The sequence below is a fragment of the Hyla sarda genome, chromosome 9, assembly GCF_029499605.1.
Source record: "Hyla sarda isolate aHylSar1 chromosome 9, aHylSar1.hap1, whole genome shotgun sequence".
NCBI lineage: Eukaryota > Metazoa > Chordata > Amphibia > Anura > Hylidae > Hyla > Hyla sarda.
Genome location: NC_079197.1, coordinates 86,268,802 through 86,340,890, shown reverse-complemented (window position 1 = coordinate 86,340,890; position 72,089 = coordinate 86,268,802). Strand labels below are relative to the sequence as shown.

The 72,089-nt window shown below is 44.2% G+C and overlaps 2 protein-coding genes across 6 annotated transcripts; both read left to right on the top strand.

The window, feature by feature from the left end:
• Window positions 1–12,090: 12,090 nt before the first annotated feature.
• LOC130292060 (ankyrin repeat and SOCS box protein 12-like) lies at window positions 12,091–26,825 on the top strand. Of its 5 annotated transcripts, none has more exons than XM_056541512.1 (4): window positions 12,091–12,109; window positions 13,547–13,643; window positions 19,065–19,874; window positions 26,446–26,823. In XM_056541512.1, exons 3-4 carry the CDS (start codon window positions 19,115–19,117, stop codon window positions 26,580–26,582), a joined length of 897 nt encoding a protein of 298 aa, XP_056397487.1. In that variant the 5' UTR covers window positions 12,091–12,109; window positions 13,547–13,643; window positions 19,065–19,114; the 3' UTR covers window positions 26,583–26,823. The 5 variants fall into 5 exon arrangements, with proteins under 5 accessions (XP_056397487.1, XP_056397489.1, XP_056397485.1 ...); XM_056541514.1 differs by lacking the exon at window positions 12,091–12,109 and adding an exon at window positions 13,301–13,450 and having other exon boundaries at window positions 13,547–13,701; window positions 26,446–26,825; XM_056541510.1 differs by lacking the exon at window positions 12,091–12,109 and adding an exon at window positions 13,302–13,450.
• A 17,424-nt stretch (window positions 26,826–44,249) lies between these two features.
• On the top strand, window positions 44,250–70,910 carry AMER1 (APC membrane recruitment protein 1). Its single transcript, XM_056541509.1, has 3 exons — window positions 44,250–44,780; window positions 56,742–56,892; window positions 64,472–70,910. Exon 3 carries the CDS (start codon window positions 64,571–64,573, stop codon window positions 67,856–67,858), a length of 3,288 nt encoding a protein of 1,095 aa, XP_056397484.1. The 5' UTR covers window positions 44,250–44,780; window positions 56,742–56,892; window positions 64,472–64,570; the 3' UTR covers window positions 67,859–70,910.
• The last annotated feature ends 1,179 nt before the right edge of the window (window positions 70,911–72,089 follow it).

Sequence of the window (72,089 nt, the reverse complement as noted above, 5' to 3'; positions counted from 1 at the left end):
CCTCCCACCTCGCAGGCCATGCGGGCATCAAGAAATCCTTTCAACTCATCTCTCGATTTTATTGGTGGCCGACTCTGGAGACTGATGTTGTTGATTTTGTGTGGGCCTGTACTGTCTGTGCTCGGGATAAGACTCCTCGCCAGAAGCCTGCTGGTCTCCTTCTTCCTCTGCCTGTTCCTGAACAGCCTTGGTCACAGATTGGTGTGGACTTTATTACGGACTTGCCCTCATACCATGGCAACACAGTTGTTTGGGTGGTCGTTGATCGATTTTCCAAGATTTTATTCCTCTTCCTGGCCTTCCTTCAGCGCCTCAGTTGGCAAAGCAATTTTTTATACACATTTTTCGCCTTCACGGTTTGCCCACGCATATCGTTTCGGATAGAGGCGTCCAATTCGTGTCTAAATTCTGGAGGGCCCTCTGTAAACAGCTCAAGATCAGGTCCTGGGTGACTATTTACAGCATTTTTTTTCCTCCCGCCAGGATGACTGGGCAGATCTTCTACCATGGGCCGAATTCTCATACAACTTCAGAGTCTCCGAATCTTCTGCTAAATCCCCATTTTTCGTGGTGTACGGCCGTCACCCTCTTCCTCCCCTCCCTACTCCCTTGCCCTCTGGTTTGCCCGCTGTGGATGAATTGACTCATGATCTTTCCACCATATGGAAAGAGACCCAAAATTCTCTTTTACAGGCTTCATCCCGGATGAAAAAATTTGCTGATAAAAAAAGAAGAACTCCCCCCATTTTTGATCCCGGAGACTAGGTATGGCTCTCCGCTAGATATGTCCGCTTTCGTGTCCCCAGTTACAAACTGGGACCACGCTATCTTGGTCCTTTTAAAATCTTGTGCCAGATTAACCCTGTCTCTTATAAACTCCTTCTTCCTCCTTCTCTCCGTATTCCCAATGCCTTCCATGTTTCTCTCCTTAAACCACTCATCCTTAACCGCTTCTCTCCCAAAGTTGTTTCTCCTACTCCTGTTTCCGGTTCATCTGACGTCTTCTCTGTGAAGGAGATTCTAGCCTCCAAGATTGTCAGAGGTAAAAAAAATTTTGGGCTGGATTGGGAGAACTGTGGCCCAGAGGAGAGATCTTGGGAACTTGAGGACAACATCCTAGACAAAAGTCTTATCCTCAGGTTCTCAGGCTCTAAGAAGAGGGGGAGACCCAAGGGGGGGTACTGTTACGCCGAGCGCTCCGGGTCCCCGCTCCTCCCCGGAGCGCTCGCAGCATCCTCTCATTCGCAGCGCCCCGGTCAGACCTGCTGACCGGGTGCGCTGCAATATCTCTCCCAGCCGGGATGCGATTCGCGACGCGGGAGGCGCCCGCTCGCGATGCGCGTCCCGGCTCCCGTACCTGACCCGTTCCCCGTCTGTCTTGTCCCGGCGCGCGCGGCCCCGCTCCTTAGGGCGCGCGCGCACCGGGTCTCTGCAATTTAAAGGGCCACTGATTGCGCAGCAGGCCTAATCAGTGTTATCACCTGTGCACTCCCTACTTATACCTCACTTCCCCTGCACTCCCTCGCCGGATCTTGTTGCCATTGTGCCAGTGAAAGCGTTCCCTTGTGTGTTCCTAGCCTGTGTTCCAGACCTCCTGCCGTTGCCCCTGACTACGATCCTTGCTGCCTGCCCTGACCTTCTGCTACGTCCGACCTTGCTCTTGTCTACTCCCTTGTACCGCGCCTATCTTCAGCAGTCAGAGAGGTTGAGCCGTTGCTGGTGGATACGACCTGGTTGCTACCGCCGCTGCAAGACCATCCCGCTTTGCGGCGGGCTCTGGTGAATACCAGTAGCAACTTAGAACCGGTCCACAACACGGTCCACGCCAATCCCTCTCTGGCACAGAGGATCCACCTCCAGCCAGCCGAATCGTGACAGTATGTAGTTATGATTTTTTCCAGAAGTACGACAAAATCAAACCTATATAAGTAGGGTATCATTTTATTCGTATGGACCTACAGAATAAAGAGGTGTCTTTTTTACCGAGAGAACGGAAGCCCCTAAAACTTACAAACTGGCATTTTTTCTTCAATTTTGTCGCACAATGATTTTTTTTCCGTTTTACCGTAGATTTTTGGGTAAAATGACATGTCTTTACAAAATAGAATTGGTGGCGCAAAAACAAAAAGCCCTCAAATGTTTTTTAGGTGCACAATTGAAATGGTTATGATTTTTAAAAGGTAAAGAGGAAAAAACAAAAGACAAATGCTTGGTCCTTAACCCCTTAAGGACTAGGCCAATTTTCACTGTAGGCCCAGAGCGTTTTTTTGCACATCTGACCACTGTCACTTTAAGCATTAATAACTCTGGCATGCTTTTACCTTTCATTCTGATTCCGAGATTTTTTTTTCTTGACATATTGTACTTTACGCTAGTAGGAAAAAAGTTATCGATACTTGCATCATTTCTTGGTGAAAAATTCCCAAATTTGATGAAAAATAGAAAATTTAGCATTTTTCTAACTTTGAAGCTCTCTGCTTATAAGGAAAATAGACATTCCAAATAAATTATATTTTGATTCACAAATACAATATGTCTACTTTATGTTTGCATCATAACGGTGACATGTTTTAACTTTTGGAAGCCTCAGAGGGCTTCAAAGTTCAGCAGCAATTTTCCAATTTTTCACAAAATTTTCAAAATCAAAATTTTTCATGGACCAGTTCAGGTTTGAGGTGGATTTGAAGGGCCTTCATATTAGAAATACCCCATAAAAGACCCCATTATAAAAACTGCACCCATCAAAGTATTCAAAATGACATTCAGTAAGCGTGTTAACTCTTTAGGTGTTTCACAGGAAAGCAGCAAAGTGAAGGAGAAAATTCAAAATCTTCATTTTTTACACTCGCATGTTCTTGTAGACCCAGTTTTTGAATTTTTACAAGGGGTAAAAGGAGAAAAATTGTCTCAAAATTTGTAACCCAATTTCTCTCGAGTAAGTAAATACCTCATATGTGTATGTCAAGTGTTCAGCGGGCGCAGTAGAGGGCTCAGAAGGGAAGGAGCTACAATGGGATTTAGGAGAGTGAGTTTTTCTGAAATTGTTTTTGGGGGCATGTCACATTAACCCCTTAAGGACCCAGCCATTTTACACCTTAGGACCCGGCCATTTTTTGCACATCTGACCACTGTCACTTTAAACATTAATAACTCTGGAATGCTTTTAGTTATCATTCTGAGATTGTTTTTTCGTGACACATTCTACTTTACCATAGTGGTAAAATGTTGTGGTAACTTGCATCCTTTCTTGGTAAAAAATCCCAAAATTTGATGAAAAATTTGAAAATGTTGCATTTTTCTAACTTTGAAGCTCTCTGCTTGTAAGGAAAATGGATATTCCAAATCCATTTTTTTAAATTCAAATTTCCAATATGTCTACTTTATGTTTGCATCATAAAATTGACAAGTTTTTACTTTTGGAAGACACCAGAGGGCTTCAAAGTTCAGCAGCAATTTTCCAATTTTTCACAAAATTTCCAAAATCACAATTTTTCAGGGACCAGTTCAGGTTTGAAGTGGATTTGAAGGGTCTTCATCTTAGAAATACCCTACAAATGACCCCATTATAAAAACTGCACCCCCCAAAGTATTCAAAATGACATTCAGTAAGTGTTTTAACCCTTTAGGTGTTTCACAGGAATAGCAGCAAAGTAAAGGACAAAATTCACAATCTTCATTTTTTACACTTGCATGTTCTTGTAGACCAAATTTTTGAATTTTTACAAGGGGTAAAAGGATAAAATGTATAGTTCTATTTGTAGCCCAATTTCTCTCGAGTAAGCACATACCTCATATGTCTATGTAAAGTGTTCAGCGGGCGCAGTAGAGGGCTCAGAAGCGAAAGAGCGACAAGGGGATTTTGTAGAGTACGTTTTTCTGAAATGGTTTTTGGGGGGCATGTTGCATTTAAGAAGCCCCTATGGTGCCAGAACAGCAAAAAAAAAAAAAAACACATGGCATACCATTTTGGAAACTAGACCCCTTGAGGAACGTAACAAGGAATAAAGTGAGCCTAAATACCCCACAGGTGTTTCACGACTTTTGCATATGTAAAAAAATAAAATAAAAATGTCATTAAAATGTGTGTTTCCCCCCAAATTTCAAATTTTTGCAAGGGTTAATAGCAGAAAATACCCCCCAAAATTTGTAACCCCATCTCTTCTGAGTATGGAGGTACCCCATAAGTTGACCTGAAGTGCACTACGGGCGAACTACAATGCTCAGAAGAGAAGGAGTCATATAGGCTTTTTGAGAGCAAATTTTGCTCGGGGGGGCATGTCGCATTTAGGAAGCCCCTATGGTGCCAGGACAGCAAAATAACCCCGATATGGCATACCATTTTGGAAACTAGATCCCTTGAGGAACATAACAAGGGGTACAGTGAGCATTTACCCCCCCACTGGTGTCTGTCAGATCTTTGGAACAGTGGGCTGTACAAAATTTTTAATTTGCACAGCCCACTGTTCCAAAGATCTGTCAGACACCAGTGGGGTGTAAATTATCACTGTACCCCTCATTACATTCCGTGAGGGGTGTAGTTTCCGAAATGGGGTCACATGTGTTTTTTTTTTTTTTGCGTTTGTCAAAACCGCTGTAACAGTCAGCCACCCCTGTGCAAATTACCTCAAATGTACATGGTGCACTCTCCCTTCTGGGCCTTGTTGTGCGCCCCCAGAGCACTTTGCGCCCGTAGTCGGGAGAAATTGCATTACAAATTTTGGGGGGCTTTTTTCCCTTTTACCTCTTGTCAAAATGAAAAGTATAGGGCAACACCATTTTTTTTACACTAACATGCTGGTGTAGACCCCAACTTCACCTTTTCATAATGGGTGAAAGGAGAAAAAGCCCCCCAAAATTTGTTAGGCAATTTCTCCCGAGTACGGCGATACCCCATATGTGGCCCTAAACTGTTGCCTTGAAATACGACAGGGCTCCAAAGTGAGAGTGCCATGCGCATTTGAGGCCTGAATTAGGGATTTGCATAGGGGTGGACATAGGGGTATTCTACGCCAGTGATTCCCAAACAGGGTACTTCCAGCTGTTGCAAAACTCCCAGCATGCTTGGACAGTCAACGGCTTACCGGCAATACTGGGAGTTGTTGTTTTGCAACAGCTGGAGGCTCCATTTTGGAAACAGTGGCATATCAGATGTTTTTCATTTTTATTGGGGAGGGGAGGGGAGGGGTATGTGTATATGTAGTGTTTTTTACTTTTTATTTTATTGTGTGTTAATGTAGTGTAGTGTAGTGTTTTTAGGGTACAGTCACACGGGTGGGGGATTACAGTGAGTTTCCCGCTGCGAGTTTGAGCTGACGCGCAAAATTTGCTGCATCGCAAACCTGCAGCCTGATACTCGCTGTAAGCCCCCTGCCCATGTGAATGTACTCTGGGGGGGGGGGGTAACCTCCAGCTGTTGCAAAACTACAACTCCCAGCATGTACAGTCTATCAGTGCATGCTGGTAGTTATAGTTTTGCAACAAATGGAGGCACATGGGTTGGGAAACACTGAGTTAGGAAACAATGTTTCCCAACCAGTGTGCCTCCAGTTGTTGCAAAATTACTACTCCCAAACATTCTCAGGCATGCTGGAAGTAGTAGTTTGGCAACATCTTTAGAGCCAGATGTTGCCGAACTACAACTCCCAGCATGCTTGGAGTTGGAGTTTTGCAACATCTGGAGGACTACAGTTTGCAGACCACTAATACAGTGTTTCCCAATCTGTGCCCTTCCAGATGTTGCAAAACTACAACTCCCAGTATGCCAAAACTGTCCAGGCATGCTGGGAGTTGTAGTTCTGCAACATCTGAAGGGCCAGATGTTACAGAACTACAACTTCCAGCATGCCTGGACAGTAAGGGCATGCTGTGGATGTGTAGTTTTGCAACATCTGGAAGGGTACAGTGGTCTCCAAACTGTGGACCTCCAGATGTTTCAAAACTGCAACTCCCAGCATGCCCAGACGCCAAGGGCCCGGAAAATGCCTGGGCGTAAGTTTACGCCCTGGGTCCTTAAGTTCCAGGGCGCCAGGGCGTAAAATTACGCCCTGAGTGCTGAACAGGTTAAGGGAGCCCCTATGGTGCCAAAACAGCAGAAAACCCCCACATGGCACATTATTTGGGAAACTACACCCCTCAAGGCACGTAACATGGGGTCCAGTGAGCCTTAACACAACACAGGTGTTTGACGGCTTTTCGATGTGGAAAGGAAAAAAAAATTTCACTAAAGTGCAGTTTTTTCCGAAATTTACAATTTTTACAAAGGGTAATGGGAGAAAATGCCCCCCAAAATTTGTAATTCCATCTCTTCTGAGTATGGAAACACCCCATGTTAGGACATAAAATGCTCTGCGGGCAAACTACAATGCTCAGAAGAGAAGGAGTCACATTTGGCTTTTGGAAAGCAAATTTAGCTGAAATGGTTTTTTGGGGGCATGTCGCATTTAGGAAGCCCCTATGGTGCCAGAACTTAAAAAAAAATACATGGCATACTATTTTGGAAACTACACCCCTCAGTTAATGTAACAAGGGGTACAGGGAGCCACAGGTGTTTGACGACTTTTTGTTAAAGTTGGATGTGTAAATGAAAAAAAAAAATTTCACTAAAGTGCAGATTTTTCCCTAAATTTTACATTTTTCCAAAGGGTAATAGGAGAAAATGACCTCCAAAATTTGTAACCCCATTTCTTTTGAGTATGGAAATACCCCCTGTGTGGACGTCAAGTGCTCTGCTGGCACACTACAATGCTCAGAAGAGAAGGAGCACCATTGAGCTTTTGGAAAGAGCATTTGTTTGGAATGAAACTCAGGGCCATGTGCGTTTACAAAGCCCTCCGTGGTGTCAGCACAGTGGACCCCCACATGTGGCCCCATTTTGGAAACTACACCCCTCACAGAATTTAAAAAAGGGGTGCAGTGAGTATTTACACCCCACTGGCATTTGACAGATCTTTGGAACAGTGGGCTGAGCAAATGAAAAACTTAAATTTTTCATTTTCACGGACCACTGTTCCAAAAATCTGTCAGACACCTGTGGGGCGTAAATGCTCAGTGTGCCCCTTATTACATTCCGTGAGGGGTGTAGTTTCAAAAATGGGGTCACATGTGGGGGGGGGGGGTTCATTGTTCTGGCACTATGGGGGCTTTGTAAACACACGTGGCCTTCAATTCCGGTCAAATTTTCTCTTCAAAAGCCCAATGGCGCTCCTTCTCTTCTGAGCATTGTAGTGCACCCGCAGAGCACTTTACAACCACATATGGGATATCTATATACTCAGAAGAAATGGGGTTACAAATTTTGGCTGTCTTTTTTCCTATTTTCCCTTGTGAAAATAAAAAATTTAGGGTAACACCAGCATTTTAGCGAAAAATTTTTTTTTTCAATTTCCCATTCAACTTTAACATAAATTCGTCAAACACCTGTGGGGTGTTAAGGCGCACTATACCCCTTGTTGTGTTCCGTGAGGGGTGTAGTTTCCAAAATGGAGTCACATGTGGGTATTTATTTTTTTGCGTTTATGTCAGAACCGCTGTAAAATCAGCTACCCCGGTGCAAATCACCAATTAAGGCCTCAAATGTACATGGTGCGCTCTCACTCCTGAGCCTTGTTGTGCGCCCGCAGAGCATTTTACGCCCACATGTGGGGTATTTCCGTACTCAGGAGAAATTGTGTTACATATTTTGGGGTTCTTTTTTCCTTTTACCGCTTGTGAAAATAAAAAGTATGGGGCAACACCAGCATGTTAGTGTAATTTTTTTTTTTTTTTTTACACTAACAGGCTGGTGTAGCCCCCAACTTTTCCTTTTCATAAGGGGTAAAAGGAGAAAAAGCCCCCCAAAATTTGTAGTGCAATTTCTCCCGAGTATGGAAATACCCCATATGTGGCCCTAAACTGTTGCCTTGAAATACGACAGGGCTCCAAAGTGAGAGTGCCATGCGCATTTGAGGCCTGAATTAGGGATTTGCATAGGGGTGGACATAGGGGTATTCTACGCCAGTGATTCCCAAACAGGGTACTTCCAGCTGTTGCAAAACTCCCAGCATGCTTGGACAGTCAACGGCTTACCGGCAATACTGGGAGTTGTTGTTTTGCAACAGCTGGAGGCTCCATTTTGGAAACAGTGGCATATCAGATGTTTTTCATTTTTATTGGGGAGGGGAGGGGAGGGGTATGTGTATATGTAGTGTTTTTTACTTTTTATTTTATTGTGTGTTAATGTAGTGTAGTGTAGTGTTTTTAGGGTACAGTCACACGGGTGGGGGATTACAGTGAGTTTCCCGCTGCGAGTTTGAGCTGACGCGCAAAATTTGCTGCATCGCAAACCTGCAGCCTGATACTCGCTGTAAGCCCCCTGCCCATGTGAATGTACTCTGGGGGGGGGGGGGGGTAACCTCCAGCTGTTGCAAAACTACAACTCCCAGCATGTACAGTCTATCAGTGCATGCTGGTAGTTATAGTTTTGCAACAAATGGAGGCACATGGGTTGGGAAACACTGAGTTAGGAAACAATGTTTCCCAACCAGTGTGCCTCCAGTTGTTGCAAAATTACTACTCCCAAACATTCTCAGGCATGCTGGAAGTAGTAGTTTGGCAACATCTTTAGAGCCAGATGTTGCCGAACTACAACTCCCAGCATGCTTGGAGTTGGAGTTTTGCAACATCTGGAGGACTACAGTTTGCAGACCACTAATACAGTGTTTCCCAATCTGTGCCCTTCCAGATGTTGCAAAACTACAACTCCCAGTATGCCAAAACTGTCCAGGCATGCTGGGAGTTGTAGTTCTGCAACATCTGAAGGGCCAGATGTTACAGAACTACAACTTCCAGCATGCCTGGACAGTAAGGGCATGCTGTGGATGTGTAGTTTTGCAACATCTGGAAGGGTACAGTGGTCTCCAAACTGTGGACCTCCAGATGTTTCAAAACTGCAACTCCCAGCATGCCCAGACGCCAAGGGCCCGGAAAATGCCTGGGCGTAAGTTTACGCCCTGGGTCCTTAAGTTCCAGGGCGCCAGGGCGTAAAATTACGCCCTGAGTGCTGAACAGGTTAAGGGAGCCCCTATGGTGCCAAAACAGCAGAAAACCCCCACATGGCACATTATTTGGGAAACTACACCCCTCAAGGCACGTAACATGGGGTCCAGTGAGCCTTAACACAACACAGGTGTTTGACGGCTTTTCGATGTGGAAAGGAAAAAAAAATTTCACTAAAGTGCAGTTTTTTCCGAAATTTACAATTTTTACAAAGGGTAATGGGAGAAAATGCCCCCCAAAATTTGTAATTCCATCTCTTCTGAGTATGGAAACACCCCATGTTAGGACATAAAATGCTCTGCGGGCAAACTACAATGCTCAGAAGAGAAGGAGTCACATTTGGCTTTTGGAAAGCAAATTTAGCTGAAATGGTTTTTTGGGGGCATGTCGCATTTAGGAAGCCCCTATGGTGCCAGAACTTAAAAAAAAATACATGGCATACTATTTTGGAAACTACACCCCTCAGTTAATGTAACAAGGGGTACAGGGAGCCACAGGTGTTTGACGACTTTTTGTTAAAGTTGGATGTGTAAATGAAAAAAAAAAATTTCACTAAAGTGCAGATTTTTCCCTAAATTTTACATTTTTCCAAAGGGTAATAGGAGAAAATGACCTCCAAAATTTGTAACCCCATTTCTTTTGAGTATGGAAATACCCCCTGTGTGGACGTCAAGTGCTCTGCTGGCACACTACAATGCTCAGAAGAGAAGGAGCACCATTGAGCTTTTGGAAAGAGCATTTGTTTGGAATGAAACTCAGGGCCATGTGCGTTTACAAAGCCCTCCGTGGTGTCAGCACAGTGGACCCCCACATGTGGCCCCATTTTGGAAACTACACCCCTCACAGAATTTAAAAAAGGGGTGCAGTGAGTATTTACACCCCACTGGCATTTGACAGATCTTTGGAACAGTGGGCTGAGCAAATGAAAAACTTAAATTTTTCATTTTCACGGACCACTGTTCCAAAAATCTGTCAGACACCTGTGGGGCGTAAATGCTCAGTGTGCCCCTTATTACATTCCGTGAGGGGTGTAGTTTCAAAAATGGGGTCACATGTGGGGGGGGGGGTTCATTGTTCTGGCACTATGGGGGCTTTGTAAACACACGTGGCCTTCAATTCCGGTCAAATTTTCTCTTCAAAAGCCCAATGGCGCTCCTTCTCTTCTGAGCATTGTAGTGCACCCGCAGAGCACTTTACAACCACATATGGGATATCTATATACTCAGAAGAAATGGGGTTACAAATTTTGGCTGTCTTTTTTCCTATTTTCCCTTGTGAAAATAAAAAATTTAGGGTAACACCAGCATTTTAGCGAAAAATTTTTTTTTTCAATTTCCCATTCAACTTTAACATAAATTCGTCAAACACCTGTGGGGTGTTAAGGCGCACTATACCCCTTGTTGTGTTCCGTGAGGGGTGTAGTTTCCAAAATGGAGTCACATGTGGGTATTTATTTTTTTGCGTTTATGTCAGAACCGCTGTAAAATCAGCTACCCCGGTGCAAATCACCAATTAAGGCCTCAAATGTACATGGTGCGCTCTCACTCCTGAGCCTTGTTGTGCGCCCGCAGAGCATTTTACGCCCACATGTGGGGTATTTCCGTACTCAGGAGAAATTGTGTTACATATTTTGGGGTTCTTTTTTCCTTTTACCGCTTGTGAAAATAAAAAGTATGGGGCAACACCAGCATGTTAGTGTAATTTTTTTTTTTTTTTTTACACTAACAGGCTGGTGTAGCCCCCAACTTTTCCTTTTCATAAGGGGTAAAAGGAGAAAAAGCCCCCCAAAATTTGTAGTGCAATTTCTCCCGAGTATGGAAATACCCCATATGTGGCCCTTAACTGTTTCCTTGCAATACGACAGGGCTCCGAAGTGAGAGAGCGCCATGCACATTTGAGGACTAAATTAGGGATTGCATAGGGGTGGACATAGGGGTATTCTAAGCCAGTGATTCCCAAACAGGGTGTCTCAAGCTGTTGCTAAACTCCCAGCATGCCTGGACAGTCAGTGGCTGTTCGGAAATGCTGGGAGTTGTTGTTTTGCAACAGTTGGAGGCTCCGTTTTGTAAACACTGCCGTACAATATGTTTTTCATTTTTATTGGGAGAGGGGACAGTGTAAGGGGGTGTATATGTAGTGTTTTAACCTTTATTATGTGGTAGTGTAGTGTTTTTAGGGTACATTCGCACTGGCAGGCGTTTACGGTGAGTTTCCCGCTAGGAGTTTGCACTGCGGCGAAAAATTTGTTGCAATTCAAACTTGAAGCAGAAAACTCACTGTAAGCTCGCCCATGCGAATGTACCCTGTACGTTCACGTGGGGGGGGGGGGGGGGGGGGGCAAACTTCCAGCTGTTTCAAAACTACAAATCCCAGCATGTACTGACAGACCGTGCATGCTGGGAGTTGTATTTTTGCAACAGCTGGAGGCACACTGGTTGGAAAACCTTCAGTTAGGTTATGTCACCTAACTCAGTATTTTCCAACCAGTGTGCCTCCAGCTGTTGCAAAACTGTAACTCCCAGCATGTACTGATCGCTGAAGGGCATGCTGGGAGATGTAGTTATGCAATAGCTGGAGGTACGCAACTACAACTCCCAGAATGCTGAGACAGCTGTTTGCTGTTTGGGCATGCTGGAATTTGCAGTTTTGCAACATCTGGAGGGCTACAGTTTAGCGACCAGTGCACAGTGATCTCCAAACTGTGGCCCTCCAGATGTTGAAAACTACAAATCCCAGCATGCCCAGACAGCAAACTGCTATTTGGGCATGCTAGGAGTTGTAGTTTTGCAAGATCTAGAGGGCCAAAGTTTAGAGATCACTTAACAGTGATCTTCAAACTGGAGCCCTCCAGCTGTTGCAAAACTACAAATCCCAGCAAACAGCTGTCTGGGCATGCTGGGAGTTGTAGTTTTGCAACATCTTGAGGGCTACAGTTTAGAGACCACTGTATAGTGGTCTCAAACTGTAGCCCTCCAAATGTTGCTAGGCAACTCACTGGCTTCCGTAGGATCCAGGGAGCCGCTTTGCCGTCCTCTTCTGCCGCCAATCCCTGCCGCTTATTGTCGCCTCCGCCGCGGTAAGTGAACTTCGGCGCCGGTCCCTTTCGGTTTCCCCGTTCTGCCCTGCCTATTGTGGGTGGGCAGAACGGGAAACCGAAAGCTAACCCCCCCGCCCCCGATCTGCTATTGGTCATTGCTTATAGATGACCAATAGCAGGGATAGGAGGGGTGGCATCCCTGCCACCTCACTCCTATCCCTTCAGGGGGATTGTTGGTGTCTTGGACAACCCCAATCCCCTTATTTTCCGGGTCACCATAGACCCGTATGACCCGAAATCGCGCAAATTGCCATTGTGAATTCACCAGCGATTTGCAGCAAACGCCGACATGGGGGGGGGGGGGTTACTAATGACCCCCCTGGGCATTTGTGCGGGGTGAATGCTGATCGATATCCCACGGAGGAACACGTACGTTCTTGGTCCTTAACTACCAGGGAGCTTAGATGTACGCGTACGTCCATGGTACTTAAGGGGTTAAGGGTGTATTCACAGATACAGTGTCCTGTGCATCTTTGATGTGGAGGATTTTATGCTGCAGCTTTGAATATAAACTAAATGACTTAAAATCTGCCGCTTCATATCTTGCACATTAAAGGAGTACTATGGCACTTTTTTTCAGTTAACCCTCCGTGCCCGGGCCGCAAAATGAAACAAAAAAAACTTAAATTCCCCTGCCTACGTTCCCCCGTTGCTCCGATATCGGTGTACCGTTCTCCGGTCCCTGTCTTCTTCCGCTTCCTGCGGGTCGGTGAGTCACGCTGCTCTCAGCATATCACCGTCCGCAGCAATGTCCCTGAGAGCAGCGTGACTCACTGACCCGCAGGAAGCGGAAGAAGACAGGGACTGGAGAACGGTACACCGATATTGGAGCAACGGGGGAATGTAGGAAGGTGAGATAAAGTTTGTTTTGTTTCATTTTGCAGCCCGGGCATAGAGGGTTAATAAAAAAAAAAAAAAGCGCCATAGTACTCCTTTAAATATGCACAGGATATTGTATATGTGAATAGACGCTTAAGATGCAAAATAATACAAAGGTGCGCCCGTCACTCCCTGAATGCATTGAAGGACATAACCATAGTAAATAGCTGGAGCTGATAACATTCCTGTTTTCATCAGTGCAGTAAATTGTTGTAAACTGCGCCATCTACTGGCTATACTTGTAATGGCTGATGTATAGCGTAGGCTAGATCCTACAGTATACTGTATAGAAGTGCACACGGTGAAGCAGAGCTCAGTGTGGCAGATCACATTGGCAGGAAGTAGTCAGCTGTGTCACAGTGCTCCCCTTCCTGCCTGCTCATTGCTTCTTGTGGCTGTCACTCATTACTGGGACTAGGAAGTGCTGCCAGGGACTGGAAGGTATGTAAGTCACTACAAGGAAAGGAGATCAGCCGAACTGTTCTCACCTCCAAGGGGATTTCTGCTTTGTATTTGAGTAATTCTTCTTATTTGCAGAATGAATGGTGCTTGGTGATTCTCATTCCCTGGATCATGAGGAGGACCTGTCAGCTCTCATAAAGGCTTCACAGAACAGCAGTGAATACCTGGACCTGTGCGTATAGACCCAGCGCTGTCTGTGCCAGTGCTTTAATCCTGGCAGTAGAGTAGGGGTAATGCCTTCCTGCCCCTACTCCTTTCTTATTACAGGGGGAGATTTATCAAAACCTGTGCAGAGGAAAAAGGGGACCAGTTGCCCATAGCAACCAATCAGATCACTTCTTTCTTTTTTAACAGATTGAAAGAAGCAATCTGATTGGTTGCTATGAGCAACTGGTCAACTTTTCCTTTGGACAGGTTTTGATAAATCTCCTTCATGTATCCTATTGATGACACAGTAGATCACCAATAACTTGGTCTCTTCCACCTGTAATGGAAGTATACAGTGAAAGCTCTACAAAAGATAACCCCTTACCCAGATAGATTTTCAGTGACAGATCTTCAGTTCCTAGTGTCTTGTGCACAACCCCCCTCCCCCCCCAGAAGACCACTTTTTTGTGTAATTCTGGGTGGTCACTAAATAGGTACATATCTGCTGCATACATTAATGTAACTAAAATACTGAATGCAGCAATATGTGTATGTGTGGATGTACCCTATAAGGCTAGGCTTTCACTTGTTTTTTTTTGCTAGCGTTTGCAAAAAAAAGTGCCAGAAAAAATACCAGAACTCTACCACTGCATTTTCCTGCGTTTGATTTTTTTTCCAATTCTTTGGCAGTTCAGTCCACCCCTTTTTATTAACTTAAGTAAAACAAAAGATGTAAAAACACCAGAAAAAAACATCAATGCAAAATCCACATTAGGTTTTTAATGGCGTTTTTTCTTTTCCATAGACTTCTATGGAAGAGAATTGCCAAAATGTCAGTGAAAAAAATACCATGGTTTCAACACAGAAAAACAACACCAAAGGCAAAAACGCCTAGTGGGTGAGGCTTTCATAAACCCCTATTGACTTGCAGCTAACCCAAGATAGCAGTATTCATAGGATATGTCATATGTGCATTCTCCCCCATGTGAGTATAGCTCTATATACAGGGGGGAAGCTACCTACAAGAGGTCCCTAAGTATGGGGGGAAACTACCTACAGGTCAGTCCTAGCTACAGGGGGCAAACTGCATATGGGGTGGGTTTGTTGGTGTGCCCCGAGCTGAAAATGGTTGGGAAGCAGGTATGAGGCTTTGTTCACACCTGTGTCAGAGACTTCTTTTTACGGCCTCTATGGAAGATTCTGTTTAAATAACGGGACCAAAAAAAACCCAACATTGCATGCAGTATTTATTTGTCCTGTTGCAATCCTGCAAAATGACACCAGACAGAAATCCGACAGACTCTATTAAAAGTAATGAGGTATCTGGGATCCATTGGTGCCCATCATGCAACAGACTGTCCGAATCTGCAGCGGAGGCACCGAACAGAGCCACTGATGCAGATGTGAACTTGGTCTAACTTGTATTTATTTATTTTCTTTAATTCCTTATTTACATTTTCTGTAAAACAACAATGATAACAGGTGGCAGACATCACCAACAGTGAAGAAAACAGGCCCAAAATGAGACAGACAAGAAAACAAACAAGGGTGGGGTACACAATAATACTCTTTTCACTTATATCAACTGATATGCACAATAGTAAAGGGGTACTCTGCTGCTCAGCGTTTGGAACAAACTGTTCTGAATGCTGGAGACGCTGCAGGGAGCTTGTGATGGGAAAGCCCCGCCCCCTCATGTCAGCCGTCATGCCCCCTCTCATAGACTTGCGTTGAGAGGGTGGGAAGTCATGAGGGGGCGGGGTTATGATGTCACAAGCTCCCAGCACCAGCTGCAGCGTTCGGAACAGTTTCCAAACGTTGAGCAGCAGAGTACCCCTTTAAGCCAGTATGCAAGCCCTGGCCATACTAACCAGATGTCTTGTAGGAAGAAAGGGGAATCTCCGCAGATGCAATTGGAATTGGGTGGGCAATTGAGAAATAAGGTTATCTGTAAACTGACAGGTCAGTTGCCATACCTTAGTCCAAAAGTCTACTAGTATTTTATTAATTTACATCTTTGCTCTTTCTATGCCTAGGAGTCCAGTGGGAGGTCCTACTCAGTGATGGACAGTCTTTCCCATAACACTCTGAATAAATAGATAGCTGTAAGTCTCTGACAAGACCGCCAACCCATTGGACTCCTCTCTCTATGCTAAGTCCTGTGGGCAGTCTTATTGGTGATTGACAGCTATCTTAACCCCTTAAGGACACATGACGTACTGGAACGTCATGTGTCCACTCCCGATCTATAACGCCGGGCCACGGCGTGACCCCGCGTCATAGCGGGTCGGGTCCGGCCTCTAACAACGACCGGGACCCGTGGCTAATAGCGCGCGGCATTGATCGCTGTGCCGCGCGCTATTAACCCTTTAGACGCGGCATTCAAAGTTAAACGCTGCATCTAAAGTGAAACTGAAAGTATGCCGGTTAGCTCAGTGGGCTGTTCGGGATAGCCGCAGCTTACAGGACAGCGGGAGGGCCCCTACCTGCCTCCTCGCTGTCCGATCGCCGAATGACTGCTCAGTGCCTGAGATCCAGGCATGAGCAGTCATGCGGCAGAATCATCGATCACTGGTTTCCTATGAGAAACCAGTGATCAATGATAAAGATCGATGTGCAGTGTAATAGGTCCCTATGGGACCTATAACACTGCACAAAAAAAGTGAAAAAAAAAGTGAATAAAGATCATTTAACCCCTCCCCTATTAAAAGTTTGAATCACCCCCCTTTTCCCATAAAAAAAAAAAACACAGTGTAAATAAAAATAAACATATATGGTATCGCCGCGTGCGGAAATGTCCGAATTATAAAAATATATCGTTAATTAAACCGCACGGTCAATGGCGTGCGCGCAAAAAAATTCCAAAGTCCAAAATAGTGCATTTTTGGTCACTTTTTATATCATGAAAAAATGAATAAAAAGCGATCAATAAGTCCTATCAATGCAAAAATGGTATCGTTAAAAACTTCAGATCACGGCGCAAAAAATGAGCCCTCATACCGCCCCATACACGGAAAAATAAAAATGTTATAGGGGTCAGAAATGACAATTTTTAACTTATTAATTTTTCTGCATGAAGTTATGATTTTTTTCCAGAAGTACGACAAAATCAAACCTATATAAGTAGGGTATCATTTTAACCGTATGGACCTACAGAATAAATATCAGGTGTCATTTTTACCGAAAAATGTACTACGTAGAAACGGAAGCCCCAAAAGTTACAAAACAGCGGGTTTTTTTCTTCAATTTTGTCTCACAATGATTTTTTTTTCCATTTCACCGTACATTTTTGGGCACAATGACTGACGTCATTACAAAGTAGAATTGGTCGCGCAAAAAATAAGCCATAATATGGATTTTTAGGTGCAAAATTTAAAGAGTTATGATTTTTTAAAGGCAAGGAGCAAAAAATGAAAATGCAAAAACGGAAAAGCCCCCGGTCCTTAAGGGGTTAAGGACGCAGCCCATTTTCACCTCTAGGACAAAGCCCTTTTTTTGCAAATCTGAGCACTGTCACTTTAAACATTAATAACTCTGGGATGCTTTTACTTATCATTCTGATTCTGAGATAATTTTTTCGTGACATATTCTACTTTAACATAGTGGTAAATTTTTTTGGTAACTTGCATTCTTTCTTGGTGAAAAATCCCAAAATTTTATGAAAAATTTAAAATTTAGCATTTTTCTAACTTTGAAGCTCTCTGCTTGTAAGGAAAATGGATATTCCAAATAATTTTTTTTGGGGATTCATATATACAATATGATTGCATCATAAAAATGACGAGTTTTTACTTTTGGAAGACACCAGAGGGCTTCAAAGTTCAGCAGCAATTTTCCAATTTTTCACAAAATTTTCAAACTCACTATTTTTCAGGGACCAGTTCAGGTTTGAAGTGGATTTGAAGGGTCTTCATATTAGAAATGCCCCATAAATGACCCCATTATAAAAACTACACCCCCCAAAGTATTCAAAATGACATTCAGTCAGCGTTTTAACCCTTTAGGTGTTTCACAGGAAAAGCAGCAGAGTGAAGGAGAAAATTCAAAATCTTGAATCTTGAATTTTTACAAGGGTTAAAAGGAGAAAATGTATACTTGTATGTGTAACCCAATTTCTCTCGAGTAAACACATACCTCATATGTCTATGTAAAGTGTTCGGCGGGCGCAGTAGAGGGCTCAGAAGCGAATGAGCGACAAGGGGATTTTGGAGAGTACGTTTTTCTGAAATGGTTTTTGGGGGGCATGTCGCATTTAGGAAGCCCCCATGGTGCCAGAACAGCAAAAAAAAAAACACATGCCATACCATTTAGGAAACTAGACCACTTGAGGAACATAACAAGGAATAAAGTGAGCCTTAATACCCCACAAGTGTTTCACGACTTTTGCATATGTAAAAAAAAAAAGATTTTTCACTAAAATGTTGGTTTTCCCCCAAATTTCACATTTTTAAAGGGTTAATAGCAGAAAAGACCCCCCAAAATTAGTAACCCCATCTCTTCTGAGTATGGAAGTACCCCATAAGTGGACCTGAAGTGCACTGCGGGCGAACTACAATGCTCAGAAGAGAAGGCATCATATTTGGCCTTTTGAGAGCAAATTTTGCGCGGGGGGCATGTCGCATTTAGGAAGCCCTATGGTGCCAGAACAGCAAAAAAAAAAACACATGCCATACCATTTTGGAAACTAGACCCCTTGAGGAACATAACAAGGAATAAAGTGAGCCTTAATACCCCACAAGTGTTTCACGACTTTTGCATGTAAAAAAAAAAAATTGTTTTCACTAAAATGTTGGCTTTCCCACAAATTTCAAATTTTTAAAGGGTTAATAGCAGAAAAGTGTAGTGTAGTGTTTTTAGATTACATTCACACTGGCGGTGGATTACACTGAGTCTCCCGCTAGGAGTTTGAGCTGCGGCGGAAAATTTGCCGCAACTCAAACTTGAAGCGGGGAACTCACTGTAATTTGCCGCCAGTGTGAATGTAGCCTGTACATTCACATGGGAGGGGGGGTCAAACTACAACTCCCAGCATGCACTGACAGACCATGCATGCTGGGAGTTGTAGTTTTGCAACAGCTGGAGGCACACTGGTTGGAAAACCTTGAGTTAGGTTCTATGACCTAACTCAGTATTTTCCAACCAGTGTGCCTCCAGCTGTTGCAAAACTACAACTCCCAGCATGTACTGATTGCGGAAGGGCATGCTGGGAGATGTAGTTATGCAACGGTCCCGCTTATTTTCCGGGTCACCAGTGACCCGTATGACCCGGAATCTCGCAGATCAATTCAGACCTGCGATTTGCGCCCATCGCGTTGTTGTTTTTTTTATTTTAGATACTCCAAGACTTTTAAAAACAGGATTGCAAAGGTGCACATTGCCTTTAATGTAAATAACTGTTGTAGCATTTGAATGTCAATGTGACTTACACTAGATGTTTCCCTTGTAGAAGTGTCTGCTGTGCTCTTGAATCTTACTCCCGGATCCTACAGATTCTTTATGCTAAAGCACAGAGGAAATGAAGATGACCATGCAGAGAGCTATGAGCTCCATCTTGCAGTGCAAAAGGACAATCCACAACACCTATCTGCATTACTGTGCCAGGACAAATATAAGCAATACATTGAGAGCAGAAGTGGATGGGGTGTTCCAGTAACCCCTCTACGCCTGGCGGCCTCCCAGGGATATCTGGAATGTGTGAAGATTCTTCTAGCCAATGGAGCAGAAGTTGACTGCTTAGATGTAAAAGCACAGACTCCTCTCTTTGCTGCTGTGAGTGCCCGACACTTGGATTGTGTTAGAGAATTACTACAAGCTGGTGCCAACCCTTGTGGCAGTGCCTATAATAATTGTTCCCCTGTGCTGGCAGCTTCTCGGGATGGCCAAATCAAAATTTTGAAGGAACTTCTGGATTATGGTGCAGATGCTAATATTAGATCAAGAAAGATACCAAAGAGAACTGTATCAAGCACAGGTTGTAGTGGGCCCTTATACCTTGCTGCTGTGTATGGACATCTGGAATGCTTCAGAACGCTTCTTCTTTATGGAGCAGAACCTAACTATAATTGTACAGACCAGGACATTTTAGAAAGGGTTAAGCGTCCTGTATCTGTGCTAGAGATATGCCTGAAGCATGGCTGTAACCCAGAGTTTATCCAGCTTCTCATTAACTTTGGTGCACACATTTACCTACCTAACATACAGAAATACCAGCCATTGGCACACCGACACTCCTTGGAGCTTCTAGAGAGAGAAAAAGGTAAAGTTCTAACTCAGTGGTTCTTATCCTAGTTGGAGGTACTGAACCCCACCAGTTTCATATGCGCATTCACCGAACCCCTCTTAATTGGAAAAATAAAATATGATTTTTTCAAATTCAAAACATAGGAGGTATATATTTAAGTATATATTTATACATAGGTGCACAAAATGAACAAAACCATTAAAGAACAAAACCATTAAGACACATTAGGCGCAGGCAGTGTTCCCCCACACATTAGGCAGGCAGTGTTCCCCCACATTAGGCAGGCAGAGTTCCCCCCCCATTAGGCAGGCAGAGTTCCCCCCATTAGGCAGGCAGTGTTCCCCCACATTAGGCAGGCAGTGTTCCCCCACATTAGGCAGGCAGTGTTCCCCCACATTAGGCAGGCAGTGTTCCCCAACATTAGGCAGGCAGTGTTCCCCCACATTAGGCAGGCAGTGTTCCCCCACATTAGGCAGGCAGTGTTCCCCCACATTAGGCAGGCAGAGTTCCCCCACATTAGGCAGACAGTGTTCCCCACATTAGGCAGACAGTGTTCCCCACATTAGGCAGACAGTGTTCCCCCACATTAGGCAGGCTGTGTTCCTCCACATTAGGCAGGCAGTGTTCCCCCACAATAGGCAGGCAGTGTTCCCCCACATTAGGCAGACAGAGTTCCCCCACATTAGGTAGGCAGTGTTCCCCCACATCAGGCAGGCTGTGTTCCTCCACATTAGGCAGGCAGTGTTCCCCCACAATAGGCAGGCAGTGTTCTCCCACATTAGGCAGACAGAGTTCCCCCACATTAGGCAGACAGAGTTCCCCCACATTAGGTAGGCAGTGTTCCCCCACATTAGGCAGGCAGTGTTCCCCCACATTATGTAGGCAAGTGGTCTTCAACCTGCGGACCTCCAGATGTTGCAAAACTACAACTCCCAGCATGCCCGGACAGCCAACGGCTGACCGGGCATGCTGAGAATTGTAGTTTTGCTACATCTGGAGGTCCACAGGTGTGTGTAGGCAGTGTCCCCCACAGACATACAGCCTCCAGCCATATACAGTGTATGGCTGGAGGCCGTATGCCTGTGTACTGCCCACTTCAGTGCTCCGACCACCGCTCCAGCTATAGCAGTAGGTCTCGGGACCGGTGGTCGGAGCACCGAAGATGACGTGCTGCTGGTCACTTACCAAGCTGGCCAGCGCGCGTCTTCCTCCTTCTCTATCCTCCAGTCCTTGGCGACTTCGTTTCCATGGGCGCACGCACGGGACATCAGTGACGTCCTGGCGTGCGCTATGTCCCGGTGGCCCCTGCGTTTTTAAACTTAATGTGGGGCCGCAGGGAGTTAATAGTGATGGGGGGAATTGCCCCGTCGCGACAGGACGGGCAAACACTGGCTCTGCCCGGGGCCCCGGGCCAGCTCGGGGGCCCCAAGCAATTGCTTGGTTTGCCTGTCCTTTTGCGACCTCCCCCGCCGAACCCCCGAGACTGACTTCCCGAACCCCTGGGGTTCGATCGAACCCAGGTTAAGAACCACTGTTCTAACTAATGTATAGCTTCCAATTGGAAGTGTTTTTACTATGGAAAGTAAATGAGAATTGGGAAGTCTTTACTATGGTTGGGTTTTACAGTGAGACAGTTTTTTTGCCTTTTTGTTTGCTAGAAAATGCAGAAAACAGTCTTAGCCATAGCAGCTATTATGGGCCCCAACGTTTCAGGGGCCCAGTCAAGTGCAGTAGTCTCATGGCTTTTGAGGGGGAAAATTCTAATAGAACTTTTTCCTGTTTGCCTCTACTTTGTGGCTTTGTAAAGAAATTCTGATTGTGTAACACTAGGTTGATGCTCAAGTAGTAGCAGCTTGCATTACTACAGTTGTTTTATACCCACAATGTTGTGAGGGACTAGCTATTAAGGTCGGTCCTAAGACCATCTTAACTATGAGACTTTGTGGCTTATAGTTATACTTCTTACTGATCTTTCGATTGTAATCTGCAAAAATGTGGTTGCATTTTATGCTGCGTGAACATAGCCTTACAGTAAGGGTCAGTAAATGTAAGTGATATTCAGACAAATAAGTACTGCCCAGATAGGTTCTTGCGGGAAGGTCTTGCGGGATTTCAAGAGTAAAGGGGTACTCCGGTGGAATTTTTTAATCAATTGGTGCCAGAAAGTTAAGCAGATTTGTAAATTACTTCTATTGAGAAATCTTAATCATTCCAGTACTTATCAGCTGCTGTATGCTCCAGAGGAAGTTGTATTTCTTTCTGGAGTTCTTTTCAGTCTGACCACAGTGCTCTCTGCTGACACCTCTGTCCATATCAGTAACTGTCCAGAGCAGGAGATGTTTGCTATGGGAATTTGCTTGAACTCTGTGCAGTTCCTGACATGGGCAGAGGTGTCAGCAGAGAGCACTGTGGTCAAACTGAAAAGAAATTCAAAAAGAAAATAACTTCCTCTGTAGTATACAGCAGCTGATAAGCACTGGAAGGATTAAGATTTTTAAATAGAAGTCTGTTTAACTTTCTGGCACCAGTTGATTACATTTTTTTCCCCCAGTGGAGTACCCCTTTAACCCCTTAAGGACAATGGACGTACTCCTACGCCCCCGTTTCCGAGTCCTTAAGGACCGAGGACGTAGGAGTACGTCCTGTCCATTCCCTGCCCCCCGCCGCTAGCCAGAGGGGAGCCGGTGCCCGATGCCTGCTGAAATCGTTCAGCAGGCATCGCGGCATATCGCCCAGGGGGGTCATTATGCCCCCCCATGTCGGACAATTCAGTACAGCGATCTGCGGCGATTCCGGGTCAATCGGGTCTCCAGTGACCCGGTGACCCGGAATTACTGGCTGATCGGGGCCGTCAGAGACGGCCCCGAACAGCCAGAGCCTGCAGGGGTGAGGTGGCACTGGTGCCACTTCACGATCGCCCTGATTCGTCGGCCGGATTCCCGGCCGACCAATCAGGGCGCCTGCTGCGGGTGTCACTCCCGCACCAGCTCCGCCCCTCTTCCGGAGGACGTGAGCGGGTACGGGACGTGCACCCCGGGTGCTGGGGACCCCGATCCCCGGCGTGAATGTTGGGATCGGGGCCCCAGGAGCGACGGCAGCGGCGGCGGCGGGACTGACCTGCAGCGTCGATCAGCAGCAGCAGGAGGTGAGTGACAGCCTCCTGCTGTTGCTTAGCAACAGCTCCCAGCATTCAAAAAGGGCATGCTGGGAGCTGTAGTTATGCAACAGGAGGAGGCAGACCACCACAACTCCCAGCATTCCCTTATGGGCATGCTGGGACTTATGGTTTTGCAACAGCTGGAGGCACATTCTTTCTATGGAAAAGTGTACCTTCAGCTGTTGTGTAACTACAACTCCCAGCTTGCACAAACAGCTAAAGTGCATGCTGGGAGTTGTAGTGGTGCATCTGCTGGTTGCATAACTACAACTCCCAGCATGCCCGTTGGCTGTCGGTGACTGCTGAGAGTTGTAGTTTTGCAACAGCTGAAGGCACACTGAGTTAAGTAGCAAACCAGTGTGTCTCCAGCTGTTGCATAACTACAATCCCCAGCATCCCCAGCCAAAGTAGTATGCCTCCCGCTGTTGCATAACTACAACACCCAGCATGCCCTTCCGCTGTCCGTACATGCTGGGGGTTGTAGCTTTTGCAACAGCTGAAGGCACACTGGATGCAAAACACTGAGTTTGTTGCCAAACTCGGTGTTTCACAACCAGTGTGCCTCCAGCTGTTGCAAAACTACAACTCCCAGCATGCACTGATAGACCGTACATGCTGACCGCTGGGAGTTGTAGTTTTGCAACAGCTGAATGTTCCCCCCCAATGTGAATGTACAGGGTACACTCACATGGGCGGAGGATTACAGTAAGTATCCGGCTGCAAGTTTGAGCTGCGGCAAATTTTCTGCCGCAGCTCAAACTGCCAGTGAGAAACTACTGTGAACCCCCCGCCCGTGCGACTGTACCCTAAAAACACTACACTACACTACCACAAAATAAAATAAAAAGTAAAAAACACTACATATACACATTCCCCTACACAGCCCCCTCCCCAATAAAAATGAAAAACGTCTGGTACGCCACTGTTTCCAAAACGGAGCCTCCAGCTGTTGCAAAACAACTACTCCCAGTATTGCCAGACAGCCACTGACTGTCCAGGCATGCTGGGACTTTTACAACAGCTGGAGGCACCCTGTTTGGGAATCACTGGCGTAGAATACCCCTATGTCCACCCCTATGCAAGTCCCTAATTTAGGCCTCAAATGTGCATGGCGCTCTCACTTTGGAGCCCTGTCGTATTTCAAGGCAACAGTTTAGGGCCACATATGGGGTATCGCCGTACTCGGGAGAAATTGTGTTACAAATTTTGGGGGGTATTTTCTGCTATTACCCTTTTTAAAAATGTAAAATTTTTGGGAAACCAAGCATTTTAGGTAAAATTTTTTATTTTTTATTTTTTTTTACATATGCAAAAGTTGTGAATCACCTGTGGGGTATTAAGGTTCACATTACCCCTTGTTACGTTCCCCAAGGGGTCTTGTTTCCAAAATGGTATGCCATGTGGGGTTTTTTTTTGCTGTCCTGGCACCATAGGGGCTTCCTAAATGCGGCATGCCCCCAGAGCAAAATTTGCTTTCAAAAAGCCAAATGTGACTCCTTCTCTTCTGAGACCTGTAGTGCGCCAGCAGAGCACTTTTCACCCCCATATGGGGTGTTTTCTGAATCGGGAGAAATTGGGCTTCAAATTTTGGGGGGTATTTTCTGCTATTGCCCTTTTTAAAAATGTAAACATTTTTGGGAAACCAAGCATTTTAGGCAAAAAAAAAAATTTTTTTTACATATGCAAAAGTCGTGAAACACCTGTAGGGTATTAAGGTTCACTTTACCCCTTTTTACGTTCCCCGAGGGGTCTAGTTTCCAAAATGGTATGCCATGTGTTTTTTTTTTGCGGTTCTGGCACCATAGGGGCTTCCTAAATGCGGCATGCCCCCAGAGCAAAATTTGCTTTCAAAAAGCCAAATGTGACTACTTCTCTTCTGAGACCTGTAGTGCGCCAGCAGAGCACTTTTCACCCCCATATGGGGTGTTTTCTGAATCGGGAGAAATTGAGATTCAAATTTTGGGGGGTATTTTCTGCTATTACCCTTTTTAAAAATGTAAAAATTTTGGGAAACCAAGCATTTTAGGTTAAAAAAAAATTTTTTTTTTACATATGCAAAAGTCGTGAAACACCTGTAGGGTATTAAGGTTCACTTTACCCCTTTTTACGTTCCCCGAGGGGTCTAGTTTCCAAAAGGGTATGCCATGTGGGTTTTTTTTTGCGGTTCTGGCACCATAGGGGCTTCCTAAATGCGGCATACCCCCAGAGCAAAATTTGCTTTCAAAAAGCCAAATGTGACTCCTTCTCTTCTGAGACCTGTAGTGCGCCAGCAGAGCACTTTTCACCCCCATATGGGGTGTTTTCTGAATCGGGAGAAATTGGGCTTCAAATTTTGGGGGGTATTTTCTGCTATTATGCTTTTTAAAAATGTAAAATTTTTGGGAAACCAAGCATTTTATGTAAAACATTTTTTTTTTTACATATGCAAAAGTCGTGAATCACCTGTGGGGTATTAAGGTTCACTTTACCCCTTGTTACGTTCCCCGAGGGGTCTAGTTTCCAAAATGGTATGCCATGTGGGTTTTTTATGCTGTCCTGGCACCATAGGGGCTTCCTAAAGGTGACATGCCCCCCAAAAACCATTTGTCGCTCCTTCCCTTCTGAGCCCTCTACTGCGCCCGCTAAACAGTTAACATAGACATATGAGGTATGTGCTTACTCGAGAGAAATTGGGTTTCAAATACAAGTAAAAATTTTCTCCTTTCTACCAATTGCAAAAATGCAAAAATTGGGTCTACAAGAACATGCGAATGTGTAAAAAATGAAGATTGTGAATTTTCTCCTTCACTTTTCTGCTATTCCTGTGAAACACCTAAAGGGTTAATACACTTATTGAATGTCATTTTGAATACTTTTGGGGGTGTAGTTTTTATAATGGGGTCATTTATGGGGTATTTCTAATATGACGACCCTTCAAATCCACTTCAAACCTGAACTGGTCCATGAAAAATAGCGAGTTTGAAAATTTTGTGAAAAATTTCCAAATTGCTGCTGAACTTTGAAGCCCTCTGGTGTCTTCCAAAAGTAAAAACTCATAAATTTTATGATGCAAACATAAAGTAGACATATTGTATATGTGAACCCAAAAATGTTTTATTTTGAATATCCATTTTCCTTACAAGCAGAGAGCTTCAAAGTTAGAAAAATGCATAATTTTCATTTTTTTCATCAAATTTGGGGATTTTTCACCAAGAAAGGATGCAAGTTACCATAAAATTTTACCACTAAGTTAAAGTAGAATATGTCACGAAAAAACAATCTCAGAATCAGAATGATAACTAAAAGCATTCCAGAGTTATTAATGTTTAAAGTGACAGTGGTCAGAATTGCAAAAAAACGCTCTGGTCCTTAAGGGGTTAAAGAGGCAACAGAACATTCACAGAAATAATAAAGTGTATTGAATACTAATACATGTATATTGCTTTGCAGAATATCCAAGATCTCTCATGTCCCAGTGTCGTGTAACCATAAGGAGAAGTCTATACCAAATGGGAAGGTTACGTCTCATTGATCAGCTGAAGATCCCACAAAGGATAGTAAGATACTTACAGCACCAAAATGACTAATACTATGCGAGACTACCAGAGGTGCTAAGGAATAAATGGACAACAATAAATAAAGTAAAACATTTTAATTTTTAAAGATTTTTTTTTTACATTTATTGCTAACTCACCAGCAATATTCCTGCAATGGTATTTGTTTTATTCCCAACTAAGCTGCATTCATACACATTAATCCCTAGAGGACAAATGGCATAAATGTACATCCCTGGTACTTAGCATACTATAACATACACTTAGGTCATGAACAAGGAGCCTCATGCACTGGAGAATAACAGACAGACTGCACAGATAATGGTGGACATCAGCGATCACGCTAATGCCTGCCATTAACCCTTCAGATGTCTTGATATACTGATTACGGCATCTAAAGCAGGTAATGAGCTTAGTTACACTCATTGGTCCACCTTCAGTGCAGGGGTCTGTTTTGCCGTAATGCATTGCGTAAAAACAAAATCCCCAAAAAGTTGCAAAATTGCATTGTTTTTCCCTCCACAAATAAAATTTTTATGTTGCACTGTAAAATTTTAAAAGTAACATCATTACAAAGTTACAAACATTACATAATATCAAAGTACAATTGGTTGCACATAAAACAAGCCCTCAAATGTGGATGGAAAAATAAAAAGGGTTATGCCTATTAACAGTTGAGAAGGAACACGCTTAGTACATTCACGCGGTCATGTGGCTCTCTCTGTTCACATGACTGTGCCATCATCAAGTCCATGAAGCCCCTACATTCTAGGCGTCACCCTGTGTGGTGCTAGAGTGCATTCTATTAAATGTTTCAATACAACTTTGACAACATGAATAGATTCGGTGGTGCACACTACAGCGCAGATTATCAGACTTGTTAATAACCAGCATTGTTAATACCCAAACTGCCCCTTGATCCATAGGAGAAGTTGCTCTTTGAGGATGCTTAGACATACTTTATTCATGGCATTGTTTGTTGTATTTGGGGGCCTTAACCTCTCAAAGGACATCTGCAGCAAAAGACAACTTATCCACGATTTCTCAAACGGGGCCGCCGCATTGCCGCTCTATGTGAGTGGCTAATGCGCGTAGCATTTTCCTCTCTGAGGTCGACAGTATGCCCCCTCCACGCCCCCTCCCCATACAGTTCTATGGGAGAGACTGGGAGGCACGAACGCTGCCTCCCCCATAGAGATACATGGAGGAGGCGTGTTGGCCGCAACATCACGCTGTGGCCGGAACGCCTCCTTTATGGTCGGACCCCCTCAATCAAACACTTATCCCCTATCCTGTGAATAGGAGATAAGTTGTCTTTTGCGGCAGATGTCCTTTAACCCCTTAAGGACCCAGCCCAAATATACCTTAAGGACCCGGCCATTTTTTGAACATCTGACCACTGTCACTTCAAGCATTAATGACTCTGGGATGCTTTTACCTTTCATTCTGATTCCGAGATTTTTTTTTCGTAACATATTCTACTTTATGTTAGTGGTAAAATTTTGTCGATACTTGTATAATTTTTTGGTGAAAAATTCCAAAATTTGATGAAAAAATTGAAAATTTTGCATTTTTTTTTAACTTTGAAGCTCTCTGCTTATAAGGAAAATGGATATTCCAAATAAATTATACATTGATTCACATATACAATATGTCTACTTTATGACTGCATCATGAAGTTTACATGTTTTTACTTTTGGAAGACATCAGAGGGCTTCAAAGTTCAGCAGCAATTTTCCAATTTTTCACAAAATTTTCAAAATCGGAATTTTTCAGGGACCAGTTAAGTTTTGAAGTGGATTGGAAGGGCCTTCATATTAGAAATACCCCACAAATTACCCAATTATAAAAACTGCACCCCTAAAAGTATCCAAAATGACATTCAGTAAGTGTTTTAACCCTTTAGGTGTTTCACAGGAATAGCAGCAAAGTGAAGGAGAAAATTCAAAATCTTCATTTATTACTCGCATGTTCTTGTAGACCCAGTTTTTGAATTTTTACAAGTGGTAATAGGAGAAAAAGCCCCCAAAATTTGTAACCCAATTCCTCTCGAGTAAGGAAATACCTCATATGATTATGTCAAGTGTTCGGCGGGCACAGTAGAGGGCTCAGAAGGGAAGGAGCAACAATGTGATTTTGGAGAGTGAATTTTTCTGAAATGGTTTTTGGGGGGCATGTCACATTTAGAAAGCCCCTATGGTGCCAGAACAGCAGAAAACCCCACATGGCTTACCATTTTGGAAACTACACCACTCAAGGCATGTAACAAGGGGTCGAGTTAGCCTTAACACCCCTCAGGTGTTTGACAACTTTTCGTTAAAATCGGATGTGTAAATGGAAAAAAAAAAATTTTCACAAAAGTGCAGTTTTTCCCCCAAATTTACAATTTTTACAAAGGGTAATGGGAGAAAATGCCCCCCAAATGTTAGGACATAAAATGCCCCCCATGTTAGGACATAAAATGCTCTGCTGGCGAACTACAATGCTCAGAAGAGAAGGAGTCACACTTGGCTTTTTGAAAGCAACTTTTGCTGAAATGTTTTTTTGGGGGCATGTCGCATTTAGGAAGCCCCTGTGGTGCCAGAACAGCAAAAAATACCCACATGGCATACTATTTTGGAAACTACACCCCTCAAGGAACGTAACAAGGGGTCCGCTGAGCCTTAACACCCCACAGGTGTTTGACGACTTTTCGTTAAAGTTGGATGTGTAAATGAAAAAAAAAATTTTTTTACTAAAATGCAGTTTTTCCCCTAAATTTTACATTTTTACAAGGGGTAATAGGAGAAAATGACCCCCAAAATTTGTAACCCCATTTCTTGTGAGTATGGAAATACCCCATGTGTGGATGTCAAGTGCTCTGCTGGTGAAGTACAATGCTCAGAAGAGGAGGAGCACCATAGAACTTTTGAAAGAGAATTCGTTTGGAATGGTAGTCAGGGGCCATGTGCGAATACAAAGCCCCCCGTGGTGCCAGAACAGTGAACCCCCCCACATGTGACCCCATTTTGGAAACTATACCCCTCACAGAATTTAATAAGGGGTGCAGTGAGTATTTACACCCCGCTGGCGTTTGACAGATCTTTGGAACAGTGGGCTGGTTCACTATACCCCTTGTTATGTTTCTTGAGGGGTGTAGTTTCCAAAATAGTATTCCATTTGGGGGGATTTTTGCTGTTCTGGCACCCTGGGGACTCTCTAAATGCAACATGCCCCCCAAAAACCATTTAAGCAAAATTTTCTTACATAAAGCCAAATTTTGCTCCTTCTCTTCTAAGCATTGTAGTGCGCCAGCAGAGCACTTAATGTCCACATATGGGGCATTTTCTTAATCAGGAGAAATTGGGCTTCAAATTTTGGGGTCCATTTTCTCCTATTATCCCTTGTAAAAAAAGAAAAATTTGAGGTAACACCATCATTTTAGTGTTAAAAATCAAATTTTCACGTCTAACTTCAACGCAAAGTCGTCAAACACCTGTGGGGTGTTAAGGCTCACTATACCCCTTGTTACGTTCCTTGAGGGGTGTAGTTTCCAAAATAGTATGCCATGTGTTTTTTTTATTTTTTATTTTTGCTGTTCTGGCACCATGGGGGCTTCCTAAATGCAACATGGCCCCCAAAAACCATGACAACCTAAAGGGTTAACACTCCTTTTGAATGTCATTTTGAAAACTTTGAGGGGTGTAGTTCCTATAATGGGGTCATATATGGGGTATTTCTCACAGAAAGGCCCCTCAAATCCAGTTCAAACTTAACTGGTCCCTGAAAAATTCAGATTTTGAAGCCCTCTAATGTCTTCAAAAAGTAAAAATAGGTCAATTTTATGATGCCAACATAAAGTAGCAAACAACAACAAAAAACGTGGTCTCAAATGGCTGGAGGTGCTCAACCCCAAATGCAGTTGTGCATATATACTGGGGGAGCAGATCCTGCCCTTGTAGTCCGTTGCTAGGGGAGATCCCCAGCATAAAAATGCATACAATGGAGGATGCCTGCAGCGGACTACAAGTGCCACAATAGAATCCTACACCAGATAAACGGTGTGGATGTGTAACAATTAGAATAATACAATACAGAAATGTAGGTGCACTACTGTGGTAGATGTATACAGTGACATTGGCTAATCCCTCAACACTGATGTTAAAATTGAGACATTCGCCAGTGTATCCTTATATAAAGGACACACCAGAGCCCGCACACCAACGCCAAGGTTTCTCAGATGGCACGGGACCTAACGCTAACCTACCTGTGCGTAATAAGCAAAAACCAGGGGCCAGTGGGCAATTACAGCAGCACTAGGTCGACATGCAGCCTGCTCCCAGTTCCCTCCAGCGTGACTGAGCACACATACAATGGAAGGGGGGAGAGAGGCTACAAGCCCCACCCAAGTTGGCTGATATAGGTGCATGGCCTCACAGGTGCAACCCTAATGCTGCCTGGAAAGTGTTCAAGGCGCATTAACATATGGAGTTTACACACCTCCACGTATAAATTTACAAACAACAACAAAAAACGTGGTCTCAAATGGCTGGAGGTGCTCAACCCCAAATGCAGTTGTGCATATATACTGGGGGAGCAGATCCTGCCCTTGTAGTCCGTTGCTAGGGGAGATCCCCAGCATAAAAATGCATACAATGGAGGATGCCTGCAGCGGACTACAAGTGCCACAATAGAATCCTACACCAGATAAACGGTGTGGATGTGTAACAATTAGAATAATACAATACAGAAATGTAGGTGCACTACTGTGGTAGATGTATACAGTGACATTGGCTAATCCCTCAACACTGATGTTAAAATTGAGACATTCGCCAGTGTATCCTTATATAAAGGACACACCAGAGCCCGCACACCAACGCCAAGGTTTCTCAGATGGCACGGGACCTAACGCTAACCTACCTGTGCGTAATAAGCAAAAACCAGGGGCCAGTGGGCAATTACAGCAGCACTAGGTCGACATGCAGCCTGCTCCCAGTTCCCTCCAGCGTGACTGAGCACACATAAAGTAGACATATTGTATTTGTGAATCAATATAAAATTTATTTGGAATATCCATTTTGCTTACAAGCAGAGAGTTTCAAAGTTAGAATAATGCAAAATCTTCAAAATTTTAATGAAATTTTGTGATTTTTCACCAAGAAAGGATGCAAGTAACGACAAAAATTTACCGCTATGTTAAAGTAGAATATGTCACGAAAAAACTATCTCGGAATCAGAATAATCGGTAAAAGCATGCCAGAGTTATTAATACATAAAGTGACAGTGGTCAGAATTGCAAAAAAGGGCTCAGTCCTTAAGGTGAAAAAGGGCCGAGTCCTTAACTCCTTGGGGACGGAGGGCGTATGCATACGCCCTCGCGTCCCGTCACTTAAGGACAGAGGGCGTATCCATACTTGCCGGGCGGTGATCGGACCAGGATGACTGCTGATATCTATCAGCAGGCATCCCGTGGCAATGCCTAGGGGGGTCTAGGCAAGACCACTGATTTGCCCGCAATCCGGGCTAATCGGGTCACTGGTGACCCGATTTCCTGGAAAATAAGCATGATCGGAGCTGTTAGAGACAGCTCCGACCATCCTAAAGGATAGGAGCGAGGTGGCAGTGTTGCCACCCCCTCCTATCCCCTGCCATTGGTCGGTCAGGCTGACCACCAATGGCTGGAGGGGGGCGGGGGGGTTAGAGTTCATTTCCCCCCACTCTGCGCACCGATCGAAGTCGGGGAAGAGCAGGGGGAACACGTGCGGCGAGGGGGGGGGGGGCATGGCCCGACTTACCCGGACCATTGGAGGCATCCTGGAGCAGCGGCAGCGTCGACGGCAGTTGGAGCGGCCGGAAAGTGCGGCGGAGAAGGCTGCAGTGAAAATCGAGGTAAGTGATCTTCTCTGTGGCCTTCTAAAAGCTGCAAAACTACAACTCCGAGCATGCCCACACAGCCAAAGGCTGCCTGGGCATGCTGGGAGTTGTAGTTTTGCAACATCTGGAGGGTCAAAGTTTGGAGACCACTATATGGTGGTCTCCAAACTGTAGCCCTCCAGATGTTGCAAAACTATAACTTTCAGCATGCACTGACTGTCTGGGCATGCTGGGAGTTGTAGTTTTGCAACATCTGAAGTGGCACAGTTTGGAGACCACTATATGGTGGTCTCCAAACTGTAGCCCTCCAGATGTTGCAAAATTACAACTCCCAGCATGGCCAGACAGTCAGAGATGCTGGGCGTGTAGTTCTGCAATATCTGGCCCTTCATATATTGCAGAACTACAACTCCCAGCATGCCTGGACAGTCTGGGCATGCTTGGAGTTGTAGTTTTGCAACATCTGGAGGGCCACAGTTTGGAGACCACTCCAAACTGTTCTTCCCCAGTTGTTGCATAACTACAACTCCAAGCATGCTGGGAGTTGTAGTTCTGCAACATCTGAAGCGCCAGATATTGCAGAACTACACGCCCAGCATCCCTGACTGTCTGGCCATGCTGGGAATTGTAGCTTTGCAACAGCTGGAGGCACATTGGTTGGAATCACTGAGCTAGAGTCTGTTTTCTAACTCAGTGGTTCCCCAACAGTGTGCCTACAGCTGTTGTAAAACTACAAATCCCAGCATGTACGGTCTGTCAATGCATTCTGGGAGTTGTTATTTTGCCAAAGCTGAAGGTTTGGGGTGCCCCCCCACCCCAGGATACATTCACACGGGCGGGTTTACAGTGGGTTTCCTTCTACAAGTTTGATCTGCGGCAAATTTTCCGCCGCAGCTCAAACTCCCAGCGGAAAACTTACTGTGAACCCCCGCCTGTGTGAATGTACCCTAAAAACACTACACTACACTACACTAACAAATAATAACAAGTACACCCCCTTACACTCCTCCCCCCCCCCCCCCCAAGAAAAATGAAAAACGTCTCATACGGCAGTGTTTCCTAAACGGAGCCTCCAGCTGTTTCAAAACCACAACTCCCAGTATTGCCGGACAGCCATAGACTGTCCTGGCAGGCTGGGAGTCTTGCAACAGCTGGAGGCACCCTGTTTGGGAAACACTGCTGTAGGGTTTTACAGTAGGTAACCGGGTCCGCCCCTATTGCAAATTCCTTATTCAGGCCTCAAATGCGCATGGCGTTCTCTCACTTCAGAGCCCTGTCATATTTCAAGGAAACAGTTTAGGGACACATATGGGGTATTTCCGTACTCGGGAGAAATTGCACTACAAATTTTGGGGGGATTTTTTCTCCTTTTACCCCTTATGAAAAGGTAAAGTTGGGGGCTACACCAGCCTGTTAGTGTAAAATAAAAAAATTTACACTAACATGATGGTGTTGCCCCATACTTTTCATAAGAGGTAAAAGGAGAAAAGGACCCAAAAAATTTGTAACACAATTTCTTCTGAGTACGGAAATAGCCCATATGTGTACGTAAAATGCTCTGAGGAGGAACTACATGGCTCAGGAGTGAGAGAGCGCCATGTACAGTTGAGGCCTAAATTGGTGATTTGCACAGGGGTGGCTGATCGTTACAGCGGTTCTGACATGAACGGGGAAAAAAAAACACCCACATGTGACCCCAATTTGGAAACTACACCCTTCACAGAACGTAACAAGGGGTATAGTGAGCTTTAACACCCTTCAAGTCTTTGACAAATTTTCGTTAAAGTTGGACATGAAAATTAAAAATTATTTTTTTTCCCCTGAAATGCTGGCATTACCCCAAATGTTTCATTTTCACAAGGGGTAATAGTAAAAAGCCTCCCAAAATTTGTTACCACATTTCTTCTGAGTATATAAATACCCCAAATGTAGAAGTAAAGTGCTCTGCGGGCGAACTACAATGCCCAGAAGAGGAGCGCCATTGGGCTTTTTGAGAGAATTAGGCTGGAGTTGACGGCTATGTGTGTTTACAAAGCCCCCATGGTGCCAGAACAGTGAACCCCCTCCACATGTGACCCCATTTTGGAAATGACACCCCTCACGGAATGTAACAAGGGGTACAGTGAGCATTCACGCCCCACAGGTGTCTGACAGATTTTTTGAACAGTCGTCCATAAAAATTAAAAATGTAATTTTTCATCTGCACAGCCCACTGTTCCAAAGATCTGTCAAATGCCAGTGGGGTATAAATGCTCACTGCACCCCTTATTAAGTTCTGTGAGGGGTGTAGTTTCCAAAATAGTATGCCATGTGTTTTTTTTTGTTTTTGTTTTTTACTGTTCTGGCATCATAGGGGCTTCCTAAATGCGACATGCCCCCAGAAACCATTTCAGCAAAATTCGCTCTCCAAAAGCCCAATGTTGCTCCTTCCCTTCTGAGCCCTCTAGTGCACCCACAGAGCACTTTACATACACATATGAGGTATTTCCTTACTCGAAAGAAATGGGGTTACAAATTTTGTGGGGCATTTTCTCCTATTATTCCTTGTGAAAATGAAAAGTTTGGGGTAACACCAGCATTTCAGTGTTAAAAATCTAATTTTTCATTTACACGTCCATTTTAACGAAAGTTTGTCAATCACCTGTGGCGTGTTAAGGCTCACTGTACCCCTTGTTATGTGCCTTGAGGGGTGTAGTTTCCAAAACAGTATGCCACAGGGGCTTCCTAAATGCAACATGCCTCCCAAAAACCATTTCAGCAAAATTTGCTTTCCAAAAGCCAAATGTGACTCCTTCTCTTCTGGGCATTGTAGTTCGCCCGCAGAGCATTTTCGTCCTAACATGGGGTATTTCCATACTCAGAAGAGATGGGGTAACAAAATTTGGGGGGGCATTTTCTCCCATTACCCTTTGTAAAAATGGTAAATTTGGGGAAAAAACTGCACTTTAGTGAAAATAAATTTTTCTTCATTTACACATCCGACTTTAACATAAAGTCGTCCAACACCTCTTGGGTGTCCAACACCTGTGGACCCCTTGTTACGTGCCTTTAGGGGTGTAGTTTCCAAAATAGTATGCCATGTGTTTTTTTTTTTTTGCTGTTCTGGCACCATAGGGGCTTCCTAAATGTGACATGCCCCCCAAAAACCATTTCAGAAAAATTAACTCTCCAAAATCCCACTGTCTCACCTTCCCTTCTGTGCCCTCTACTGCGCCCACCGAACACTTCACGTACACATATGAGGTATTTCCTTACTCGAGAGAAATTGGGTTACACATTTTGGGGGGCTTTTTCTCCTATTACCTAAAAATTCTAAAACTGGGTCTACAAGAACATGCGAGTGTAAAAAATTAAGATTTTGAATTTTCTCCTTTACTTTGCTGCTATTCCTGTGAAACACCTAAAGGGTTAACAAACTTTCTGAATGTCTTTTTGAATACTTTGAAGGGTGCAGTTTTAATAATGGGGTCATTTATGGGGTATTTCTAATATGAAGGCCCTTCAAATCCACTTCAAAACTGAACTGGTCCCTTAAAAATTCTGATTTTGAAAATTTTGTGAAAAATTGGAAAATTGCTGCTGAACTTTGAAGCCCTCTGATGTTTTCCAAAAGTAAAAACATGTCAACTTTATGATGCAAACATAAAGTAGACATATTGTACTTGTGAATCAATATGTCATTTATTTGGAATGTCTGTTTTCTTTACAAGCAGAGAGCTTCAAAGTTAGAAAAATGCAAAATTTTCAATTTTTTCATGACATTTTGGAATCTTTCACCAAGAAATGATGCAAGTATCGTCAAAAATTTACCACTAACATGAAGTAGAATATGTCACGAAAAAACGATCTCGGAATCAGAATGAAAAGTAAAAGCATCCCAGAGTTATTAATGCTTAAAGTGACAGTGGTCAGAATTGCAAAAAATGCTCCCATCCCTAGGGTTATAATGGGCTCCGTCCCCAAGGAGTTAAGGGGTTAAAAAAAAATTTAGTGACCAAAAATACGAAATGTTGGACTTTGGTATTTTTTTTTTACATATACGGCATTCACCGTGCGGTTTAATTAATGTTATATTCTTATAGTCCAGACATTTACCTATGCGACCATACCACACATGTTTATGTTTATTTTTGTTTAAATATTTTTCTTTTTAAATAAGAAAAGGGGGCTGATTCAACCTTTTATTAGGGAAGGGGTTAATTCACATTAATTAATTCAGAGCCACGATCGGACAGCGAGGAGGCCGGTGAAGACCCTATCTCATGACCCAAACAAAACTGTACATGTCAGGAAACAAGTCATGAACATAACGGCAATGCTACAAAGCGACAAACAGATACCAGGCAGGATATAGCATACTAACAAACAGTTCAAGAACCAGGATCAAGATTAACGGCAGATATGATAATATGAACAAGACTAGATATGAGGATAAGTATACAGCAGACAAAACCAGGAGGTGCAGGGGACGAACATGTTAACTAAATGTCAGAACACTACAGGTCAGGAAATCATGAGCACTGTTCACACTGGACTCTGAACAAGAGGCACACTAGACACCCCACTCCAAACATGGAGGGACAACAATACTAAAGCCAAGTAGGCTCCTAGCTAACGGGCACACATACCAGTGTGAACAAGATGCTAGTCTAGGAGGAAACAAAAATCCAAGATACAAGAAACACGAATACAGACAAAAGACATGCTCACTCCTTGATAGACAAATTAGCACAAGGCTGAGAACAGAATTTTATCCCAGGAGATCCAGGATTAAACAAGGGTCAAAACAGGACTGACAAAACGCACAGTATTTGGAAACTAAAGAGATTAGTGTGCGCGCACACACACACACACACACACACACACAGACATAGCAAAATAATGAAAACTTGGTCTGAGTAACAGGTGTAATTACCAGCCCTGAGCAGCACCTGAAGAGGCCTTATATACACTCCCATTGCTGAAGGGCTGAAAGGTTAAAGGGGCTCTCCAGTGCTTACACATCTTATGCCCTATCGTGGGAGTCCTGCAGCTGGGGACGCCCGTGATCATGCATGCGGCACCCCGTTTGTAATCAGTCCCCGGAGCGTGTTCGCTCCGGGTCTGATTACGGGCGACTACAGGGCCGGCGGCGTGTGATAGCTATCACGCCTCCTCCCGTCGGCTTGCATTGAGGGGCAGAGCGTGACGTCACACGGGGGCGGAGGTGTGACGTCACACACCGCCGGCCCTGTAGTCGCCTGTAATCAGACCCTCCGGGGACTGATTACAAACGGGGTGCCGCGTGCATGATCACGGGCGTCCCCAGCTGCGGGACTCCCACGATCAGGCATCCTATCCCTATCCTTTGGATAGGGAATAAGATGTGTAAGCACCGGAGAACCCCTTTGAAGGAGTACTCCCCCCCTAGACATCTCATCCCCTAACCAAAGGAGTCATCTGATGACTTGTGATGCTGTGCTGAAATCACGGCCATGCCCCCGTCGTGACGCCACGCCCTCCCTCTCAATGCAAATCTATGGGAGGGGGCGTGATGGCCACCACGCCCCCTCCCATAGACTTGCATTGAGGGGGCGAGGTCGCAACATCATGAGCCTCCAGTGCTCCAGCCAGTGTTCTAAACAAACACCGGGTGCTGCAGGTAGATCTCGGGGGGTCCCAGCGGCGGGCCCCCACAATCAGACATCTTATCCCCTATTCTTAAGATAGAGGATAAGATGTCTAGGGGCAGAGTACCCCTTTAACTCTTCCCAAACCAGGGAGAATAAACATAGAAACTGTTAACATAAACATAATGTCTGAACAAGACCCAAAGCAGAAAAATGCAAAACACAGATAAACCGACATTACACAGTCACTTTGCTTTGTGCGTGTCACAGAGTAGGCTTCCATCTTTAGTCTCTGCACAAGGACTGAAGAGCAACCTGCCTCCCTGCTCTCCCCATTTTTTGTCATGTTACATCCCTGAAAAAATGTATAAAAGTAATCAAACGTTAGATATTGTTACACAAGCACCGGCCGGGAGCGCAGAGTCCCTGTGTCGCCGTCTGCCGGGGAGGCTGGGATTCGTAGCACGGGACACACCTGTATGCGAATCCCAGCCCGTCACTCACTATGCTCCGCTGCCGCCTCCTCTTCTGTGTCTCAGCTCTGAAAATTAAAGGGCCAGTACGCCCATAATGACTGTTACACATGTCACTACATTATAAAGTTCCTGAACCTCCCCCACTTCCCTGCTGAATCTTCAGTGCCCCTAGCCTGAGATTAAGTATTCCTTATTGCCTGTTTGCCTTATCTGTGTATCCAGACCTTCCCGCTATGTTATTTGACTTCGCACCTTTGCCACCTGCCCTGACCCTCTGCTACGTCTGACTATGCTACTGCCTTATCCTTCGGTACCTCACCTTGCCCAACCACCTGTGTGGTCGAGCCATGTCTGGGGTAGCGATCTGGGTGTCGCCTGCCGCAGCAAGCCCGTCCTGCCCTGCAGTGGGCTCTGGTGAAGACCAGTGGCACCTTAGACTCCGCTCCCCGATACGGTCCGAGTCATCAGCCACACAGGTTAGAGGATCCACATCCAGCTCCGTAGTAACACATATACTCAAAAACGACCTGGGTGTCGCCTGTAGCAGCAAGCCCGTCCTACCTTGCGGTGGGCTCTGGTGAAGACCAGCGGCACCTTAGACTCCGCTCCCCAATATGGTCCGAGTCATCAGCCACACAGGTTAGAGGATCCACATCCAGCTCCATAACACATATACTCAAAAGTGGTACAGATAAAAACTACAGATCACAGTGGAAAAAGTCCACTGAGTCCTCCTACAAGATAAAAAAAAAAAAGGTATCAGAAAAAACTTTTGGGACTAGGTATGTCAAAAGTTTTGATCGCATGGGTCTCAGTCCCAAAACTTACTGCGATCATGAGTTAGAAGCCAGTGAAGTGCATGGGAGGGCGCATTTTAGTTCCTGGCTGTCAATCAGAATCCATATCCAAATCTTTCACTGCATTAGTCTATGAAGTGAAGGAGTCGTTTATGGTGGCAGGCTGCCGAGTTAAGTACACACTTCACCAACTTGTAACTTGCGATCGCAGTTAGTCTTAGCACTGTCAACATTTGTTTTAGAGGACAGCAATGCTTTAGGCATTTTTTTATAAAGGGTATTCCAACTCATGTCATTAGGCTTGTAGGGCATGTAAAGTTAAATATTTTTGCAAATACATTCACTTAGAAAATTTGCCTCCTTCTCCTGATATTCCTGCTCCTTTCTTCCCCTTATTGACAGCTCGTTGTCTAGGTTGTCTAGGTCACCACTACTTGCCTTCAATGACTCATTGGTCGAATTTCAAGCATTTTTTTACATGCATTCTTTGGTGGCATTCTTCAGTTTATTACAATTGTTTCATGTATTTATTTCTAGTGTGTGAGTGCCTAGAGAGTAGCCTTAGTGAAGGAGTATTCTATACCTTACCCAGGAGTATCTAAAAATACTTTTTACTCTTGGACAACCACTTTAAATTTTTTAATGTATGACAGATTCTATTTAAATTTCCACTTTGAAAAAATGACCACTAGGGGTCTCCCTACCAGTCCTGGCAACAAGCCGTTTTTATAGATTTCAGATTTATGCTGGAGTCCTAAATCTCAGACTGCGGCCGGGACACAGACAAGCTCAACACTGCTCCCTGGCACCCAAGCACACACACACTATTCCCCATAGGGTCTATAACATTGCACACACTGATTTCCTAGACTGATCACTGCCATGCAATAGCATGGCATTGATCAGTGTTATTGCGCTCGACTCCTCCTGCCTGGATCTCAGGCATGGAGCAGTCATTCGCCAATCTGACAGCGAAGTAGGGATCCTCCTTGAGTCTTGCAAGCTGTTCGGGACGCCGCGATTTCACCATGGTGGTCCTAAACAGCACCACTGAGCTAACCGGCAATGTTTACTTTAGTTTTAGACACCATGATCAAGTTTGCTTCTGGGCATTGTAGTTCGCCCGCAGAGCATTTTCGTCCTAAAATGGGGTATTTCCATACTCAGAAGAGATGGGGTAACAAAATTTGGGGGGGGCATTTTCTATCATTACCCTTTGTACAAATTGTAAATTTGGGGAAAAAACTGCACTTTAGTTGAAAATGTTTTTTTTTCATTTACACATCCGATTTTAACGAAAAGTCGTCAAACACCTGTGGGGTGTTAAGGCTCACTGGACCCCTTGTTATGTGCCTTGAGAGGTGTAGTTTCCAAAATGGTATGCCATGTGGGGTTTTCTGCTGTTCTGGCACCATAGGGGCTTCCTAAATGTGACATGCCCCCCAAAAACCATTTCAACAAAATTCACTCTTCAAAATCCCATTGTTGCTCCTTCCCTTCTGAGCCCTCTACTGCGCCCGCCGAACACTTGACATACACATATGAGGTATCTCCTTACTCGAGAGAAATTGGGTTGCAAATTTGGGGCTTTTGCTCTTATTACCACTTGTAAAAATTCAAAAACTTGGTCTACAAGAACATGCAAGTGTAAAAAATGAAGATTTAGAATTTTCTCCTTCACTTTGCTGCTATTCCTGTGAAACACCTAAAGGGTTAACACACTTACTGAATGTCATTTTGGATACTTTGAGGGGTGCCGTTTTTATAATGGGGTCATTTGTGGGGTATTTGTAATATGAAGGCCCTTCAAATCCACTTGAAAACTGAACTGGTCCCTGAGAAATTCCGATTTTGACATTTTTGTGAAAAATTGGAAAATTGCTGCTGAACTTTGAAGCCCTCTGATATCTTCCAAAAGTAAAAACATGTAAACTTTATGATGCAACCATAAAGTAGACATATTGTATATGGGAATTAATATATAATTTATTTGGAATATCCATTTTTCTTATAGACAGAGAGCTTCAAAGTAAAAAAAGATGCAAAATTTTAAATTTTTTCATCACATTTTGGAATTTTTAACCAAGAAATTATGCAAGTATCAACAAAATTTCACCACTAACATAAAGTAGAATATGTCACGAAAAAAACTATCCCGGGATCAGAATGAAAAGTAAAAGAATGCCAGAGTTATTAATGTTTAAAGTGACAGTGGTCAGATGTTCAAAAAATGGCCGGGTCCTTAAAGGGGTAGTCCAGTGGTGAAAAACGTATCCCCTATCCTAAGGATAGGGGATACGTTTGAGATCGCGGGGGGTCCGACCGTTGGGGCCCCCCGCGATCTCTCTGTACAGGGGCCAGGCTCTCTGGCCAGATAGCCGATGTCGACCACCACACGAAGCGGCGGCCGACACGTCCCCTCAATACATCGCTATGGCAAAGCCGGAGATTGCTGAAGGCAGCGCTCCGGCTCAGCCATAGAGTTGTATTGAGGGGGCGTGTCGGCCGCCGCTTCATGCGGTGGTCGACACGCCCCTTCGCACGGGCTGTCGGGTCCCCGTACAGGAGATCGCGGGGGGCCCCAAGATAGGACTCCTTAGGATAGGGGATAAGTTGTTAACCACTAGTTCACCACTGGACTACTCCTTTAAGGTATAAATGGGCTGGATCCTTAAGGGGTTAAGTCCCAAGACGCGAGGGCGTACCTGTACGCCCTTGGTCCTGGTGGGGTTAAGGGATATGGACACCTTTGGACTGATTTTTTTTCTCGTGTTGACTTGTTTCCTGAATGCAAAGTTTAGCAAGTTTATAAATAGTCCTTCCATCTAGCTGTTACTCAGACAGGGATAACAAACTCTGAGAGACTATTTGCTCTCTGTGTTAGAGATATCACCTCTTGGGGGGGTTGAAGACAAGGAGGTGGTGAAGGTGTAGTGAGAAAATAGAACTCATACAGCAAGCTGTAGAAGCAAAAGTAAGCAAAATGCTTAAAAAACACAACCCATTTGGCCTTAAAGGGGTACTCCGGTGGAAATAAAAAAAAATGTAATCAACTAGTACCAGAAAGTTGAACAGATTTGTAAATTACTTCTATAAAAAAATCTTAATCCTTTCAGTACTTATCAGCTGCTGTATGCTTGACAGTAAGTTATTTTCCTGTTGAATTTCTTTTCTGTCTGACCACAGTGCTCTCTGCTGACACATCTGTCTATGTTAGGAACTGTCCAGAGCAAGAGAGGTTTACAATTGGGTTTTGCCCCTGCTCTGGACAGTTCCTTACATGGACAGAGGTGTCAGCAGAGAGCACTGTGGTCGGGCAGAAAAGAAATTCAAGAGGAAAAGAACTTCCTCTGGATCATACAGCAGCTGATAAGTACAGGAAGGTTTAAGATTAAATAGAAGTAATTTACAAATCTGTTAAACTTTCTGGCACCAGAGTACCCCTTTAAGGACCAGGTCACTTTTATTTTTGCATTTTCATTTGTTCCTCCTCGCCTTCAAAAAAATCCTAACTTTTATATTTCCATCCACAGACCCCTGTGAGGGCTTGTTCTTTACGTGATCAATTGTACTTTGTAATGACATCACTCATTTTACCATAAAAATGCGGCAATACCACAAACCCCCAAAAATTGTTATTTGTGAGGAAATTAAAAAGAAAACTGAAATGTTGCACATTTTGGAGGGTTTCGTTTTAAAGTGGTACACTTTACGATAAAAATAACATGCTTTCTTTATTCTGTGGGTCAATATGAATAAAAACTAAAACTTTTTTCACAAAAAAGTATGTTTAAAATTACCCTATTTTGACCACCTATAACTTTCAAATTTTTTCATATACGGGGCTGTATGAGGGCTCATTTTTTTTTTGCACCATAATCTGTAGTTTAGTTTTTTGTTCCAATTTTGCATATATCTGAGTATATGATTGCATTTTATTAAATATTTTTTGGAATGTGATGTGAGCAAAATTTCGGACTTATTTATTTTTTTTTTTTACGTTTACGCCGTTCACCGTACAAGACCATTAGCATTATATGTTAATTGTTCAGACATTTGCACACATGGCAATACTAAATATGTTTATTAATTTTCAATAAAAAAAAATTTAATTGGAGGAGGGGCTTTTTCATTTTTATTTTTTTACACGTTTTATGTCCCCATAGGGGACTATTTATTGCAATAATTTGATTGCTAATACTGTTCAGTGCTATGTATAGCAATTATTAGTATTATCAGTGATCTTCTCTGGTCCGCTTAATGTCAGACCAGAGAAGAAGACGCTGGGGGACAGTTGGAGGTTGGTGAGGGGACCTCGTTCCGCCATCTTGGCTGATCTGTATAGGACGTAAATGCAGGGCCGTCATGCATGGCTGATCTGTATAGGACGTAAATAGGGGGCGATGCTTTGCCTGCCGCAAGAAAGTTAGACAACTAATTACATGAGGAGGCTTGTTACAGTGTGTCGCCCCATTAGTAAGGTGGGGCATGTCAAAGGGCGGGCCAGTGGGCGGAGTCAAGGAAGCTGCAAAATAAGCTTTTGCCTAGGGTGGCAAAAATACTTGCACCAGCCCTGCGTAAATGTATATCCCAGTGCTTCAGGATGTACATTTACTTCCTATGTCCTTAAGGGGTTAAAGTGCACCCTACAAGATATGGAGGTGCTGGCCTCATCAGTTAGGGCAATAGGGGATGTAAGAGAAGGTACTTATACTTACCTTGCCTGTGGTTTGTGAACTTCAGGCTGTCTGGTAATTCCGGTGAACAGTTGGAGGGGTGGCTGCAAACAATAACTTTTTGGTTGTGGTAACTTTTGGTAAAGTGAAAGGTGTCATTACAAAGTACAATTGGTCGCACAAAAAACAAGCCCTAAAATGGGTCTGTAGATGAAAAACTAAGAGACTTATGTCCCTTAAAAGGGCAAAAGAAAAACGCAAAAATGAAAATGGGCAGTGTCCTTAAAGAGTTAAGGAACTAACGGCAGAAATAAGTGTGGAAAAATAAAGAAATGGAATTCTACAAGAAGAACATAACACGTTTATTCTTTCGGTGGTATTTGTGGAATTCTGCAGTGTGCACTGGAATTCCATTGAAACCAATGGGCCTGTAATTAGTCTCTGACCAGAGGCAGAAGCCATTGAATCCATCCCCACGGTCACAACAGTCTACAGGAGTAACCACAATACTACAATAACACAGTTCAGGCACACACAAGGCGGTTTACTAATCCTCCTTTCTAATTGGCCGTAACTGTTGTCAATCATACAATTCGGACTGTTTGTGCCTCTACGGCTTGTAGGCGATTGGCTGATGCGTTGATGTTTTTGAGCTCTCTGATTGGCTGAGGTGCACGTCACTCAGTGCAGGCTGGGGGTGGTGGTCAGGTAGAGGCCGCGCTGGTACAGGAGCATCTGTGCGCGGTGCTGGGGCGCAGGAGTCCGGGCGACACAGGCAGCACACAGCGGAGGCTCCGAGGCCTACACCGAGACGTAACGGGTAAGAGCTGAACCGCAGCGTACGGGTCCTGTGTGGAGCGCACCTGTGTGCACGGATGCCTATATACATGGGTCTGTGCAGCGGGTGACTCCACAGTCTGCCCCTGTACTGCTGCAGTAGTATATAAGGCCACTCGTATGTGCACAGGCTGCCAGTGCCCTGTATACTGTGCCTGTACATCCTGGTGCCAGGCTGCGGGATAGCAGGGCACCAGAGGCGTGTGATGTGGGCATTGCTGGGTACATGGTGCTCTGTACTGGTGGAATAGTAATATGGTGTCCAAGGTTTTAATAGAGAGGAGTTTTGGCATGAAATCTGCCATGAAGACCCCCATCCTGTGTACAGGAAGTGTCACCAGGGTTTGGGCACCTTTATCAAAACTTTTTATCATTGTGAGACGTCATTGACTATGGGTGATGTGTTTGCCTATCTCTGCCGGTTAGTGGGTGCTGGTGATGTCTAGTGATGGGCAACAGGGAACGCCCCAAACAAGGTAAAATCTGGGGATATCCCATAGAGGTCATGGCCGATGTGCTGACCCCCCAACTACCAGGGAGGTCCTAAGTGACTGGAGGCTATTACCTCGCCAATATGCCAGGGCAATAAGAACAACCCCACATGGACTCCGAAAAGAGGCATGAGATGAATAGCAGTCAGCTGACACGTTCATTGGTGCACAGTGTAACCCCCTAAAATCACTAGTCTCATCTCCCTTTGTATCTGCCGCCAGCAATGATGTTAGGAAAGAACCATTTGACTGATCCAGCCTTCAATTGTTCACATGTTCAGCTTTTAATTTCAATGACTAAATACGGGAGGCGTTTCATTCTCTAAAGGGGGGGCGGGGGGTTCACGCCACGATTTTTCTATACAGTTTCAGCATACGGTTTCATAAGAAAAAAAACGTATGTGACCCTACAGAAAACCGTGCCCATAGACTTCCCATTTAAAACCGTATGCACCATAATGTATACGGTTGTCTCCGTTTTTCAAACCATATGTGTTTTTTTTATTTTTATTTTTTTTACTTTTTTTCTGGACAGAAAACCGTGGCCTTCCACGGTTTTTGGTCCAGGTGAAAAACCGTATTAAACTGTATACGTTTTTTTTTTAACATGGGAGTCGATGGGAACCGTACAGAACTGTGTGTGCGTACGGTTCCATCCAGTTTTTACCATACGGTTTTTGACTCTGCACAGTTTTTTTTCTTGGAATTTCAATCAAACAAGTGAAACTTTATTCATAATGGAGTGAAAAGTTCAAAACTTATACGTTTTTTTTCTTCTTAAAAAGCAGATGCAACCGGACATCATTTCTCAAACTGTATACAGATAAAACTTTGTTCGCACGTTTTGATACAGTTTAGTCCGGTTTTGAGGAATCCGGATTTTTAAAAAAAATCAAAAACCTGATACAAAACTGTATTGCAAAAACGTGGTGTGAACCCTTAGACATGTCCTCCTTTAATGACCTGTTTCTATTGCAAATAAAAACCTGACTGTGTACACACCAATAAAATGATCATTAATTAAGCTAATGTTGTCAAATTTCTGCAACAAATCAGCGTGAGGGACAGTTTGACAAGATGGTTTTCTAATACAGTAGTCCCTCAAGTTACAATATTAATTGGTTCCAGGACGACCATTGTATGTTGAGACCAGAACTCTATGGAAACCTGGTAATTGGTTCTGAAGCCCCAAAATGTCATCCAAAAATAGGAAAAAGTGAGAATTAAAGATAAATAAGTAGATTACTAATATAGATAAAGCAAATACTTACACATAAGAAAGATCTGCTGGAAGCTATAAATAACTGTCTATTTCAGCGTTTCCCGACCAGGGTGCCTCCAGATGTTGCAAAACTACAACTTTCAGCATGCCCGGACAGCCTTCGGCTGTCCGGGCATGCTGGGAGTTGTAGTTTTGCAACAGCTGGAGGCACACTCTTTGGGAAACACTGGTCTATGTAGATGACAGAAACTTCTTCAGGGTCCTGCACAGAACACGTAATGTCCTTTTAAAAAAAAAAAAAAAGCCTCCCTCAACTGATTTACAAAGGAGCAGCTAACCCTGGCAGAGGTAAAGAGTACAGAACATGTAATTAGAGATGAGCGAACTTACAGTAAATTCGATTCGTCATGAACTTCTCGGCCTGGCAGTTGATGACTTTTCCTGCGTAAATTAGTTCAGCTTTTCAGGTGCTCCGGTGGGCTGGAAAAGGTGGATACAGTCCTAGGAGACTCTTTCCTAGGACGGTATCCACCTTTTCCAGCCCAACGGAGCACCTGAAGGCTGAACTAATTTACGCAGGATAAGTCATCAACTGCCGAGCCGAGAAGTTTGTGACGAATCGAATTTACTGTAAGTTCGCTCATCTCTACATGTAATACCTCCCTGTACTGTAGGGGGCGCTACCAGACACCAGTCAGTGCATGCACTTTAGGAATACTGGGGTTTTAATAGTGAAATATCCATTCTGATTGGTCGGTTCTTCCAGCCATTGACGCGTTTCGCAGATTCCATAGCATTGTATGCTGAGTCTGGTTTCAAGTTACGATGGTCCAGAAAAGACCATTGTTGAAACTATTGTATGTTGAGGCCATTGTAAGTTGAGGGATCACTGTAAATCAGTGGTTTAGAGACTGTGGATTTCCAGCTGTTGCAAACCTACAACTTCGAGCATGTCGAAGTTGTAGTTTTGCAACAGCTGGAGGTCCACGGTTTAGAGACCACGGCTATAGATGCTGTGGAACCCAAGTCCTACATGTCCAGCCCCTTATGGGTCAATAATGTATTGATCTGTAATAATGAAATATGGGCTTATAAAATCTGGAGGTGAATTAGGTAAATTGCATTGTATGATGGACAATGTTTTTGTTTTATTTTAGTTTTTTCCTTTTCTTTTCTTGAAGATCCCTAACGTGAAACTGTGGAATCCTCTCTCACTTGGGGAAATAATAGCGGGGTCAGGTCATGTGTTCAGAATTTTTCCTTTACAAAGACTGTCGGGATATAGAATCTGCAAAAAGCTAACCACAGTCAGGTTGTTTCCTTGAATGAGTCTAAATGCGTTGCGCAAAGATGTGTGTGCCTTCTTGGGACAACAAACAAAAAAAAAAAAATAATTCAAAACTGTTACATGTAAAATGGCACTTTGGAAAGGCAATAGGGGAAGGTAACAGATGCGCAAATGATCAAGAATGCGTAAAGATTTCCTCCTCTAAAAAATGTTGCTTCATGTGGAAATTACCACAATATAGAGTTTCTATAGCCTGGAAATGCTGTACCGTAGCCTGCGCGCAAGAGGTTTACCAGCTTAACCCACTTAACAACGTTGAACAATACCGATCACGGCGTCCAAAGCAATTGTGATGCTTGTATTCACTGAGCGGACCACCCGAAGCACCATCGCAGGGGTCCAATGAGTGAATAATGCGTCTGGAGCTCTGCTTTCCTGCTCCGTGGGGATTTTCTTGCCCACAGAGGCAGACTATACAAGTAGATCGCTGATATCACTGATCGATGCTATGCCTATACAAGTAATCAAAAGATTACTATTAATAGTCACATCACATGAGAAAATGTACTAAAAAGTTATATTTGCTAAAGTGGTACCAATAAAAACAGCAGAACAATAATAGAAAAGCATTTAATAATGGATATGGTTTTATTTGTATTGGACCCACAGAATAAAAAGAAAAATGTAATTTTTAATGTGCACTTTATAAAAAAAAAAAGTTTCTTTTTAATTATCCCATACAAATATAATTTTTTTATTTTTTGGTTGTGCCATACATTTATTGGCCACAGGATAGGGCGTAGGCAACCTTTTGGTAGTGCTGTGCCCAAATATTTTTTTCAAAGTCGTTTGGTTTGTCGGCAATATGGGTGGGGCTTGTCACAGGGTGGGGTTTTCAGAATTGTTCCTATATATTCTCGCTGTAAGGACCTTACAGTGAGAACAACCATTTTAACTCAGACCTGTATAATACAGACCCAAGAATCAGGCTCCACAACAGTACAGACCCCAGAATCAGACCCCACCATAATACAGACCCCAGAATCAGTCCCCACCATAATACAGACCCCAGAATCAGACTCCACCATAATATAGACCTCACAATCAGCCCCCACCATAATACAGACCCCAGAATCAGACTCCACCATAATATAGACCTCACAATCAGCCCCCACCATAATACAGACCACAGAATCAGACTCCACCATAATATAGACCTCACAATCAGCCCCCACCATAATACAGATCCCAGAATCAGTCCCCACCATAATACAGACCCCGATCTGACGTGGAAAAGGACTTAGGAGTCTTAGTTAACAGTAAATTTAGCTGTAGTGACGAGTGTCGGGCAGCTGCTGCCAAGGCAAATAAAATCATGGGGTGCATCAATAGGGGCATAGATGCCCACGACAAGGAAATAATTCTACCGCTGTACAAATCACTAGTCAGAACACACATAGAATACTGTGTACAGTACCAGGCACCAGTGTACAAGAAAGATATAGTGGAGCTGGAGAGGGTTCAAAGACGGGCAACCAGAGTAATACGGGGAATGGGAGGACTACAGTACCCAGAAAGATTATCAGAATTGAGGTTATTTCGTTTAGAAAAAAGAAGGCTTAGGGGAGACCTAATAACTATGATATAGTTATACAGGGGACCGTAAAGAGATCTCTCCCCTAATCTGTTTATACCCAGAACTGTATCTTCAACAAGGGGGCATCCTCTACGTCTAGAGGAAAGAAGGTTTTACACCAGCACAGACGGGGGTTCTTTACTGTAAAAGCAGTGAGACTGTGGAATTCTCTGCCTGAGGAGGTGGTCATGGTGAACTCTGTAAAATAATTCAAAAGGGGTCTGGATGCTTTTCTGGAGAGTAATAACATTACAGGTTATGGGTTCTAGACTTATAGGGACAGAACGTTGATCCAGGAATTTATTCATATTTGTAGTCTGTTCCCTGGTGTCTGTGGCTCTGTCATTGATAGAGCCTGGCTGGACTAGGCTCTATAAATGGATCGTAGCGCACACAGATCAATGGAGTTTAATAGAACTTTATTGATCTGTAAGAGGAATCTAATGATTCCTCCTAAAAGTCTTATAAAGTGTAAAACAAAAAAAACAAAAAAAAAAACTTCCATGTTAAAAGTTCAAATCACCCCCTTTTCCTATATAAAAAATGTAAACATAATAAAAATAAACATTAAGTATCGCTGTGTGCGTAATTGTACTAAGTATTAAAATATAACATCATGTAGCCTGTACAGTATCTGACGTAAATGTAAAAAAATACCAAGAATTGCAATTTTAATAATATCCCATAAAAAAAGTTAAAAAGCGATTAAAAAGTCAGATCAATACCAAAATGGTACCTACACAAAAAACTGATTACGGCGCAAAAAAATTGCCCTCATATGCGGAAAAAAAAGCTACAGGGGTTAAAAAATGGCAATTAGAAAATTCTAAAGTTCTGAATTTTTTTTAGTTTTTTTTTTTCATAAAACGTGACGGAAACTATACAAATCTGGTATTGCTGTAATCAGGCGACCTAAAGTATCAAAACAACATGTTATCTCAACCACAAGGTAAATGGTATAGAAAAGAAGGCCACCAAATTTGCTAAATTATCTATTTTTGGTTCAGAGATATGTTATTGAAAAATTTTAAGTTAACATTATAGTAGTTAGTTATTGCTATTATAGGGCAAGGAGGAAAAAATTAGTGTACAAGTGGATCGTCATGAGGGACACATAGATTTTGCTCCGTTTTAGTCCTGTGGACAATTAGATTTTATAAAAAAAAAAACTCTCCACACCCCTGTGCTGTATACTAGAGTAAGTTCTTTTCTTTTTGAATTTCTTTTCTGTCTGACCACAGTACTCTCTGCTGACACCTCTGTTCATTTTAGGAGCTGTCCAGAGCAAGATAGGTTTGCTATGGGGATTTACCCCTTTTAAGGTGCCTATACACATTCTATCGAGGAGACTTACCTCTGCCCCCCCCTCTCAGCCTCAGTAGTGTTGTCTTTATATGCACAAGAAAACCTTTCCATCCTTTTAAAGGGGTTCTCCGGTGCTTAGACATCATATCCCCTATCCAAAGGATAGGGGATAAGATGCCTGATCGCGGGAGTCCCGCAGCTGGGGACCCCTGGGATCTTGCACGTGGCACCCCATGATAGCTGTCACGACCCCTCCCGTAGGCTTGCATTGAGGGGCGGAGCGTGACATCACACGGGGGCGTGATGTCACACGCCGCCCGCCCTGTGGTCGCCGATATACAGTCCCGGAGCGAACACGCTCCGGGGACTGATTACAAACGGGGTGCCGCGTGCAAGATCCCGGGGGTCCCCAGCGGCAGGACTCCCGCGATCAGGCTTCTTAACCCCTATCCTGTGCTCTCTCTTGTCTGATGGCGCTCGTCTGTGCTCTCTCTTGTCTGATGGCGCTAGTCTGTGCTCTCTCTCTTGTCTGATGGCGCTCGTCTGTGCTCTCTCTCTCTCGTCTGATGGTGCTCGTCTGTGCTCTCTCTCTCTCTCTTGTCTGATGGCGCTCGTCTGTGCTCTCTCTCTCTCTCTTGTCTGATGGCGCTCGTCTGTGCTCTCTCTCTCTCTCTCTTGTCTGATGGCGCTCGTCTGTGCTCTCTCTCTCTCTCTCTTGTCTGATGGCGCTCGTCTGTGCTCTCTCTCTCTCTCTCTTGTCTGATGGCGCTCGTCTGTGCTCTCTCTCTCTCTCTCTTGTCTGATGGCGCTCGTCTGTGCTCTCTCTCTCTCTCTCTTGTCTGATGGCGCTCGTCTGTGCTCTCTCTCTCTCTCTCGTCTGATGGCGCTCGTCTGTGCTCTCTCTCTCTCTCTCGTCTGATGGCGCTCGTCTGTGCTCTCTCTCTCTCTCTCGTCTGATGGCGCTCGTCTGTGCTCTCTCTCTCTCTCGTCTGATGGCGCTCGTCTGTGCTCTCTCTCTCTCTCGTCTGATGGCGCTCGTCTGTGCTCTCTCTCTCTCTCGTCTGATGGCGCTCGTCTGTGCTCTCTCTCTCTCTCGTCTGATGGCGCTCGTCTGTGCTCTCTCTCTCTCTCGTCTGATGGCGCTCGTCTGTGCTCTCTCTCTCTCTCGTCTGATGGCGCTCGTCTGTGCTCTCTCTCTCTCTCGTCTGATGGCGCTCGTCTGTGCTCTCTCTCTCTCTCGTCTGATGGCGCTCGTCTGTGCTCTCTCTCTCTCTCGTCTGATGGCGCGACAGGAGAGAGCACAGAGGAGTACTAGCTCACCCTCACTTACTAGACTTTGTCCGTGCCTGTGCTTCAGCTTGGACAAAGCCATGATTTTATAAGCCATGATTTCTATATAAAGGAAATAACATTTTGTTATAATATAGATTAGATGAGTTAGTGTTTTGCCAAGATTTACAATGTATAAAAAGTTTTTGTATCTGACAGTGCCCATTTAACTGAAATGCAGAACTACCGTATATACTCGGGTATAAGCCGAGTTTTTCAGCACGATTTTTCGTGCTGAAAACACCCCCCTCGGCTTATACTCGAGTGAACTCTCCACCCGCAGTGGTCTTCAACCTGCGGACCTCCAGAGGTTTCAAAACTACAACTCCCAGCAAGCCCGGGCAGCCATCGGCTGTCCGGGCTTGCTGGGAGTTGTAGTTTTGAAACCTCCGCAGGTTGAAGACCACTGCGGCCTTCGACATCATCCAGCCCCCTCTCACCCCCCTTTAGTTCTGTACAGTACTCACCTCCGCTCGGCGCTGGTCCGGTGCCGCAGGACTGTCCGGAGAGGAGGTGGTCCGGTGGGATAGTGGTTCCGGGCTGCTATCTTCACCGGGGAGGCCTCTTCTAAGCGCTTCGGGCCCGGCCTCAGAATAGTCACGTTGCCTTGACAACGACGCAGAGGTGCGTTCATTGCCAACGTACTTCTGCGTCGTTGTCAAGGCAACGCCTCTATTCCGGGCCAGAAGCGCGGAGAAGAGGCGCCTCCGGTGAAGATAGCAGCCCGGAACCACTATCCCACCGGACCACCTCCTCACCGGACAGCCCTGCAGGACCGGACCAGCGCCGAGCGGAGGTGAGTACTCAGAACTAAAGGGGGTGAGAGGGGGCTGGATGATGTTGAAGGCCGCAGTGGTCTTCAACCTGTGGACCTCCGGAGGTTTCAAAACTACAACTCCCAGCAAGCCCGGACAGCCGATGGCTGCCCGGGCTTGCTGGGAGTTGTAGTTTTGAAACCTCTGGAGGTCCGCAGGTTGAAGAACACTGAGGGCGGATGATGAAGGGGGGGGGGGGGGGTGGGATGATGACGACAAGAGGATGATGAAGGGGGGGATGATGAAGGGGGGGGGTGTGGGATGATGAAGGGGGGTGGGGATGATGACAAGGGGATGATGAAGGGGGATGTGTGGGATGATGACAAGGGGATGATGAAGGGGGGATGTGTGGGATGATGACAAGGGGATGATGACAGGTGATGATGATGTTAATGACGGGTCTGGATGATGACAGGGGGGATGATGTATTTCCCACCCTAGGCTTATACTCGAGTCAATAACTTTTCCTGGGATTTTGGGTTGAAATTAGGGGTCTCGGCTTATACTCGGGTCGGCTTATACTCGAGTGTATACGGTAATCTAAGCTAAACAAAAAGCTGAACTAAATTGTTAGGTTGCCTATTTCACAAAATACAATACAATCTTTAACCCCTTAACGACCACGGACATAAATGTACGTCCTGGCTTGGCGGTACTTCGCGCACCAGTACGTCATACACGGCTGGTTCCAGCTTCTATCAGCAGCTGGGGACCCGCTGGTAATGGCCGACATCCGCGATCGCGCGGATGTCTGCCATTAACCCCTCAGATGCCGTGATCAGTACAGATCACAGCATCTGCGGCAATGCGCATGTTAAAATAGATGATCGGATCGCCCACAGAGCTGCCGCGGTGATCCGATCATCTGTGATGGTGGACGGAGGTCCCCTCACCTGCCTCCGTCTGTCTCCTGGCGTCTTCTGCTCTGGTCTGAGATCGAGCAGACCAGAGCAGGAGATAGCACTGATCAGTATTATCGGCTATGTACTATGCATAGCACTAAACAGTATTAGCAATCAAATGATTGCTATAGATAGTCCCCTATGGGGACAAAAAGTGTATTTAAAAAAAAAAATAATAATTATAATAATTTGGAAAAATGTAAAAATAAAAAGTGGAAAAAAAAATGTGGAAAATCCCCATTTTTACCCACAAAAAGCATAAATTTTTTTTTAAACATATTTTGGTATCGGCACGTGCGTAAATGTCCGAACTATCAAAATATAATGTTAATGATCCCATACGGGGAACGGTGTAAACATTAAAAAAAAAATTAAAAAGTAATAAAATGCTGCTTTTTGTCACACTCTATTCCTAAAAAAATTTGTAAAAAATGATCTAAATGTTTTATATATGCAAATGTGGTATCCATAAAGAGTACAGATGACGGCGCAAAAAAATGAGCCCCCATACCGCCCTATATACGGAAATATGAAAAAGTTATAGGTGGTCAAAATAGGGCTAATTTAGATTACTGATTTTGTACAAAATGTTTTTGATTTAGATTTTTAAGCGGTACAATAATATAAAAGTATCTAGCCATGGGTATCATTTTAATTCTATTGACCAACAGAATAAAGAACACATGTAATTTTTACCATAGTGTACAGTGTGAAAACAAAACCCTCCAAAATGTGCAAAATTGAGGTTTACAGTGGGGATCAAAAGTTTGGGCAGCCCAGGTAAAAATTTGTATTAATGTGTATAAAGAAGCCAAGGAAAGATGAAACAATCGCCAAAAGGCATCAAATTACAGATTAGACATTCTTATAATATGTCAACAAAAGTTAGATTTTATTTCCATCATTTACACTTTCGAAATAACAGAAAACAAAAAATGGCATCTGCAAAAGTTTGGGCACCCTGCAGAATTTATAGCATGCACTGCCCCCTTTGCAAAGCTGAGACCTGCCAGTGTCATGAATTGTTCTCAATCATCATCTGTAAGACCAGGTGATGTCAATCTCAAAGGTTTTAAATGCCCAGACTCATCTGACCTTGCCCCAACAATCAGCACCATGGGTTCTTCTAAGCAGTTGTCTAGAAATCTGAAACTGAAATAAGTTGACGCTCACAAAGCTGGAGAAGGCTATCAGAAGATAGCAACACGTTTTCAGATGTCAATATCCTCTGTACGGAATGTAATTAAGAAATGGCAGTCATCAGGAACAGTGGAAGTTAAAACAAGATCTGGAAGACCAAGAAAAATATATCAGACAGAACAGCTCGCAGGATTGTGAGAAAAACAATTCAAAATCCAAGTTTGACTGTACAATCCCTCCAGAAAGATCTGGCAGACTCTGGAGTTGTGGTACACTATTCCACTATAAAGAGATACTTGTACAAATATGGTCTTCATGGAAGAGTCATGAGAAGAAAACCTATTCTACGTCCTCACCACAAAAATCAGCGTTTGAACTGTGCAAATGAACATCTAGACAAGCCTGATGCATTTTGGAAACAAGTTCTGTGGACCGATGAGGTTAAAATTGAACTTTTTGGCCGGAATGAGCAAAGGTACGTTTGGAGAAGAAGGGGAACAGAATTTAATGAAAAGAACCTCTGTCCAACTGTTAAGCATGGGGGTGGATCAATCATGCTTTGGGGTTGTATTACAGCCAGTGGCACAGGAAACATCTCACAAGTAGAAGGAAAAATGGATTCAATAACATTTCAGCAAATTTTGGATGCTAACTTGATGCCATCTGTGAAAAAGCTGAAGTTAAAGAGAGGATGGCTTCTACAAATGGATAATGACCCTAAACACACCTCAAAATCCACGGGGATTACATCAAGAGGGGTAAACTGAAGGTTTTGCCATGGCCTTCACAGTCTCCTGACCTCAACATAATTGAAAATCTATTGATAGACCTTAAAAGAGCAGTGCTTGACACAGCCCAGAAATCTCAAAGAACTGGAAGACTTTAGTAAGGAAGAATGGGCAAAGATACCTCAAACAAGAATTTTAAGACGCTACAAAAAGCGTTTACAAGCTGTCATACTTGCCAAAGGGAGCAGTACAAGATATTAACTCTGCAGGGTGCCCAAACTTTTGCAGACGCCATTTTTTTTTTGTTTTGTTATTTTGAAAGTGTAAATGATGGAAATGAAATCTAACTTTTGACTTTTATAATCTGTAATTTGAAGCCTTTTGGAGATTTTTTCCATCTTTCCTTGGCTTCTGTATGCACATTAATACAAATTTTTACCTGGGGTGCCCAAACTTTTGATCCCCACTGTATCTTCTCCTCTCTGGTGATAATGTGCTGGCTTTATTCTCACTCTGTACTTGTGTGCTCCTAGCTGCGCACTGAATGTGTCAGCACTGTATTTATGAATGCCACTATGCTACTGGATTAAAACATAGAACTGATAGCCTCCCCGACGTTTCACTAACGAATCAGCTTTGTCGAGGGCTATGAGGCTACTGCTGCTCAGGACGCCGTTACATAGCTTATATAACTTCCTATTGACGTCATTTCCTGCCCCACAGTGTTCCAATCATGGTCGTCCAAGTCATGTTTCCCCTATCTCGCGTGAAGTGCTGTGCCAATGGGGAAACATGATCATCCTGCCAGCACGAACAGCACATCTGATGTCTGGCTTTTTGGACAGAGGGCAAATAGTAGCCCCACTTTATGATTTCTACTGTTGCATACATAAGTGTCATGGAGTAGTTTTTTCTTTTTTCTTCATTGCAGTTGTCATTTCCTGAACTTTCTGTATCATATGAGCAGGGTTCCAAAACCCCATTCACATGCTTGGCATGCAGATTGTTGCCAAAAGTATCTTGAAATTATTATCTTTTTTTTTTCTTGCACTTTCTAATTTTCCATCTTTTGTTGGTTTGTATCACAGGTTTGGGACATGTCCGAAGTAAATGACAGATCTATTGTGACAGCGATTCTTTGCAATGTATCAACTGTCTGTTGGGAAAGATGATGCACATCTGGATGATTGGACCCCCCCTATTCACACTGATCACATCCTTTGACTTGCATTTCTCACAGTAAGTTGTTTTTTTTTTAAATTTATGACATTATCATTCTTAGGCCGTGATCACCAGGTGACCCTGTGAATTGTAGACCTGTTCGTTTGAAAGGGTACTAAACAGTTCCTAAAATGGACAGAGATGTCAGCAGATAGCACTGTCTTCCAAAAAAATAAAAAATAAAGCATTTCCTATGTAGTATTCAGCAGCTAATAAGTATTGAAAGGATTAAGATTTTTTTTAATAGAAGTAATTTACAAATCAGTTTAACTTTCTAGCACCAGTTGATTTAAAAAAAAAAAAAAAAAAATTACCACCGGAGTACCCCTTTAACCTCCGTTGTAAGTACATTTTGTATTGAGCGTTTTCTAAGAGATACTATTTTTGGAGTATCTTGATGAAAATAATTGTGAGACTCCATATTAGCATGGCTTTATGAGGGTTCGGTCCTGTCAAACTAACCTGATCAGCTTTTATGAAGAGGTGAGCTCATGATTGGACTGGAGGGAATCACTGGATGTCTTATATCTTTTTCAAAAGCATTTGATACTGTCCCACATAAAAGGTTGGTACATTAAATTAGAATGCTTGGGGAATGTGGGTAAGTAACTCAGTGATAGAAAATAGAGGATGGTTATTAACCCCTTAACAACCACGGTTGTAAATGTTCTGGTGCGGAGGTACTTTGCGCACAAGCATGTACATTTATGTCCTGTGCATGATCGCGAACAACGGAGCGGTGCTCGCATCATACACGGGAGGTCCCGGCTAGGGATCGATCGATTATCGGTATGGCCGATATTATCGGCCGATTATCACGATTTTGGGCATTATCGGTATCGGCAATTACCTTGCCGATAAGCCGATAATGCCCCGCCCCCACCGCACCGCGACCGCCCCCCGTAGTGCTGGTCGGTATACCGGTATGTATTTTTGCCCATACCGCTATACAGGTCGGGCCCCTCCCCCACCCTCCGAGTCAATAAAAAAATTTAACTTACCCGTAATGGGGGTGGTCCGGGCCATCCATCCTGTAGTGTCCGGCGGCATTCCGGGTGGAGGGTGCACCGGTACGGGCTGTCCTTCTCCGGGGGTCCTCTTCTCCACTCCGGGCAGGCTCCGGCCTAGTACGCTGCATAGACGCCGCTACGCTGTGACGTCAGGTGCGTCGCTGCGCACGGGCGTCACTGCGCAGCGGCGTCTATGCAGTGTACTAGGCCGAAGCCTGCCCGGAGTTGAGAAGGACAGCCCGGACCGGTTCACCCTTCACCCGGAATGCCGCCGGACACTACAGGAAGGGAGGATGGATGGCCCGGACCACCCTGACAGGTAGGGGGAGAGAAGCGGGTGGAGGTGGTGGTGGTGGTGGCGGCGGCCTATGGCACCGCAAAAGCCACCGCAGTGCATTGATTTAAAGCACCCATTTTAAATCAATGCTCTGTAGCGGTGTCGAGGGGGGAATAAATAGCCGATAACTTATACCGGAATATCGGTATAAGTTATCGGCCCTAACGTCCACCGATTATCGGTATCTGCCCTAAAAAAACGGTATAGGTCGATCCCTAGTCCCGGCTACTAGCAGCAGCCTGGGACCCGCCGGTAATGGCAGACATCAGCGATTGCGCCGATGTCCGCCATTAACCCATCAGATGCCGTGATCAATACAGATCACGGCATCTGCGGCAATGCGCATGTTTAAATATATGATCGGATCGCCCGCGGTGCTGCCGTTGGGATCAGATCATCTAAAACAGTGATGGCAAACTTTTTTGAGCCCGAGTGCCCAAACCGTAATGCACGCCAACTTTTTTTTCCCTTTTTAAAGTGTCAGTACAGCAATTAAATCAGAATACTGAGGTTTAAGTTTAGAAAAAACAACTTAGGTAGGCAGTATGTTCCCCCACATTAGGTATGTAGTATGGTCCCCCACATTACGTATGTAGTATGGTCCCCCACATTAGGTATGTAGTAGGGATCGACCGATATCGTTTTTTTTTTAGGGCCGATACCCGATAACTTATACCGGAATATCGGTATAAGTTATCGGCTATTTACCCCCTGCGACACCGCTGCAGATCATTGATTTAAAGCGGGCGCTTTAAATCAGTGATCTGCAGTGGCTTTTGCGGTGCCATAGGCCGCCGCCGCCACCAACCGCTTCTCTCCCCCTACCTGTCAGGGTGGTCCGGGCCATCCATCCTTCCTTCCAGTAGTGTCCGGCGGCATTCCGGGTGGAGGGTGAACCGGTCCGGGCTGTCCTTCTCCGGCGGTCATCTTCTCCACTCCGGGCAGGCTCCGGCCTAGTACGCTGCATAGACGCCGCTGCGCAGTGACGCCCATGCGCAGCGACGCACCTGACGTCACGGCGTAGCGGAGTCTTTGCAGGACAGCCCGGACCGGTTCACTCTTCTCCCAGAACGCCCCCGGACACTACAGGAAGGAAGGATGGATGGCCCGGACCACCCCATTACGGGTAAGTTTAATTTGTTTATTGACTCGGAGGGTGGGGGAGGGGCCCGACCGGTATAGCGGTATGGGCAAAAATACATACCGGTATACCGCCAGCATCACGGTGGGGGGTGCGGCAGGTCGGGGGGGGGGGGGGGGGGGGGTTTGGCGCGGCGTGTCGGTGGGGTCGCGGTGCGGTGGGGGTGGTGCGAGGGGCGGGGCATTATCGGCAAGGTAATTGCCGATACCGATAATGCCCAAAATCGTGATTATCGGCCATACCGATAATCGGTCGATCCCTAGTATGTAGTATGTTCCCCTACATTAGGTAGGCAGCATGTTCACACACACACACACACACACACACACACACACACACACACACACAACTAGGGTGGCAGTATACATTTTTGCAGATGATGTTAAACTGTAAATTGGGCTGAGAAGTGACAGATGAGGACTTATACTGATAAATTTCATGAAAAGTTAGTTTAATAGTAACTTTACCCGTAACAACCAGTGTCAGGCAGCTGCTGCCAAGGCAAATAAAATCATGGGGTGCATCAATAGGGGCATAGAAACCCACGACAAGGAAATAATTCTACTGCTGCACTAATTTTTCCATTGAGTTCTACTAAACTCAGTTGAAGAGCTTCTGGTTTGTCCAACACAGCCGTAAGATTATCTTGCCCTTTGTCCCAGGCAGTGTAAATGTAGCCTTACTGATAAAAATTGTTGTTCAACACTACGGAGTAAATTAAGCACCTTTTTAAAAAAGCCAAAACATTTTCAGATATTCTTGCATGAAAAAGTTTTTGTGTGCTTTTGTGTTTTAATCCAGCTAGTTACAGACCAGTAAGTTATGGTGTAAAAAGTGTCTATGTAGTTTAGTCCTAAAGGATGAAGAATACGTATAAAAAAACAAAACCAGTTCTGTTGTACAGAACAGAACTAGTCTTGTACAGAACAATGCTCTAGTGATTGCTTTGTCCTAATGTTTGGGCACTGATTAGATTACGTGCTTTGTAGCCTGCTGGAGCTTTGCTTCTGTGTCCATGTCTTAAAAGACTTGGCATGGAATTGCCGCACTACAATTGATCTTAATGGACTGAAGGAGAGGAAAATAATGACAACTTGTAAACTTACAGGGGGGGAATTTATCATTATTTGTCTATTGTAGACACAGATCTACCCCTGTACACTGCTTGTCTATTGTACACTCTTGCTCAGAATTTACTAAGGCTGTGCACTCCTTTGATAAATCTTGTGCAAATATAGAATCGCCTCCCCTCGCTCTACTGTACACTCCTTCTCTACCTCACAGGAAAAAGGGACACAGGGATTTTGTTCTATTGCTTTGAGGCCAGGATTCTATTGAGGTTTTTTATGCATCATAAAAAACGCCAGAAAAACTGCCAGCTTTTTCCTGCGTTTTGTCAGTTTTTCTTGTGTTTTTTACTTGCGTTTTTGCTGGTGTGTGGAAACAAAAAAAATGTACTAAACTTTATTTATTTTTTTCTTCTTTGAAATTTAGATATGTGAATGCGGAGGGCTATGTCAGATTTGGTGGATTGCGATGATGAACAGCATTTTTTTTTTTTTTTTTAAAGGTCAATAAAAGGGTTAATGAGGGCTGTGGGGGGGTGTTTTTTAAATAAAATTTTTTTTTCAATGTGTTGTGTCTTTTATAAATGAATTTTCAGGCTTAGTAGTGGAAGGCGTCTAGTAGACAGAATCCATTACCAAGCCGGGGCTTAGCGTTAGCCCCCAAAACAGCTAGCGCTAACCTCCAAATATTACCCCGGTACCCACCGCCACAGGGGTGCCGGGAAGAGCCGGTACCAACAGGCCCGGAGCATCAAAAATGGCGCTCCTGGGCCTAGGCGGTAACAGGCTGGTGTTATTTAGGCTGGGGAGGGCCAGTAACAATGGTCCTCGCCCACCCTGGTAACGTCCGGCTGTTGCTGCTTTGTTGGTATGTGGCTGATACTGAAAAAGTTAGGGAACCACGCGCTTTTTTTATTTTATTTATTTTAAAAAAAATGCATAGGGTTCCCCCTATTTTCAGTATCAGCCAGATACCAACCAAGCAGCAACAGCCTGATGTTACCAGGGTGGGCGAGGACCAATGTTACTGGCCCTCCCCAGCCTAAATAACGCCAGCCTGTTACCGCCTAGGCCCAGGAGCGCCATTTTTGACGCTCTGGGTCTGTTGGTATCTGCTTTTCCCGGCACCCCTACCGGGGTAATAATTGGGGGTTAGCGCTAGCTGTTTTTGGGGCTTAATGCTAAGCCCTGGCCTAGTAATGGATTCCGTCTATAAGACAGCTTCCATTACTATCCCTGAAAATTCAATAATAAAAAACACGGACACATAAAAAAAAAAAAAAACGCTGGTCATCGTCGCAGTCCACCGAATCCGACGTTGTCCTCCGCATTCACGTATCTGAAATGAGAAGAAAAGAAAAACAAGAAATATGGGTTAGTACATTATTTATTTATTTTTTTATTTTTTTTATGCAGCGTGTTCATAATAAGGGAGTCTCCAATTGTTGCTAAACTACAACTCCCATCATGGGGGGCTGTAGTTAAGCAACAGCTGGAGGCACACTGGTTGCAAAACACAGAGTTTGTTACTTAACTGTGTTTCCCAACCCGTGCACCTCCAGCTGTTGCAAAACTAGAACTCCCAGCATGTACGGTTTGTCTGTGCATGCTGGGAGTTATAGTTTTGCAACAGCTGGAGGCGCACAGGTAGGGAAACACTGAGTTAGGAAACAGACAATGTTTCCCAACCAGTGTGCCTCCAGTTGTTGCAAAACTACCAACCACTCCCAGCATGCCCAGGCAGCCGAATGGCATGCTGAGAGTTGTAGTTTTGCAACAACTGGAGGAGAACAGTTTGGAGACCACTGTGTAGTGGAGTCCAAACCGTAGTCCTCCAGATTTTGCAAAACTACAACTCTCAGCATGTCCAGAATGCCAAGGCATGCTGGGAATTTTAGTTCGGCAACATCTGAAGGACCAATGTTACAGAACTACAACTCCCAGCATGCCTGGACTGTCTGGGCATGCTGGGAGTTGTAGTTTTGCAACATCTGGAAGAGCACAGATTGGAGACCACTATACAGTGGTCTCCAAACTGTGGCCCTCCAGATGTTGCAAAACTACAACTCCCAGCATGCCCAGACAGCCAAAGGCTGTCTGGGCATGCTGGGAGTTGCAGTTTTTAAACTACCAGAAGCAGCAATGAAGAGCTTCACTGCTGCCTCTGATGCAGATGCAGCCGCCGCCAACCCATGTTCCTCCAGCGTTCTGGTAAGTGCCGCGGTCCCCACCGCAGCTCTCTGCGTCATCTTCCCCTGCTGTGCCCGGACTTCTAGCAGAGCAGGGGAAATGAACTTTACACCCCTGTCAGCTCATTCACTGTGATTGGTCCACAGGGACCAATCACAGTGATCGCTGACCAGGACCATCGACAGACGGTCCTGGGGGGGTCTTGCAGAAGTTGTCCCCTGCTGGAAACAGCGGGGCTGCTGCCAGTTAACCCGAGCGATGCCGTGCATCGCCGGGTTAACTGAATGCCGTTTATAAACGCGGATCGCAGTAGATCTCCAGAATGATTTGCTGCGATCCGCATTTAAATTAAAAAGCCGGTGGTACATGCGGCTACATCGCGCTGCCACCGGCTTCTATATACAGTACACTGTCATAATTCATAATCCCCGCCGGGATACGGGAGCTCTGATTGATGGATAGCTATTGGCCAATCAGACCTCTCCTCTCCCGGCGGCGGGGATTATGAATTATGACAGCTGTATATAGAAGCTGGTGGCAGCGCAATGTAGCCGCATGTACCGCCGACTTCTATAGTTAATAAATGAGGATCGCAGCGGGTCTCTGGAGGATAACCCGGTGCGATCTGCACCTCAGCCCCTGGACTACAACTCCTATCATGGGCAGAGTCTGTCCATGATGGGAGTAGTAGTTCTAAATGTGCAAGTGCCATCCCTCAGCGTTGCAGTACTACAACTACTCCCATCATGGGACAGACTCTGTCCCATGATGGGAGTAGTAGTACAAGGGCAGAGGGGCAGATCGCAGCAGATCATTCTCAAGAGACCTGCTGCGATCCGCATTTATTAACTATAGAAGGCAGCGGTACATTCGTCTACAGTGCGCTGCCTGCGGCTCCTATATACAGCTCTTATAAGTCATAATCCTCGCCGGGAGAGGGGAGCTCTGATTGATAGCTATCCACCAATCAGAGCTCCCGGTGGCGGGGATTATGAATTATGACAGTGTATACATGAGACGGTGACAGCGCATTGTAGCGCTTGTACCGCCGACCGTTACAGTTAATAAATGCGGATCACAGTGGGTCTCTGGAGAATGACCTGCTGCGATCTGCACCTCAGCCCCTGGACTACAACTCCCATCATGGGCAGAGTCTGTCCCATGATGGGAGTAGCAGTCCTGTGCCAAAATAGACACTTTTGGTACGTGTCCTCCGAGGTGGTGTATAGTTGCGCAAGAAAATGCAGTTTGCACATTTTTGCGGAAAAAAAAAAAAAATGCAGTTAGTAAATTTCATTCTACAGTAGAAAATGCTCTATGGTAGAATTAACCGTAGACAACGGGATGAAAAGTTCTATCAAAATTTGCGCAAAAAAGACGCAAAAAAAACTTTAGATAGACACAAAATAGCTCTATATACAATGATACATTCCCCCCACAGTCTTTTTGACATCAGTGTCAAAAACTAAAAAAAAACAAAAAAAAAAAACCCTGATCATGCTAAAACTGATGCGTTTTTTTCGTCCTTTGGTATCGTTCTTTGGTATTGTTCTCGTTGGTGTAATGCAATTTAATCTGCAATACTCTTGCATTACAGATCTGCATTATGGACATGTACTGATATGCTCATGTGAAACAGGCCATAGTGTCATAGAAACTGAGAGGATCTGTTTATAAGTGGAGCTCTACTTTATTTTTTATTTTTTTTATACATTTTAGAAAATGTTTCTTGTATTTAATAACCGTTTCCTACTTCAAGTAAGCATTTGAATCTATATGTATTTGTTTGGTGCTACTATGTGAAGTGCAACCTACTGATGGGGTCTTTGTTTTTTTGTTTTTTTCCCTGCAGGAATAGAGGAAATGTTTATTGGCTCACTCTAGCTTGTCTGTGGTGTCCCACCAGTCCTACTCTTCAGAACAGCACACTGTTTGATACATAACAGCAGTCATGGAAGCTAGGCATAGTTGCCAAGAAGAGACTCCTGCAATAAAGTCTTCCTCTTCAGTCTGTGAAAGACTGGTTGAGGTTCCTCATGATGAAGACACTGCCAAAGTAGAAATTCTCCCAGTACTGACTGGATCATGTGTAGACCAGCAAACAGGAAAGCAGAAAAAAAATCCTTTCAAATTCTTTGGAGGCAGGAGAAGTATATGTACTCTGCCCAGTTTCTTTGGTGGAAAGAACAAAGGTTTAGGAAAAGGTAACTCAAGGAAGTCAGTGAGCAAAAGCAAGACCCATGATGGCATCAGTGATGTGCATATGGAAAATGAAAAAGGTTACTTGGATAATACCATTGGCAGAGCTCACCGAGGAGATCTTTCCACTTTAGGAGGCACTCTTTCCAGCTCACATAGTGCAGACTCTGGTATTACATCACCAGTTAAGCTTGACTTTAATTACCATGATATATCCCCAATGGGTAGCACAGAATGCTTTGAGAAGAAGCTGAATGGCGATAAGTCATTCTCTTTTCCCAGACCAAAGAAAGGACTGAAGGGATTGTTTAGTAGCATCCGTCGTCACAAGAAAAACAAAACTCATGACCCAGAAAAGTGTGAGCGATATGACCATATAACACAGAGAGTCATATTAGAGCAGCTAAATAGATATCCATCAGAAGATGATGGTCTACAAGACAACAGTGAGCAACCAAAGATCAGCAGCCTACACTCTGATATATCCACAGAGTCTTCATTGAATGTAACTGTTGAATGTGAGAAGGAAGAGTTACCAATTTGTTCAGTAAGCATGCCTGACATTGCACCACACAAAGCTGATGAATTACTTGTAGAACCCAATGAGGTTCCCTCTGAAGACCAAAATAATGTCATAGATTCTAAACCTGATGATTTTGATTGTTCTGATCCTAAGGCAGCATTTACCCATAGTGGAAAATCCGATTCTGTTGACAGAGAATCCCTTCCTTCTGCTGGTGACCAGCTAAGTTTGATGTTTGATGATGTTTCATCTCTAAAGAGTTTTGACTCTCTTATAGGTTGTGGAGATATAATTGCTGAACAGGACATTGACAACATCAGTGATAATTCCATTTCTGTAGAGAGAAGTAGAGAAGCAACAAAGAGGAGCTCTTGTCTTGTTACTTATCAGGGAGGTGGGGAGGAGATGGCAACACCAGATGACCTGGAGGAAGAGTACCTTCAGCAGCTGTTAGGAAGTAGCCATGAAGCAGATGCCAGTTATGGGATGGAAGATGATAAAGAGCATGACAATATGTCTAAATGCTTTACTGAACTAAAACCTAATGCATATGCTATGGCTGCTGAAGATGCCTTTGTTGACAGAAGTGTTCTTAGTAACACAGAATTGTTAACCCCTCAAAGTGATCAGCAAGAGTCTGCCCCAAATAGTGATGAAGGGTACTATGATTCTACTACACCTGGTCCTGATGACTATGGTGGAGAAGGCTTTTCCCAAAAAGAACGTCTTCCTAGAGACAGCTACAGTGGTGATGCACTTTATGAGTTTTATGAACCTGACGAAAGCCTAATAAGCCCTGCACCTGGAGGGGAGTCTCTTTATGAAAGCAAACAAATATGCTCTGAAACATTTGATCAGTTTTTTGACTTTTGTCTTCCTTTAGACAGTGGGTTAATACAGAAAGCTGAACGCAAAGAGGGAGCAACTGAGACCGAAGAGGAACGATTGGCTGTGATTCAGAAACAGTTACTTTTCTGGGAAAAGCAACGAGAGGCAGCAATGAAAGGAATGGATCATCTAGGTAAAGATATATTTTCCAAAGAAAAGCAGAACATGGAATGTGAAGTTAGAACTGCTAGCTTACCTGGCAAGAACAAGAGCTGCCTTATTAGGGAAAAATATATATTACCAAATGTGAACAAAGATGGAGCTGACAAAGGAATACAACATGCCCAACCTGAGAAACTTGGCTGGAAAGACTTCACAGAAAGCTCTTTAACAGACACTATTAAACAGGAAGGCTATATACAAGACCTCAAGGGAAATAGCTTTGTAGAAGATTCTGCTTTTGAGTTGAATGTTGCTAGCCTTGGAACTCGAGACCAGAATGTGACAAGAATGACAAATGTTACCAAGCTTTCCAACCAGAATGTTACCCCTGTGAACCACATTCAGAATGTATTTGATTCTGACTTTTCTTCAGTTTCTGGGTATAGTCAAGAAAATGAATGTGGGCAGGCTGTGAACTTTTCTCAGACACTTGTTGAGTTTGCGAAGAATGGCATGTTATTTTCTAGTATTTCTAAAAAACTTGGCAGCACTGGTTCAAGCTCATCATTCCACCATGATCTTAGTTCTCTTCCTACTATGGTGACCTTTGATATTGTTGATGTAGAAAATGAAGGAGAGTGTGAGCAACAGCTAGACCTGAGTCCAGATGAAGACATTTCACCATTTGATGGGTTTGATCACAGCTGTGTACAAGAGTCGCTGGCGGAGTGCGATGAACAACTTTTGCAGATGGACTCTCATCATTCTTTCCAAAGCTATAACTGGGGAGTGACAAGTCTTCCTCGTCACTTGGACCAGTACAAGCTAAGTCCTTCAGGTCCAGTTCCACTTTCACTTAACAGAAGAAGCAAGTCTCTTGACACAGATAGTTTAGATCTAGAGCTTGGTGCTTTGCATATGCCCAAGAGTGGTCTGAAATCTTATGATGATCTTGTTCCCTGGAAAGACAGAAAGAATTCTTGGCGATGTGAAGTTTCTTGTACACCTAGAGAAGGGTCATCTTATAATAGGTGTAATATTTTGGAGCAGATTGTTCCACCAATTGGGCAATTTGAAACCTATGCACCAGTTCTGCCTATGAAACAGGGCTATAGCAGAGAGCCTCAGGGTTCTAGTTCAAGTAACCAGCTGCCAGTGAATACTAGACAGATGGCAAACCCTACAGACCTCTTACAGTGTAACACTAGACAGTCTCAGGAGGGCTTCATCTCCTTTCGATATCCCACAGAAAACACTACAAAGAAACTTGCCCGTGTCCCACCACTGGAAGAGCAGAGGGAAGTAAATGTAGATTATAGTTATGATTATCATACCCCTCAAAAACAAACAAGGGTTAAACCTGTGGGAATTACACAAGCAATGCCCCAACAACAAAAACATGAAGACTTTGATTCTTTTTCAGACTATCTAGAAAGATCTGGACCAACCAAGAAGGGTAATTTGGACTTCAGGGCATCATCAACAAATGACTGGAGTAACAGTTACAGCGAATGTCCAAACAGCTAAATTATTTTAGAAGACTTTTGTGCTTTTACTAGAAATCCTGTTAGGGAATTGAAAGGTCTGTAGACACTTAGGACATGGCTTAAAAACTAAGCCAAAAAGACTGAAAGCGCCTTGTATACATTTGAAAATGCAATTTTTCCTCCTTTTTATTTATTTTATTTAGTATTTAACCATATAATTGCAACATGCAATTAGCTAAATTGCTTTTTGTGGTTATTTATTTTATTAGGTGGTTTAGATTAGGGTTTGCTAGCTCTGAGGTGGGTCAGACCTCATATATACATTGATTGTTTTACTAGTTTAGTTTTCTAACTTCTAATGCAATTGACTACCACACCACAGTGCTTTAACTCACATTGCCATTTTTAAACATGGGGTAGACAAGGCTGAACAGTAAGGCTGCCAAGCATTACATCTCAATTTGTGATTCAAGAACATGTTGCCTTAGAAAAAAAAGAAAAAAAACAGTGCAGCAGTTCTATGGCTGCTCTTTCTACCCAGTAATTGAATGGAAAGAAAAGTATTGGAATTGTCACTGGCCTAAACCTGCACTACCATAGGTACCCAAAGTTCTACTGTTAATGTGTAGGCATTAGCACAGGAGAGAGTTTGATTACTGCTTCTACTATTTGGTGCAGTAGCCTGAAATCTATTCTACAGATGAAGGAACTCGGGTGGCTTTTTATGTTTTTCATATTAGGGGATATGTTGTTCCTCTTATAATACACACCTCAGCAGAGTAAAAGTCAGATTTTCTCTGCATTGGTAATTTGTGAAATTCTGTCATTGTTTTGAACTTGACAACTGCTTCTAAGGAGTGTATTGTGATCTGCGAGAACCCTGACACAAAACTGATATAATACCGGCTACAGCTGCTGGGATGAAAGAGATGGATAGTAGTGCCACTAATCTCTAGAATTGCCAGGCTCTGACATCACAATGTGAGGTTTATACCAATATTTCTAGACTCTGAATGTTAACAAGTCTTTTATGCAAGGCTTTATTAAGGCTTGGTGCCCAGTCTTTTTATTGTTGAAAAAAAGTAGACCCCAAACTGCAACATTTTACATGGCAAACATTCCATGCCTAATCAATTCTATAGTTGATTATATGTTAAATGTACCAGATGAACTTTACTGGCGTTTGTATAGTAAATGAAGGTGCAGCCATTTTGCTGTATATTGAAAATATAAGGACATTTTTTAAATGGTTAATTGCAAACCTGGTGCAAAAAAGGAAATCTAGATTTCATAAGCTGATGATATACAGATCTTGGCAGCATCTTTCTGCCCCCATTAGGTATCAACATCATAAGCCGTAGCATTAAGAATTACTTATTGTAACCTTGATTATCAAGGCATCACAGCATGAAAGAAGAAAAAATAGAGAACACAACTTTGTTATATGCCATCTTTAACTGACAGACATGCACTCTAAAGGGTAACTGTCAAGTAGTTGCTGGGAGGGGGCTTAAAGGGATACTCCACTGTCCAGCGTTGTTTTCCCAACGCTGGGTGCAGGCTGGGGGGGGGGGGTTGTGACATCATGGCCACGCCCCTTGTGATGCCACCCACTCCTCAATGCAAGTCTATGGGAGGGGGCGTGGTGGCTGCCACACCCCATCCCAGAGACTTGCATAGAGGGTGTGTGGCCGTGACGTCACGACCCCGCAGCCCACACCTAGCATTCAAAACAAAATGTTCCAAACGCTGGGGCAACAGAGTACCACTTTTAAAGTAAGGTCTACACTACCTGACAGACACTGTATACTTTAGTAGCACACCTTGAGATTATTTCATGTTATTCACTATGGAGCCTTTATATGCGCCTGGAGAGGGAAATGTTCTCCTAAATTAGATTTTTTTTTTTTGCCTCTTTATTTCCCCTAAACACCACAGTCCATAAATGAATTGGTTAGCATGTTTTGTAGACCTGAAAAAGTGCTAACTAGACAGTTTTTAGTTAATCTTTTAAAGACCAGAGGATAGATAATTTATTCCGACAAGCTGGATCACTTTAAACAGTTACTCCGGCCCAAAGACATCTTATCCCCTATCCAAAGGATAGGGGATAGGATGTCTGATCGCGGGGGTCCTCCTGCTGGGGACTCCCACAATCTAGCATGCAGCACCAACCTGTGAGCACTGCAGGAAGTGCTGGAAGATCCAAGTCTTATGCCTGCCGACCACGTGGTCGGAGTATCGTGATGTCACGACTCTGCCCCTGTGTGCTCTTGCCCAAGGTTAAATGCTAATTTCTGGAAATTCACCTGGCCTTTGCCAGCACCATATGCAAATAACTGACACCTTGGAAGATTTTGGGTAACTTTCTTTACTGTACCTGAAGACAAGTTCATGCATGCATGTTAAAACACATGACCAGCTTTCAAGGTTTTCATAAAAAGATGATCATTTGTATATAGCATGGTTACAGGCCCTGTGTAAATTGTGTCCCTTCTGTGACAGATTTGATTTTTTTTTTATTCATTGTGGAGTAAAACTTTAATTTCATTCTGTGTCATTATGCCATTTATTTTGTATAGTCAGACCCAAATTCTTTATCTTCCCTATGGTTGAGCTAAATATTATACAATGCTAATTTAGAAAACCAAAAGCAAAGTATTACTGTGTTATGTATGACATGTATATGTGCATAAATGGATTGTGAACTATTATGCACTTCACTTTATTAATGATTAGCTGGCTGTACACAAGTTTTAGATGACGACAAAAAGAATATGGGGGCGAATTATTATTTTTTTTTTATATAATATATACATACACATACACACACACACACACACACACACACCATATTTATCGGCGTATATCGCACTTTTTAGGCAAAATTTTTTTAGCCTAAAGTCTACCTGCGTGTTATACGCCAATAAGCCGCTGCAGTTCAATGATTTAAAGCGGGCGCTTTAAATCAAGGAACTGCAGCGGCTTTGCAGGTGCAGAGACCTGCCGGCTTCTCTGCTCCTGCCTGTAATGGGGTCTAGAGCCCTGCTGCCGGCCCTTCTCTCCCCCTGGCTATCGGTGCCGCTGCCCGTTCTCTCCCCCTGGCTATCGGTACCGCTGCCCCATTGCCGGCGCCGATAGCCAGGGGGAGAGAAGCTGCGCCGGCAATGGGGCAGCGGCGCCGACAGATGGGGAAAGAAGGGGCCGCTGCCCCGTTGCCTCCCCCATCCCCGGTTGTATAATTACCTGTTGCCGGGGTCAGGTTCGCGCTGCTTCAAGCCTTTGGTGTGCGTCCCCTGCGTTGTTGCTATGTGCTGTGAGACGCAATGACGTCACTCGTCATTGCGCCGTGCAGTGCATAGCAACGACGCAGGGGACGCATACCGGAGGCCTGAAGCAGCGCGGACCCGACCCCAGCAACAGGTAATTATACAACTGGGGATGGGGGAGGCAGCAGCGCCGGCAATGGGTGCCGCTGCCCCTTCTCTCCCCCTGGCTATCGGCGCTGCTGCCCCATTGCCGGCGCCGCTTCTCTCCCCCTGGCTTTCGGCGCCGGCAATGGGGCGGTGGCAAAGATAGTCAGGGGGAGAGAACGGGAAGTGGCGCAGATAGCCAGTGGGAGAGAAGCGGTGGCAGCAGGGCTCTAGACCCCAGGAAAGGCAGGGGGAGAGAAGCGGGCAGCGACTGCCTCTCTCCCCCTGCCTTTCCTGGGGCTTCTGCGGGGTCAGAAACAGTGTATGCATGCACACACACGCACCCTCATTTTACCAAGGATATTTGGGTAGAAAACTTTTTTTTTTAACCCAAATATCCTTGGTAAAATGAGGGTGTGTGGTATACCCCGATAAGTACGGTATATCATGTAAGTATTGAACACGTCACAATTTTTCTCACTAAATATATATCCAAAGGTGTTATTAACATAAAATTTTCACCATATATTGGTAACAACCCAAGTAATCCATACATACAAAGAAACCAAACAAGACCAAAAAAGAGTAAGATATGTGAAATGACACAGGGAAAAAAGTATTGAATACGCTTACTGATATGTATTTTATACACTTTATACAAAGGCCTTTGTTGATAATGACCGCTTCAAGACTGCTCCTGCATGGAGAAACTAGTTGCATGCATTGGTCTGTTGGGATTTTGGCCCATTCTTCCTTACATAGTCTTAGAATCCTGAAAATTCTGTTCACCTCTTCTATGAATCATGATCTTCAGTTCTTTCCATAGATTTTCAATAGGATTTAAAGGGGTACTCAGGT

What these genes read in the sequence shown, in the direction of transcription:
- AMER1 (XM_056541509.1), top strand. Translation starts at nt 64,571, where the DNA reads ATGGAAGCTAGGCATAGTTGCCAAGAAGAGACTCCTGCAATAAAGTCT.
- LOC130292060 (XM_056541514.1), top strand. Translation starts at nt 19,115, where the DNA reads ATGCTAAAGCACAGAGGAAATGAAGATGACCATGCAGAGAGCTATGAG. An exon ending in GCTTCTAGAGAGAGAAAAAG is followed by an intron (nt 19,875 to 26,445) that starts GTAAAGTTCTAA and finishes ATTGCTTTGCAG; the next exon opens with AATATCCAAGATCTCTCATG.